The 57,356-nt window shown below is 39.5% G+C and overlaps 4 protein-coding genes, 1 long non-coding RNA gene and 1 pseudogene across 5 annotated transcripts; 1 reads left to right on the top strand and 5 right to left on the bottom strand.

Moving 5' to 3' along the window:
• Positions 1 to 17,852: 17,852 nt before the first annotated feature.
• Positions 17,853 to 25,624, bottom strand: LOC148977317 (SAC3 domain-containing protein 1-like). The gene is made up of 3 exons (XM_089135391.1): positions 25,510 to 25,624; positions 24,099 to 25,399; positions 17,853 to 18,311 (listed from the first exon to the last, which is right to left on the bottom strand). The coding sequence occupies exons 2-3, from the start codon at positions 24,241 to 24,243 to the stop codon at positions 17,971 to 17,973; spliced, it is 486 nt and encodes a 161-aa protein (XP_088991517.1). The 5' UTR covers positions 24,244 to 25,399; positions 25,510 to 25,624; the 3' UTR covers positions 17,853 to 17,970.
• LOC120467785 (SAC3 domain-containing protein 1-like) lies at positions 25,502 to 26,062 on the bottom strand. The gene is made up of 2 exons (XM_089116669.1): positions 25,868 to 26,062; positions 25,502 to 25,786 (listed from the first exon to the last, which is right to left on the bottom strand). Exons 1-2 carry the CDS (start codon positions 26,060 to 26,062, stop codon positions 25,502 to 25,504), a joined length of 480 nt encoding a protein of 159 aa, XP_088972795.1.
• On the bottom strand, positions 26,062 to 30,529 carry LOC120467787 (serine/threonine-protein kinase pim-2). Its single transcript, XM_089135390.1, is given in 9 exon segments — positions 26,062 to 27,159; positions 27,343 to 27,519; positions 27,685 to 28,063; positions 28,186 to 28,233; positions 28,504 to 28,598; positions 28,734 to 29,206; positions 29,288 to 29,495; positions 29,582 to 29,742; positions 30,392 to 30,529. Coding segments are annotated over 7 exon segments (1,377 nt in total). The 5' UTR covers positions 29,329 to 29,495; positions 29,582 to 29,742; positions 30,392 to 30,529; the 3' UTR covers positions 26,062 to 26,995.
• A 933-nt stretch (positions 30,530 to 31,462) lies between these two features.
• Positions 31,463 to 42,441, top strand: LOC148977315 (uncharacterized; annotated as a pseudogene).
• On the bottom strand, positions 33,360 to 39,301 carry LOC148977316 (uncharacterized). Its single transcript, XR_016169863.1, has 4 exons — positions 39,188 to 39,301; positions 37,375 to 37,503; positions 36,955 to 37,117; positions 33,360 to 36,185 (listed from the first exon to the last, which is right to left on the bottom strand). It is a non-coding gene; the product is annotated as an uncharacterized LOC148977316 (long non-coding RNA).
• Positions 42,442 to 42,934: 493 nt separating the features above from the next.
• LOC120467789 (uncharacterized) lies at positions 42,935 to 56,068 on the bottom strand. The gene is made up of 6 exons (XM_089135389.1): positions 55,527 to 56,068; positions 48,129 to 49,009; positions 45,865 to 46,092; positions 44,615 to 44,812; positions 44,437 to 44,533; positions 42,935 to 44,057 (listed from the first exon to the last, which is right to left on the bottom strand). The coding sequence occupies exons 3-6, from the start codon at positions 45,961 to 45,963 to the stop codon at positions 43,114 to 43,116; spliced, it is 1,338 nt and encodes a 445-aa protein (XP_088991515.1). The 5' UTR covers positions 45,964 to 46,092; positions 48,129 to 49,009; positions 55,527 to 56,068; the 3' UTR covers positions 42,935 to 43,113.
• Positions 56,069 to 57,356: the final 1,288 nt, after the last annotated feature.

Raw genomic sequence — 57,356 nt, 5'->3', positions numbered from 1 at the left:
TCAGTGGCATTGTTTACGTTCAGTGCCTCCAAAATGACCGACTTCCGGATTGATGACGTGTAGTGAAAACACTCTATTAAAATCGTACGGATTAATTAATGAACCACTTGTTTTAAAATCATCCCGTTCTACTGACATTTGTTATGACATCCGTTTCAAACATTACAATGCTCATGATAACTTTCTCTCCAATGGTTTAACCTCAACATTATGAAGCGATGTGAATGCTGAACACGTGTTCACAGAGCACCACGATTCATCAGTGTTGTGTTGGCGTGAGAGTCAGTCATCTCATGGTGCAACCTGTATCGGCGATACATCATTTTGTTTTGTTTTTTGCACACACAAGGCATCTGTTAAAAATATATTCAAAAGTCTTATGGGTTTGGAGCGACATGAGAGTAAGTAATTAATGACAATTACATTTTTGTGTAAACTATACCTTTAATGTTTTCTAATGTGGTTATAATTAGTCTGTTTTATAAACATTTTCAATGTTTTAAAGATTTATTGTTTTGATGTTTATCAATAAATGATAAAATGATGTTTATACAGAAAAGATGGATTCATTTGATCAAGTCACAGTTAAAGTCTTTTAAATTGTTTTTGAAAAATTGTTTCAAATAAATGCTGCTCTTTTGAAAGTTATTTTCAAAGAATACTGAAAGCTGAATCATTTTCCAAAAAAAAAACATGAAGCAGTACTACTGATAATAATCATAAATGTTTCTTGAGAATCAAATCACCATATTAGAATGATTTCTGAATGATCTTGTGGCACTGAAGACTGAAGTAATGATGCTGAAAATTCAGCTTGGCCATCACAGGAATAAATGACACTTTATTATATATTTATATGTATATTTATTTATAAATTTATAGAGAAGTTATTTTTATTGTGGTAATATTTCACAATATTGCAGTGTTTAGGCTATATTTGATCAAATGTGGGCTTGATGTGTGATCAGGGAAGTTTTTTTTCCTTGAAAGATGTATTTTATGTGTCAATAAATGTTTTGATAAACTTTTGTGAATTGTCTTATTTTGACAGTAATTAATTAGGAATATTAAATATAATCATGAATCCATGAAAATTATGCCTAAAAAAAGACGTCTTTTCAACTTTCACTTTACAACCTAATTTAAACGTGAATGGGACGTCCTTTTATAGACTACAACTACCAGAAAAAGACGTCTTTTCAACGACCCGAAAAAGACGTCTTTTCAACGACCTGAAAAAGACGGCTTTTCACCTTTCACTTTTCAACCAAATTTTAACGTAGTTTAGACGTCTAGCAATGTCGTCTTTTCAACGTCTTTTCAACGAGTTTTTGCTGGGTGGGTAAGATAAAATTAATCTAAAAACTCTTATTTATTTTTCAATCTCATAATGTTCAGCTAGCCAGTAAAATTTTAACTGGCAAAAGCATAAATAAAACCTCCTTTTAAAAGCTCCTCTTTATTCAGCAGATATGAGCTGACTTATTTATTCATTCATTTAAAAGTCAAACATCTGCCTTTCTCTTAACATTTTTATTTGTTTTGTACTGTTTCTTTTTAAAACAAAACACTAACGATACCAATTCCTCGGAACTGGAAATCGCAGTCCACTAGATCTGGCATGTGAAAGCTGAGATAGAGCTGAGCTCGTCCCAACCCCCGCTGTCAGATCCATTTGCGAACCCCGAAATGCGAGTCGTCTCCGTGCCTCGGCAACAGAGAGACCCGCGCGGGGACCGCGAACCGAACCGCCCTCCTCGGAGAACGCCCGGCGGGAGCGGAGCGTCCTCGCGGACAGCTTCTCGCAATGCCCACAGTCAGCTCCCTCGAGAACTGACTGGCATGCTCCACTCCCAAACAAATAGCTGATGTGTGTCCCCACCCGTGATGTAACGAGGGCAGGGAACCACACAGCGTCTATAATCTTGCTTGCTAGTGATATATGTGATATATAGTGATAGATAGTGATATATATTTCTTTTCTTGGCTTTGACAAACAACAATAAATAGACAAGGACAGAGTACAGAGATCGCTTGCTGAAGGCTACAGAAGCTGTCGTGGTCTGATCTCAAGGGTGATTTATAGTTTCCTGGTCGATGACGTCACCTGACATCCTACTCTCTCATTGGACTGATTGCACAGACGCTTCACGACGCAATCGTGCAGAGCGTTCCCATCGCGTTTGACAATGCAGCTCGAAGTTCCCTTGAAAGGGAACAATGGCTATCTGATTCTGAACATCTTTGCCAGCGCAAACCAGTACAGAAGTAGCCTAATAATAAATTATCGGGGAGGCTCGTGCTTTTTTTCACAATTATTTTGGAGGGTCATAGAAAAATGTAGTACTGGCGAAGGGAGGGTCAAGTCTTTTTTGACTACAGATCTTAAAACTCTTTTGGTGGCCCCTTAAATAAAAAACCAACAGTCCCAAAATCATTTTTTTTTTCTAGGAAAAACTATAGGCCCACTCACTTTTTCACTGGCCCGCCCAAAATGCAATTTCTGCCCATGCCACTGGTGTGAGTAGGGGAGACCAGGGACAGTTGTAACAAGGGACGGTTGTAACACTTTGAATATCTCCAATCAGAAACAACCTAGAGTGATGAGACTCACTCTGCTCATGCTCAGGTAGTTTCCCACCATTTTTTTCCAAAAGGGAGCTACAGTTGAAACTTTCTGGCAGAGTTATCAATAAAAGGTTGTTTTTGAGGTAAAAAAAATTAATTTTCTTTCTGATGTACTTTTTTGGATGCTGTTATAAAATAAAAATTTTATTAATTCAAACAAGTATTATTAGAATCACTGTTTTTTCAGCTAAAAATAGAAATGGCTAACAAGTGTCAAACTAGCAGTCAAGCTAGCTCACATGAGATGAAAACATGGTTGGTGATACTGGGACGGTTGTAACGCCCCGTTACAACTGTCCCTGTATCACCAACCAAGTTTCGTTTATATTTTAAAAACTAATTAAGTTAAAAAAAACTGCATAGTTTCCATTTAATGTGCAAATTAAAAGTAAAATGTGCATTGTGCATAGCAAATTAAATGTAAAATGTCATCATATGGCATTTGCCATGTGACCCTGCACCGATTCCACAAGAAGAGGAGTCAGGGATCAAAGACACTTCCCAGACTTGGATACTGGATAAATTAATAGTCACAATAACATGACTGATACATAATATTTTCCATTTTGAGTAGGTTATATCATTTAATTCATTATGTAGCCTATATTTTAGACATGTTACAACCGTCCCTGACATAATGTTACAACCGTCTCTGTACACTGGGACGGTTGTAACAGTGGAGATACTATATTGAAATTAATTTTGCAACCTATACATATTTCATAAAACCACTTTAATACATTGTTTCAGCAGTAGACTGATTGAAGTTTATAATATAACAAATTGGATATTCCAGTATAAATGGTTTTTGATGTATTGCTAAAAATTGCAAAAAGTGTTACAACTGTCCCTGGTCTCCCCTAGGCTATGTGTGAATCTGCAAATCAGTGCTTTGAAATCTTAAATATTCAATCTGTGACAAAACTATTACATTCTTTGCCTTTTTATTTTGTCAAGTCGAGTTTTGATACTGTACTATGTTTTTGTGAGTTACTTGTTATAGTGTTATCTGAATGCTATGTTGTACATCATGCAGGAGGATCGTCAAATGGTTGAGACAGGCAGAGAAAGAAAGAGAGAGACAGGAGCAGACCGACAGGTAAGAGAGATGTAGAAGATTAGCCCTTTAGAAGCTTGATTTAAGTTTAGTCTCATGGCTTTGAGTGAGATTGTGACTTTTTTGCTTTAGGGAGTTCAAAGCATGCTTGACAGAAGCAGAGGCAAAAACAGGGACAGAGAGTTGAGTGACATTGAAGATTCAAGTCAGAGGATAGAGCCATATCAGCCACACCCAAAATGTATACCAACTAAAGTGCTATCTAATAGAGTTTTATATTTCCAAGAGAGGTGGTATTTCCCTGGCTGCATTGTGTTGCATTGCAAAAAGGGGTTTTGTGTTTCCATTGCAGGAAAGTGTATCAAGAAAAACCCTCACCCTTTGCAGCAAAAGCAGAGCCTGCCTTTATAAATACAGGATTTAAAAATTGAAAAAGAGCGATTGAAAAATTTAAAGCACATGCAAGTAGCCATACGCACTGTCATGCTGTTTCTGTGACTTCACAAAAAAAAATCACCCTGTAGATGCCCAATTGTCCAGTGCTTTGGCAAAGCAACAAGCAGACAATAGGCACTGTCTTGGGAAAATAGTAAGTTCTATAAAATATTTAGCAGGTCAGGGACAGGCCTTGAGAGGGCATAACAATGAAAATAGTAATTTTTATCAGCTCTTGAAAAACAAAGCAGAGGATGATGTCCTTTTAGACAAATGGTTGCAGAGGCCCCAGAAAGAATACATTAGCCCAGAGATCCATAATGAAATTCTGTCTACAATGAGCAACAGTATTGTTCGTGGAATAGCTGACACAATTAGGGATCTACCTATTCTTCAGTATGCAATTATCATTGATGGAACACAAGACATATCTGGGCAAGAACAAGAAAGCATATGCCTGCGTTATAGTGACAATGACCTGATTCCCCATGAAGAATTCATTGGTTTGTACGTTGTCTCAGATACAACAGGAAAGAGTCTTGCTGAAGTTGCTAAGGTTGTGCTGCTGAGATTAAATTTACCAATCCATGGTTTACGAGGTCAAACTTATGATGGGGCTGCTAATATGTCCGGTGTTACGGATCAACTGGGATCATGTTAACTGGGGACGCGCGCCTGCACGCAGACAGTTTTACCTGGATTTCCAGCAGATGTTAACAGCGACAGATTCGTGCCCTATTTTTCACCGATAAAAACGAATATGTCAACGAACAGAGGAGTCCAGAGTAGATTGCAGAAAAATCTCAGTACTTTAATGAGAAATAAATCACCGCCTCACAGGCTGAATCAACAGAAAGAGTCTTTTCACAGAAGGAAACAGAAAGTAGCTCTGTAGCAGGATCAGACGGTGATAGTGGACCTCAGCTGGCTACCCAGAGGAGTCAGGAGCTATGGAGTCGATACAGCGCTCTTGCAGGTAGACCCTCCGCAACTCTCCTTGGCGACTGCTGGGAGTGATACAGAAGCAGTATAGAAAAGCGGTAGGCAATGGTCGTCTCAGACACGCAGGACCAAACAGGACAGGTGAAACGATTACTGAGAGGAATCATACGACAGCGATCCAACATACGTAAGGGTCAAATAATCCGACAATTCAGACGAGAAAGAGATCTAGAAGTAGCGTGGAGATGAGGAGAAGATAGAGAACAGGTGTGTAGTTGATGAGAACATGAGAGTCAGCTGACGGTAATGAGAGGAAGAGATAATGGATGTGTATGCGTGTAGAAATAGAAGAAATGATAAGGTCTAACCAGCAGAGGGAGACAAAGGAAAGAAAACAGAAGGAAAGAACCAGGCTCATGACAGAATATTTCACCAGTTGTACACGGTATGCAAATCGCTTTGTTTTTGCAGTGTATGATATTCCATTTGACGCATTTTCAAAGAAGTTTAACATACTTTAGTGTCAAGCTCAGAAACCACGCCCATGTTAACAAGGGTCATTCGCTTACATTGGATGAACAGTGTAAACAGGAACATTCTAAAACGCTTAACGTGAAAAACGCTTAACGTGGCTTACTGTAAGACAGTGATATTAAAAGACCAAATTCAGTACACATCATATTAATAAACCATACTATGTATAAAAAAATTAGATGAGTCCAGAATATCAACGCAACACGATTAATAACACGTTAAGCATTTTCTTCCCATAGAAAGCGTCAGCGTCAGTTCTGGCAGGCCAGGTAGTCAAGACGCTGTTTATGCCATTTGCTAATACAATCTCGTCAGCTGATCCGCTCCAGCTGAGCTGCATTAGCTGAGTTACTCCCCTTGCTGCTCAATGGCCAAAGCTCAAACAAAGCGCACCATTTAAAGCTCATTCAGATCTGTTTCGACCTCACTCTGACCGTCACTACGGTCTAATAGGATGATAACCTTCGTTCCGCCTTCTCTCGAGACCTTATGTAAACAAAGTCATGCCCATGACCCCGGAAGCGGAACGTCACGCACTATAAAAGGCGAGTTAACTTCCGGCTCGTTCTCTTTACCTTTCTCGCCTAGAGACCCGGTACAGGTAGGAACCGAATTAATTATGTATTCACCATTCAATTCATCACCCAGTTGGTGCAGGTGCCTTGTGCCCCTGTGAATTGTTGTGCTTTATATTTCTGTTTTATATTTCTGTTTGTGAATGATATTGATGCTAGTTCTACATACTAGCCAGTCAGTATTTCAATGCAAACACTCAATTCATGCTATACATTTGTGCTTATGAATTGAGAATTATAATGTATATTATACATTAGAATATTCATTATGAAACATACTAGCATTCAATATTATGGATTATTCTGTTGTTTTTTCAGAGTATCCATCAATAAACTAATGAATACACTTCATTACAAAAAGTTTGATGAGTATTATTGCCTTGGAGCCCTATATCACTGTTCGCAGCTGTTGGGGTTTGATAAAAGCCTGCTAAATACGTTCGCGTACTATTGCAGGTCTTTTTAGCTTTTGAGTGTGCTTGATATATCCTTCACTACTGTGCGCAGTCAGTGGGATTGTGTGTGGCATGGCCTCTCATTGCTGCCGATATTGCCAATCATCAATGGACCCTCGTGATGGGCATAGGGAATGCCCTTCATGTCTAGGAATGGCTCATTTAAGAGAGGATGTGGATAATCCCTGCAGTGCGGCTTGTGACCTGCCCAGAGGGGAACGACTTCACCGCGCTAATAGAGTACGCAGTTCTGTACCTGAGCGTGGTAGGGAAAGGGAACGCTCATCGGACAGGCATAGTCGTAAGCGCTCCCGCAAGCACTCACGTGATGGCCATGAGCCACACCGATCAAGCCATGAGAAGGTGGTGGAGGTGGCTAAACCCCCAACTCCTGCTCCACCAGCGGAGGATGGGAACACGGACACTCATCTACAGATCCTGGCTGCTATTCAAAGTTTAGCACAGAGGATGGACAGAGTTGAAGCCCGTCACTCATTTTCACCATCGCTACCTCATAGTCAGGAAGGCGTTCCTCCAGCTGCATGGCAGGGTAATCCTGATACTGACATCGAAGAGGCTGATGTATTATCTCTCATTGCTCCCCACTCGCTGGTTGATGTTGCACAGCAAGCAGAAGAAGGGAGCCAAGGAGAGGAACCCCACTCAGATTCTGCCGAAGTGGATGGCGAATCAACAGGGAGGGATGATTTTCCAGCAAATACTCTTGTTGCCAGGGTGTTTAGTGCAGCAAAAATTCTTTGCTTACAACCTTCTGTGCCTGACCCAGCTCCTGTCGGGGGCGTCTGGGAAGGCATACCTCAGACTAATTCTCCATCTTGCATTCCAGTGGCAGATGACTATACCTCAATGTTGAGGACAACATGGAAGAAACCATCTCAGAAGCCTCAATTCAATGCAGGCTGCAGACGGTTGGCCAATGCCCGTTACCCAAAAGAAACTGGACTGGGGGACATGCCACCAGTAGAGCAAGAAATAGCATCATGGACAACTCTGGGACCAGCTTATGCATCTGCTAACCCTCGCTGTCCCAAGAAGGAGTGTGCGAAAACTGACCGTCTGATCTCAAGATCCTTTAATGCCTCTGCACGTGCAGCTCGTACAGGTAATGCTTTGGCTATCCTCTTAGCAGCCTTACGGAAAACAGTAAGTGCGGAGGACCAGGATTCTAAGAACCTTGTTGATTCTGCTCTGGCTGCCCACTCACAATTGACCCGTGATGTGGGGGATGCTATGTCCTCGGCTGTGTTATGTCGTAGACAGATATGGCTGGCACAAACCTCTTTGCCAGAGACCATACGAAGCGAACTAATGAACTTGCCAGTAGTTCCCGGTCATGTTTTTAATTCAAATTCTCAGGAGGTGCTGGATAAGGCGGAGCGCTCCATTGCAACCAGAGAAGCTGTTCAGCGGGCTTGTCATAAACCAGCTCCAGTCTTCAGACCAAGGGCGCGAGAAACACAAAGACCGCAACAACCTGCCTGGTCTAGACATGGGAGTGGCAGTCTGGCTAGTGGCAGTCAAGGGCAGAGCTTTCGTCCCCAAAGACAAAATTCTGCCCCTTATCCCCAGAGGAGATTTCAGTCCCGTGGGGTAGCCCAACAGAGACGTTCACGAAAGGTCCCTGGACGTGATGGTGGACCTGCATAGGGGTCAGGGGCTGGCCGTCGACTGTGCCTCTCAACTTTCACGGGCCAGTTGGGAAAAAGTGATATCAGACCAGTGGGTTTTATCAACAATAACTCACGGGTATCGGCTACAGTTTCGACGGCGCCCCCCACCGTTTTCAAGGGTCAGAATGACTATTGTCAAAGACCCACTATTGGAGCCCGTATTGAGGGAAGAGGTGCAAGCTCTTTTGCAAAAAGGAGCAATCACAAAGGTGCCCTTCAACGCACAGCAAACTGGGTTTTATTCAACCTACTTCATAATCCCAAAAAAAGAGGGTGGTCATCGTCCCATTCTGGATCTCAGGCACCTCAATCAGTACTTAAAAATTCTTCCATTCAAAATGATTCATACAAAGATGGTAATGCAAGCCATACGCGCAGGAGAATGGTTCACGTCCCTGGATTTAAAAGACGCTTATTTCCATGTTCCAATTTGTCCAGAGCACAGGCCTTTTCCCCGCTTTGCTTTTCAAGGCCAGGCCTTTCAGTTCCAGGTTCTGCCGTTCGGCCTGTCTTTGGCACCGAGAGTTTTTACTCGGGTGATCTCAGCTGCCTTAGCTCCCCTTCAGCTGCGGGGTATCAAAATCCTGCCATATCTGGACGATTGGTTAATTTGTGCTCCCTCTCGAGAGCAGGTGGTCAGGAACACAGAGGAGGTACTAGCTCACATTCAGTCCCTGGGGTTCACAGTGAACTGAAAGAAGAGCAGCCTCCAGCCTCAACAGCAGGTGAAATTCCTGGGGCTATATTTCAACTCCAAGACAATGGAAGCATGTCTCACTCCCCAGAGAATAGACAGCCTGGAGAAGGCGTTGGGTCACTTCCAGAAGGGGAGACTTGTGACAGCCCACAGGGTTCAGAAGCTGGTAGGACTGATGGCGGCAGCATCAGTGGTGATTCCTTTAGGCCTACTGAGGACACGGCCGATACAGAGATGGCTCAATTCTTTTCATCTTCATCCAAAAAAGGACAGAAGAACAAGACTGTTGGTGACAAAGGCCTGCATGCAGGCCTTACTTCCTTGGAGGGACAAGGACTTTCTCAGCAGGGGCTCTTTACTGGGCAATCTTCCTCACCGAAGATCAGTGATAACAACAGATGCATCACTGACGGGTTGGGGAGCCGTTTGGGAAGGCAGATCAGTAAGGGGCAAATGGGATCCCCCGTGGTCATCAGAACACATAAATGTGCTCGAACTGCAAGCCGTTCATCTCGCTCTCAAGGGTCTTTTACCATTTTTTCGCCACAGGCATGTGCTAGTGAGGACAGACAGTACCTCAGCGGTTTACCACATAAATCACCAAGGAGGGACGAAATCATTACGCTGTCTCCAGGTGGCAACGAACCTGCTGACATGGACATGGCCAAGGCCGTCCTCACTGAGAGCAATCCACATACCGGGGGTGACAAACAGAGCAGCCGACATTTTGTCCAGAACGGGGCCTCTCCCAGGGGAGTGGCGCTTGCACACAGAGGTAGTAACCCAAATTTGGACCCGATACGGGACCGCTCAGGTAGATCTCTTTGCTTCCAAGGAGACGACCCATTGCCTGGGATGGTACTCCCTCACGGTACAGGAGGGCAGTTTGGGCCTGGATGCTCTGTCACAAGACTGGCCGAGAAGCTTATTATATGCTTTCCCCCCTTTCCTCTGATTTCTCTGGTCCTCCAGAGGATCAGGGAGGATCATTGCACAGTTCTACTTGTTGCTCCACGCTGGCCGGGAAGACCATGGTTCCCGGACCTAGTTCAGCTGGTTCAGGGTCCTCCGTGGCAACTTCCATCACGGGCAGATCTCCTATCCCAAATAGACGGGCAGATTTGGCATCCAAACCCGATGGCACTTCATCTATGGGTATGGCCTCTGCAGAGTCCATCCCTCAACAGCTAGATGAAACGGTACGTGAGACACTGAATAATGCCAGAGCTCCATCTACTCGGGCTAATTACTCCATAAAGTGGAGAATTTTTGCTGAGTGGTGTTTAGGCTTGAATGTTGATCCAATAACCTGCTCCGTCCCACTTGTCCTTAGATTCCTGCAGGCTCAACTGGATCAGGGAAAAGCGGCCAGCACAATCAGGGTTTATGCTGCATCTATTTCAGCATCTCATCGGGGAGTGGATGGCCAGCCATTAGGCCGACATCCTTTGGTAAGCCAGTTCCTGAAGGGAGCTGGTCGTTTGTGTCCAAATTGCACTTTTTGGGTACCCAATTGGGATTTGCCTTTGGTACTAGACTCTCTCACTAAGCCCCCATACGAGCCTATGGCAGATGCAGATTTTAAAGCTTGGTCTCTCAAGACAGCTTTTCTCCTGGCTATATGCTCTGCTAAAAGGGTAGGAGAATTGTGTGCACTATCTATTAGTGAGGATTGTTTACGTTGGAGGCCGGATGGCACAGGGGTGACGCTCTGGCCCAACCCTGCTTTTTTACCAAAAGTACTTAATTCTCAGTTCAGGAATCAAGTCCTGGAGGTAGTACAATTTCAACCCCCTTCACAGGCAGATCAGCAGAATTTGCTAACCCTTTGTCCAGTAAGGGCATTACGCACTTATGTTAATTTGACTCAGACCTTGAGGAAGTCTCATTCTCAGCTTTTTGTTTGCTATGGGAAGGCCAGACTAGGGTGTCCACTTTCTAAGCAACGTTTGTCACATTGGTTGGTTGAGGTTATTTCCCAGGCTTATACAGGCAGTGGGTTACCAGTCCCTTTGGGAATATGGGCCCACTCAACCAGAAGTGTAGCTACTTCTTGGGCTGCACTAAAAGGAGTCTCAGTGGGGGAGATTTGTGCGGCAGCATCATGGTCTACACCATGTACATTTGCAAAATTTTACAGAGTTGACGTAACTAGCACAGCCTCTGTCAGCAATGCAGTTTTGATGTCTGTAGCCCAGCGAGGGTTGAATAGTTCAGAGTCTATAGTTCCTCGCGACCCTGTTGACATGAGTCATCCTATTAGACCGTAGTGACGGTCAGAGTGAGGTCGAAACAGATCGTAAGTTATGAATATAACTATGGATCTGTGAGACCGAAGGATGACCGTCACTATCCTTGTCGCTCGGAACACTAGGGCGTTCAAGGTAAGAGAACGAGCCCGGAAGTTAACTCGCCTTTTATAGTGCGTGACGTTCCGCTTCCGGGGTCATGGGCATGACTTTGTTTACATAAGGTCTCGAGAGAAGGCGGAACGAAGGTTATCATCCTATTAGACCGTAGTGACGGTCATCCTTCGGTCTCACAGATCCATAGTTATATTCATAACTTACGTTTGCTCAATACATGCTTGCTGCTCGCTTCTGCCCACCACCTCCCCAGCTCCTCCTCAGACATAACGTGGCATTTGTTATGTCACGTTGCCACTCTGTTCACGGGGGATATTTTAGTTCTCACAGTCCTAAGTGTGTGAGCGTTCCCTAATGCTGCTGCTGCTGGACTCCCTGAACAGAGCCATACCGCCAAATTTCAATTCAGGAACATCTACTATTGCAATCATTTAATAATTTCTAAATAAAAATTTTTCATTATAATTTTTGTCTGTGTTGTTCTTGACTTAATGGACCTGACAGAAATGAGAAAACGCTTAACGTGGCTTACTGTACTAAGACAGTGATATTAAGACCAAATTCAGTACACATCATATTAATAAACCATACTATGTATAAAAAATAAGATGAGTCCAGGATATCAACGCAACGCGATTAATAACACGTTAAGCATTTTCTTCCCATAGAAAACCTGTTATGAGAAAACGCTTAACATGGCTTTCTGTACTAAGACAGTGATATTAAAAGACCAAATTCAGTACACATCATATTAATAAACCATACTATGTAAAAAATAAGATGAGTCCAGGATATCAACGCAACGCGATTAATAACATGTTATTTTCTTCCCATAACCGTTATGAGAAAACGCTTAACGTGGCTCACTGTACTAAGACAGTGATATTAAAAGACCAAATTCAGTAAACATCATATTAATAGACCATACTATGTATAAAAAAATTTGATGAGTCCAGAATATCACGCAACGCGATTAATAACACGTTAAGCATTTTCTTCCCATAGAAAACCGTTATGAGAAAATGCTTAACGTGGCTTAGGCTACTGTACTAAGACAGTGATATTAAAAGACCAAATTCAGTAAACATCATATTAATAGACCATACTATGTATAAAAAAAATTGATGAGTCCAGAATATCACGCAACGCGATTAATAACACGTTAAGCATTTTCTTCCCATAGAAAACCGTTATGAGAAAATGCTTAACGTGGCTTACTGTACTAAGACAGTGATATTAAAAGACCAAATTCAGTACACATCATATTAATAAACCATACTATGTATAAAAAAATAAGATGAGTCCAAGATATCAACGCAACGCGATTAATAACACGTTAAGCTTTTTCTTCCCATAGAAAACCGTTATGAGAAAATGCTTAACGTGGCTTACTGTACTAAGACAGTGATATTAAAAGACCAAATTCAGTACATATCATATTAATAAACCATACTATGTATAAAAAAATAAGATGAGTCCATGATATCAACGCAACGCGATTAATAACATGTTAAGCATTTTCTTCCCATAGAAAACCGTTATGAGAAAACGCTTAACGTGGCTTGTCCTAAGAGTGCTATTAAAAGACCAAATTCAGTAAACATCACATTAATAAACCGTATAAAAAAATTTGATGAGTCCAGAATATCAACGCAACACGATTAATAACATGTTAAGCATTTTCTTCCATAGAAAACCGTTATGAGAAAACGCTTAAAGTGGCTTACTGTACCAAGACAGTGATATTAAAAGACCAAATTCAGTACACATCATATTAATAAACCATACTATGTATAAAAAAATAAGATGAGTCCAGGATATCAACGCAACACGATTAATAACACGTTAAGCATTTTCTTCCCATTGAAACCGTCATGAGAAAACGCTTGGCTTACTGTACCAAGACAGTGATATTAAAAGACCAAATTCAACACACATCATATTAATAAACCATACTATGTATAAAAAAATAAGATGAGTCCAGAATATCAACGCAACGCGTTTAATGACATGTTAAGCATTTTCCTCCCATAGAAAACCATAAGAAAACGTTGCGGAGTAAAAAAAAAAAAAAAAAAAAAAAAAAAATTCCCCTTCAACGGCCTTTTGTGAACACGCCCCATTTTAGAGGACAAGGTTGCCTACAACCAATCACAAATCTTTGTTTTTGAATGTCCAATCACCACACAATGTAATCTTTTGAAATCCGTGTAACTGTCATCTGTTGGTATAAGGCAATGTCAGTGGCACTGACACCACAAACTGTCATTTGTGCAGTCACCTTGCTAGTCGCTGTATAGATCATTAAGTTCAGATTTTTGGAATCGAAATTTCTTTATAAAAAGCCTATAATTACCAGGGTATTCTTAATATACATATATTATATAATATTATATTATAGTATATTATATTATTACTAATATTATAGTATATTATATTATAGTACTTTATATTTTGTTGTATTTGTTTGTTTTGTCTTTTTTCCCCCTTTATTGTATATTCACATTGACACCTGGTGAATATAAAAAATGACTTTAATGAAAGACAGTCAGAGTTTACACTTAAAGAAGCAGAAGCAATTCTAGATGATGTTGAAAAATACAAGGAGTCAATTTCCACCGAACCACCATTACATCCAAAGGGTGGTGATGTGTTCCTTTACACAAGTTCACAGTCAGATAAACCTAACATGGACTTTAGGTTTGATCAAATGATGTGGAAGCAGAAGGGTTCAAATTATCACAACATCAGAAAGTATGGGGGAAGGGTTTTGAAACACTATCACATTAGAGATGGTAAATGTGAAAAAGGCACCTCCTCGGAATTCAGGAAGTGCGTTTACTCTCTTGTTAATGAGGGAAAAAAATCCTATTTGATTCATTACCTGGGAAATGAGACCGTATATGTACCACGAAAGCATGGAAATGCCAAAACGGACAGAGTATTTTATTCCCTCCAAAAAAGAAGTTCTCGAAAATACTTTTAAGATATATTTTTATAGTAGGAGCCTTAATTCAAATTTAGCAGGAATTAAGCATTGTTTAAATGAATTAGAAAGGAAATTCACAGTTATTGCAATATCAGAAACCTGGCTTGATGATGAGCAAATTGACGCAATTGGAATTGAGGGATATGAATTTTTTTCTGTTCATAGGACCCAGTCTAAGGGAGGGGGGCTGCACTATTCATTGATAAAATGTATAAATGTAAAGTTGTCAGTAATAAGTCATTTGTAATGGAAAATATTATGGAGTGTGTCACTGTAGAAATTGAGAGAGAGAAAGAAAGAAATATTCAGATAAGCTGTACAGAAAACCAGGATCTTGTATTGATACATTTAGGGAAAAGATTGAGGAGCTGTATAATAGACATAGCAACAAGAAAATTCTGTTTGTCTGCGGTGATTTCAATGTAGATTTGCTAAATCCGCAACAACATAATTCAACTACAGAATTTATCAATTCAATGTATAGCAACAGCTTATACCCCACTTACACGACCAACTAGAATAACAACTCACAGTGCCACACTAATTGATAACATATTTACAAACGTTATTGACAGACCGGTTTCAAGTGGCTTAATAATAACTGACATAAGTGACCACTTGCCAGTATTTGCAATTATACAAAACTGTATGTAGAAGAATAAAGATATTACTACAATTATGATGAAAAGAAAAAAAAAAACACAAGATGCTATAAATTCTTTTAAACAAGATCTTTTGAGACAAGACTGGAAAAGTGTTTATGTGAGTGATGTCAATTGGGCCTATGAAACATTTATGACAATCATATCAGGATTATATGATAAGCATTGTCCTCTAGCAAAGAAAATTGTAAAGCAAAAATATGTTGAGAAACCATGGATATCAAAAGGAATTATAAATGCATGTAAGAAGAAGAAGTTATTATACAAAGAATTCTTAAAGAGAAGAACAATGGAATCAGAACAAAAATATAAACTATATAAAAATAAATTAACAAAAATTATAAGATGCTGTAAAGTTGATTATTACAGTAATTTATTAGAGGATAATAAAAATAATATTAAAAAACATGGGGTGTCTTAAATGCTCATTAAAAAAATGGGAAAAAAGAATATCCAAGTTACTTGTTAGCATCGAATGATACAGAAATCACTGACAGGGCTTCAGTTGCTGGGGAATTCAATAAATACTTTGTCAGTGTTGGTTCAAGACTAGCGAGGGATATTCCAAAGACGGGTAGTAGTGATGGAGTATGTAATAGTTATTTGTGGAAGAAACAATGTTTGTAAGAGGGACGGATGAAGAAGAACTTATTGATATTGTAAAAAAATTGAAGAGTAAGAAGTCTACTGACTGCCATGACATTGATATGTGCACAGTCAAAAGTATTACTGAATCTATAGCAAGACCCCTAACCCACATTTGCAATCAGTCTCTACAAACTGGTGTCTTTCCAGATAAAATGAAGATATAGCTAAAGTAATACCAATATATAAAACCGGAGATAGACATATACTACAAAACTACAGACCCATCTCGTTGCTTCCACAGTTCTCTAAAATATTGGAAAAAAATTTTTTTTTAGAGACTGGATGATTTCATCGTCAAACATAGTATTCTATGTGAGCAACAACATGGGTTTAGAGCTGGCAGATCAACTTCTCTTGCAATGATAGAATTCAAAGTTACAAACGCAATAGACAGGAAACAATATGCAGTGGGGATATTTCTAGATCTTAAAAAAGCTTTTGAAACTGTAGATCATAAATTATTGATTAAAAAATTACAACGATATGGCATTAGAGGAATTGCACTGACATGGTTGTCCAGCTACCTGGAGAACAGAAAGCAGTATGTTGAAATACAAAACAATAAATCACAACTGTTGCAGGTTACATGTGGGGTGCCACAGGGTTCAGTGTTGGGGCCATTATTATTTAACCTCTATATAAATAATATATGTGAAGTATCGCAAATTGTAGAAACCATTCTTTTTGCTGATGACACAAATTTATTATGCTGTGGTGAAAATTTGGAGAAGCTACTGGATACCATGGAAAAGGAAGTGAGTAGGATGAAGATTTGGTTTGATGAAAATAAACTAACATTAAATCTGAGTAAAACTAAATTTATAATATTTGGGAACCGATCAACTGACACGGATAAAAAACTAATGATAAATGGTATAGAACTAGAGCGAGTATCTGAAATAAAATTCCTCGGGGTAGTTATTGATAACAAATCAAGCTAGAAACCTCACATAAACTATATTAAAACCAAAATATCCAAGTCATTGGCAATATTAAATAAGGCTAAAGACTTATTGAATAAGGCTTCTCTAAATATGTTGTACTGCTCCTTCATACTCCCGCATGACTTATTGTGTGGAAGTATGGGGGAATACTTATAAAACAAATACACACCCAATCTTCATCTTACAAAAAAGGGCTATTCGAATCATACATAAAACTGCATACAGAGAACCAACAAACCCATTGTTCATTAAACTCAAAATATTAAAGTTCAAAGATCTGATTGATTATAAAATTATTCAAATTGTTTTTAGAGCTCACAACAACCAATTACCTAGAAATATCCAAGAGCTTTTCCAATTACGAGAAAACACATATAATTTTAGAGGAATATCAATGTTTAGTAGACCGCAGATTCGCACAAACACTAAGTTGCACTGTATACCAACCCAGGGTGTTATACTGTGGAACAGTAGCAACAATGATTTAAAATTATGTAAAAATTTATTGCAATTGAAATATATGTTTAAAAAAAGAATCATTGGTGGATATGAGCTGGAACAGTGATTTTTTTTTTCAACCTTAGGTAAAGTAAACCTTAGGTAAGTTAGTTTAAGTAGTTAAAATATTATTGAAGTGGGGATAGGACAAGAAAAGTTATTCTAACTTCTTCCTACCCCCTTTGAACATGATTGTTGTTTGGACCATCTGTAGATGATCTTTTTTTCTTGATGTTGATGATTAACTATTTATTTTTATTTTTTATTCAGTTTTTGCTGTTGTGTTTTTTTTTTTTATATGTTCAATAAAGAGAGACTACTAGGTGCAGAGTTTGATCCAATAGGATTTCACCATGGGCGGGACATTGGGACAAATCACAACGCCTCAGAAAAAGAAACCAAGTAATGCACAAAATATAATTTTGCTTATCGCATGTGTTAAAAAGATTTACATTAAAGAGATTATTTTATTGCTTCATTGTGTCACTACTGATTAACAAACACTGTATCACTAGCATATGTCTAATTATTAGCCATCGGCCACCCTTCTGTAGTCAATATTGGCAATGACCACTGAAAAACTCATATTGCTCAACCACTAATATATATATATAAAATACAAAAAACTTTATTGAAACTTTTTTCACCATTCCAGAAGTGGGAAATGCCTCTGAAACATTTATTATTAAAAGATTACACCAAGTGCAAATGAACAAGAGTTTAAAGCAACGGTTTCAGGCACAGTCGTGAATCACGCCGCCGGTGTGACAGTTCCACTGCTCGTCGTCCACCGGCTCATGCATGCGCCTGCACTGCAGATCTGCAGACGGAGCGTCGCTGAAGGAGCTCTTAGAGAAGCTCACCCACTCTCCACTGACGGTGACGCCGTGCGCCTGGCCGCCAGCGGGTCTTTGAGAGAGAGAGGAAGCGTGCCAGTCTTGGCAGAGGGAAGCGGCAGTTGGGGCTGCTGTGCCCGTGGCTGTAGAGCAGGAGCAGGTCTCTCCTGCAGGGCAGCAGGTGTTGGTGGATGGAAGGGCCCTGGATGAAGTCCAGTCTCTGGGCTAGCCGGAGCAGCCGAACTGGGTTGCGCTCCGAATGTGCCCTGTTTATGGCCAAAGCGAGCTGAACAGCAGGAGAGCTGCGTATTCCCTCGGGCAGCTCAAGAACATGTTGAAGGGCATGAGTTAAACCTGAAAGCATGAAGAAAAGATTCAAATGTTTATCTGTTCTCTATTAGAACTCCATTCTTACACTTGAGAGCAACAAAGTAAAATATGGTAATGTGGAATGTGTGTGGAAATATAAAAATAAATGAGATAAAAATAATAGTCAGTGTTATTTTAGCATTATTTATCTTTTTAGTATTTTTCTAATATGCTTTCATAATATATATATATATATATATATAGGTTTTTTATCTATTAATAAGTAATTTTTTACTCTGTGTAAACAATGAGTGACGTACACGCGCGAGAGATCACTTCCGGCGCATGCGCAGACCGAAGCGCCCGTGCCTTCAGATTACTTGGACGTGGCTGTGGTCACGGATACAAGAGGTAAAAACAATATAAATACTGTTCGTTTTCTCACACAAACTGCTCGTTTCGTGTCTTAGGCCATCAATGTGTACTTACATTTACGAGTTATTAAATTATGTTTCATTTGGACTTCTCTGTGCATGCTCTTTGAGGTGGTGACCATAGACCTCCATTATATGACTGACAGACAAGAACGGTTTGACCTAAAAATATCAAAATTGAAAATACTGTGGAAACAAAGACACCTACATCTTGGATGCCCTTGAGGTAAGCTGAAGCATACCAAAAATGTGTTTCAAAGTGAACTATCCCTTTAAGTCTACTGACCTGCTTTTTATTTCTTCATCAAAAATGTGACAAATGTTATACAGTAAATACCGTGTTCTACAGTAAATTCTGTATTTATGAATGGATTCATTCATTCGATTCCGTCAGCGTTTCCCATTCATAGGACCCTAAAAATATCGATTTTACCAGTAGTTACCCCAAAGCACCTGACACAACTTACCCCACAACTACCATTTTTGGGAAAATGCTTATATACCTATAATAATTTGCAGCTAATCCTTAACCAAATAATTTACATGGTTTTGTACATTAGCATGCCATACATGGATCCATTTGCATGGACATCAAATTGATTTGACCTGTCATGTCTAAAATTTACTTTGACATGAAAAAAAAAGTTTTTAGCATTAAATTCTCAAGGACTCATGTATATCTCCCAGGCTGCAGTACATGATGGACCCTAAAATACTAACTATATGGTCCCCAGATTAAAAAATAATACAGCTCACCTGACACATCCTACATAAAAAGTATAAGATTTTAGTCATACATAATCCATGTCGGTATGAATTAAAATCGAGACAATGATACAGTCAACCTAGCCCTAGCGTCCACACAGCTTTCCACACGTTTATCCACATTGTGTGCACAAAATATACACTGTCAAAACTCATCATTGAAAAAGCGCTAATTAAATGTCACCGTTTCCGTCAATGTTTTCGGCTGAAACTTTCAGATAAAATATTTTTAGCCAAAGTTTCTGTGCATCAATAATTATAATGTTGTTATAATATAATTATTGTTTGGGTTTTTTTTTTTTTTTACTTTATTTTTTATATTCAACACATATATACAAAAATTAAAGTTAACAAAAACAAACAGACACAAAAAAAAAAAAAAGGAAAAAAAAACACGAACCATCTGGATTACCTTAACATTACAATTTTGTGAAAGAGATACATCAACTTCAGACCCCTTCCTGTCGTTGAGATGTAAATACAGTCCATTTTCCCCAATTATTTGCTCATTGATCCTCTTGAACTCTTATCTTAAGAGTCAACCATTCCATTACACTTATTTCAGATACTAGTTTCAGCCATTCATCTCGTGTTGGGGGGTCCGGCTTGTACCATATTTTGTGATGGCCTTTTTACATGCTGCTAACAAAATTTTAAACAGGTATCGGTCTTCTCTTGACACGATGTTTCCTCTCGTATTACCAAAATACAGCACTGAACATGACTTAGGTATATCATAACCCAAGATTTCAACAATAACCATGTGGACATCCTCCCAAAACTGTGTAATAACAGGGCAGAGCCAAAAGACATGCGAATGGTTTACATTTACCGCTCCACACTGTCTCCAACATGGTTGTGGTACTGTAACTGACAAAAATGTGCTCTTAATTTTAGGCGTAATGAAAAATCGTATTACATTTTTCCAACAGAATTCCCTCCATATACGAGACGATGTGGTAGATTGTGTATTCCGTATATGTAACCAGTCTTCTTCAGATATATTCATATCTAGCTCTTTTTCCCACTTCTGCTTAACATATGATGTAATTCCCTTCCTCTCCATCAGTTGCTGGTATAATGTAGATATTATTCTGTACTTCCTTGAGTAGTATATTCCTATTATAGTTCTAATTATACCGGTTTTCCCCTGATTTACTTTTGGTTTTACTTCCTTCATATAAAAATCCCTTAATTGTAAGTATCTGAAATGATCCTCATTGTATAATGTAAAGTTTTGTTTCATCTCTTCAAAACTCATAAAATTCCCGTCCTTCATTACTGTACACAGTGCTGTTATTCCGTTCAGTGACCATTGTTGGAATCTCTGGTCAAGAGTATTCGGGGTGAAGTGTCTGTCATAAGCTATCCATCTAAGTAAAGGTAGATCTGCCTCTAATTTGTATTTTCGTATTATGCTGAACCACAATTTTAATGAAAACTGGGTGATAGCATCCATCTGTTTAAATTAATCTTTAGCTTCACCTTCATCCCCAATAAGACTTTGAATTTCCCTCCCTTGTACATACCGCTCTAGGTTTTTCCATTTAGCCTCGTAATCCTTAGCACACCAGCAGACTAAGGTTCTAAGTTGTGCTGCATGAAAATATTCCTTAAGATTTGGGAGTGCCATACCTCCTTCATGTTTTCCAAGCTGTAAAGTGTCATATTTGATTCTTGGTCTTTGACCATTCCATATAAACCTAGAGATAACTTTATCCCATGTTCTAAATTGGTTCTCCGGTATCTCAATAGGGAGTGATTGGAAGAGGTAGAGGAGTCGAGGGAGGATGCTCATTTTTATAGTCTCTATCCGGGAACTAAAGTCCAGAGAAAGGACATTCCACCTCACTACGTCATTTATAATGGATTTATCCATTTTAACATAGTTGTTCTCATATAGATCATCCATTCCTCGTTAAAGTAACCCCAAGGTATTTCATTGTAGTTGCATTCCAATTGAGATTGTATTTTTGTTGTATATTTTTGGATGGTAGATAGTTCAATGTTAAGATCTGCGTTTTGGCAAAGTTTAACTTATAACCTGAATGGAAACCGAACGCCTCGAGTTGATTAATTAATATTGGAAGACATGCGTCTGGGTCTCCTAAATAGCAGATCACATCATCAGCAAAAAGACAGATGATGTGGTCTTCATCCCCAACCCTTATCCCTTTCAGATCTGTATTCTGCCTAATTGCTTGCGCCAGGGGCTCTAATATAAAACATGCAAACAGTGTTGGTGATAGGCAGCAACCTTGTCTGGTAGATCTTTCTAACTCTATACTCTCAGATAGACTCCCATTAATTTTTATCCTTGCAGTCGGCTTTTGATAAAGTGTCTTAATACATTGAATAGCCTTCTTATTCAATCCAAATTTTTTAAGTGTCTGATATAGAAATGCCCAGTTAACACAGTCAAATGCCTTCTCTGCGTCAAGACTTATCAAGGCTGCACTGGTATTGTTTTGCTTAACGTGTTCAATAATATGTAGGGTTCTCCTTATATTGTCATGGGTTTGGCGCCCCTTAATAAAACCTGTTTGAGCCTCATCTATGATGTCATTCATAAATTGTTCAAATCTCTTGTTCAAAATTGAGGTGTATAATTTATAATCTACATTAAGTATAGAAATCGGTCTGTAACCTGAGCAGGTATCCTTATTAATCCCCTTAGGGATCACTGTTATTACTGCTTCCTTCCAGGATGGTGGTAGTTTGCCATGATCAAGTGTATAATTAAATGATGACACAAGTAATGGTATAAGTTGCTCCCTGAATGTTTTGTACCATTCAGCTGGTAGGCCATCACTACCCGGAGATTTTTTCGCTTTTAATCTACTGACTGCTTTCTCTATTTCTGATACTGTAATGGGTGAGGTCAAAAGGTCATTTTGTTTCTTCCCAATTGCTGGTAAGTCAAGATTCTCTAGAAACGCTCTCATTTGGTCAGTGGTGGATGATGGAGGTTGGCTGTACAGATTTTTATAGTAGTTCCTAAAATTAGATTCAATCTCTTTTCAATCTCTTTTTTAATCTTTTTGCTAGCAATCTGGTAGCCCTTGGTCCCATTTCGTAATATGATTGTTTTAAAAATCGAATCTTCTTTTCAGTTTCTATACTTAACATTTTATCAATATTATCCCTAGCTTCTTTAATTTGAGGTAATAATGAGGAATCACGTGTGTTCTTATGTAGCTGTTCAATATCAGATAGTTTCTCCTTTTCTTTCTTAAATGCTTCTTCTCTAGCTTTTTTAATAGACACTGTCTTAGCTATAATTTTCCCTCTCAGGACTGCTTTAAGGGCATCCCACAGAATGACAGGGCTAACCTCTCCATTGTCATTTACAGCTAGATATTGTTTAATCTCCTCTTTAATCTCTTCAGTTATTTTTTTTATAATTCAGAATTCCAACATTTAGTCTCCACAATTTACTTTTCTCTTGTGATTTCAGGTGGAGTTTTAGGTAAACTGGACAGTGATCTGATAAGTCTGCACCTTCAATTTCACACTCCTGTACTCGGTACGACTCATTTTTATTCATAAATAGGTAGTCAATTCTGGAGTAGCTATCATTAGGGGCCGAGTAATGAGTGTAATCCTTTTTAAGGGGGTGAAATTCCCTCCAAAGGTCCACAAATACCAAATTCTTTAAATGTAGTTTTGATTATTTTAGTAATGTGGTTGCATTTTTTGTTTTTGTTTGTTGTATCTAGTTTATCATTCAACACAATATTAAAATCGCCCCCACATATCAATATGCCATCTGTTTCCAGAATAATGTTATCGAGCAGAGTTTTGATGAAGTGTTTTCCACTGTTGGGAGGGGCATAAACATTAACCAGTGTCACTTTTTCATTTTCTAGTTTTCCTTTTACAATAATAAATCTTCCTTCCTTATCGTTAATCACTTTAGAACATTCAAATTTTACTGAATCTGAAACGAGTATAGTCACCCCTCTTCTACACCCATGACGGAAATAACTATAAAAGGTATTGTTATAACCAAACCTCTTAAGTTTCTCGCATTCCTGCCCAGACAGATGTGTTTCTTGTAGATATATAATTTGAGATTTGTAGTGTTTTAACCTAGTCATTACCTTCCGTCTTTTAATGGGATTATTAAGACCATTAACATTCCACGGCAGAATCTTTATGTTATTCTCTATCATTCCCATGTAAGAAAAGTTGTAATCCAGAGTTCAACATAACAAAAGTTAAAAAAACATTGAACATCAATTGAACATAGAACTTTGCGCCTTCCGAAAACATGGATGGATTTCCCTTCCTTCCTGGTCCCTGTTGGTGGGAGGAGGGAAAGGTGCCTCACTTTTTTTGTAGGGGCCCTCCCTAGTAATGAGGAAATACTCATTTTCACTAGAAATGTCCAACATTAAGCGCTTAAGATAGCTCCTCAGTCAGTTTCATTAACTATTTGAATTAAGTCATAAGACTTTTTATTATTATTATTATTATCTTTTTTTAAATATATATAGCGAACGTTCAACATGGAAACGGAGTCGAAAATAAACAGAAGGGAGTATCCATAGGTAGGCCCATGCTAGCCTGCCTGAAAAACCTGTCGTGAATCAAAAAAGTTTAAATGCGTAGGTTATTTTGCTACTAATACCTGTAGCCTCATTTATTCCTCTTCTGGGCCTAGTTATCTCGTTAACTGTGTAGTGGCAGGTCTCTTCTAAACTCCGTAAGCCTCTCCCTTGCACGTTGAGCTGTTCTGTCTGTAGTGTTGGTGCGTTTCCATGGCAACAGTTCATTCAGACGTTCCTCCACAACTTTTGCAGCGTTCCTCTTCGACGTAGTAATCTTTATCTGAAATCCACGTTTAATCAGATCATGAGCTGCTTCGTCCGCACTCCCGTAGATCCGTAGCCCGGAGTCCCAGTGTACTCTCATCTTCGTGTAGGGTGTCTGGAATCGGATCCCCCTCTCCTTCAGGGCAGCTTTGATTGGCCCATATGCTTTACGTTTTTCGACGATATCAGCTGCATAGTCATTGTCAAAGTAAACTCGTTTGCCATCGATTTCAACCTTCTTCTGCCATGCTTTCTGTAGAACCATCTCTTTGACACAGAATTGTAAAAAGTTCACAATTATTGATCGCGGTGGTGCGGTTGTGGCCGGTTTCGGAACTAGCGCTCTATGTGCCCGTTGAACTTGGAGCTCAACTTCAGCTGGTATTTCGAGGTGAGTTTTGAATAGTTCACTTACAAAGTCAGTGACCGATTTGCCTTCCTTTTCTTCCGGTACTCCATAAATTCGAATATTATTTCTTCTAGAGCGACTCTCCAAATCCACTATCTTGTCCTGCATCTCCAAGTTTCGTTTCACGACTGTTATCAGTGTATCTTTCATTTCTAAGCAGGCTAGTTCTAGGTCCGCTATTCGTGTTTGAGCCTCTGTGATATTGGCGTTTTGACTCTGCAACTCTCGCAAAACTTCGGTTTTGAATTCAATGAGGTCATCCTTCATAGTTTTCATGACATCAGTTTTAAAATCACTCAGGTCCTGTCTCACAACTTGCTTGAAGTCCTTAAGCTCTTTAGATAGAAGCGCCAGACTTTCGAGCAGCGTGTTTTGGTTAGCAGTAGCGTTACCTGAGGCTTTTCCTTCATCGCCATCTTCGTCAGGCCCGATATCCACATCCACATCCGAGTTTGCTTGATTTTTGCTCATCTTCTTGATCTTATGACTTCTTTGCATCCTTCCTCCTCTCATACTCGAGTTTAGTTTATTTCACTGCTTTTTTCTAGTGTTAGGAGGTATTTCCTAAAACGACTGTGGGGAGCAAACCACTACACGTCCATCTCGCTCTCTTGCGCCACCGGAAGCCTTGTTTTGTTTTTTGTGTTGTGTTGCGCTGCGTGTTTTCGGTGTACACACAGTATGAGATGAACAAAGTCAAGGCAATCACTATAATAAAAACACACTACAATAAAATCAATATACTGATACTAACCAGCACTGAGAGCTCTAGCAGTTTTCACTCACTCACTCACTCACTCACTCACTCACTCACTTACCCAAGTTATAGAGCAAACTCAAGGCCTGGAACTCCTCTTGATGCCGGTGTTTCCCATTTCTGTAGTTCTTCAGCAACCAGCTCAAGCTTTCCTGGAGGTGAGTGTCATTGATCCGTGGGTCATAATACTGAAGTGGCTGCCCGCAGAGTCTGTAAGAGGCGTAGAGAAGGAATCGCACGCTTTTCTCCAGCACAGCCACACAGTCCGGCCCCGACACACGCTGGATAATCATGTCCTGCTGAACGCTACGCAGACGGTCAGACACAAAACTGTACACCTGTGGATCAGAATGTAAACGAGACAGGCTTCAAATACCCATCATATTACAGATAAAGATGACAAAATGCAATTTCCAAACCTCCGTCCATGGCTGAAATGTAGAGGAAGCTGCAATGTCATCAACTAAATAGCACACAGTCTTTAAAAGCACAGATGGAGGCCGAAGGTTACAGGCTCTCGTGAATTCCTTGTCCGCGGCAGGTCGCGAGTACTCTTTGACAGCACGTGACACATCAGCACAAGGCGAGTGATCCCGCTCTGTGCCGGCCAACATCTCAAACCTGTGTCTGGGTGGTGGAAAAACAGAAGAATTACCTTGATGGGAGGCAGTTTGATATCTACAGCGACCAATAGCCTTCAATAGTCCCCAAACCTCCTCTCAATTGACCCGGCGGACTCTTAGGTTGCAGCGGTTCATCTTGCTAGTACATCACTGGAAATGATGTCTCAACCTGGGTCCCAATGCCTCGTCACGAGTCTGTCAGTCTGTGGAAGGAGACGATGTGCACTGTTTGTTTGTTCTGTTTTTTTATGATACAGAATTACAAGTGATTTTTGTGAAATTGAAGATCAAACCAAAGAATGTCTAAAATGGGGAGAACTCCCATTATCAGTAAACTTCTGGGTCCTGAACTGGTTGCAGTTCGACATATGAAGGCGCTCACATAACGAAATGGAGGTCTATGGAGTTATACCCCTCAAAATACACTTTTCTCAGGAAGGATATAATTTTTGTCTAGTAATTTGAATCTTGTATTCGAAAGGAGATGCAAAGCAATTACACATTGCTGGGTGTTGGATTTTTTAGAGTCACTTTTGCTTTAAAAGGTCTTTAAAAAATGTCAATGACATCATACACGTCGTACGACCAGAGACCTGCTTTACGGTAATTCTTCAGGCGCCGCCATAATGCGAAGGGGAACTTTCCCATTCCTCTCATAGCGGGAATTGAGAAAAATGCCTGTTTCGTGCGCTGCTCAGCCAATTGAAAACAGGTCGCGAGGAAATAACTTTCACAAACAAGACTGAATAATTGTGTCTGGTTGTATTTGGTCATGACGCAATTAGTAATAGTAACGTTCAAAGGAGAAAGTCTGTGAAATGTAAAATACTACTGTTATTTTGACACGAAATTAAGTTTTAATAGATTTTCTGCCGACAATGTAGTTGTTTAAAAGTCAAATCTATGGTTTATTTATAAAAAGTTTTAAAAAATCCTTAACAGCGGGTGGCAAGTCTTTCTGTAGAAGGTCTTCTGAACTTTCGTCATTAAATGAATAAACAAAGTACTTAAACCACTTGTGAAGACATACAAATCAAGCCGCTTCGCTGGGTTTCTTTGCAGGAGAGAGCAAAGTAATTTGCAGCATTCTGTGAAGAAAGAGAAGAGAAGTCCTATTATTACCTTAAACTTTACACTCGCTCTCTTTGATTAAGAGTCTAAGTTGAAATATCTAAATATTACTGCATTACCCACACAACCATTTATATTACTTTGTTCTACTTTGTATGATTTAGAATTGCAAGTGATCTTTGCTGAAATGTAGATCTAACCTTGTGATACGCCATCTCTTGTCCAGATGTTGTCATTTAGCATATCCAAGTCATCTGAAGATGGAAATTCTCCACACACCAGTGTAAACATGAGGACCCCGAGTGACCACACTGTCGCTGGTTTCCCGTGATAAAAGCCGTATGATTCATACTCAGGGGGGCAGTACTCTTCGGTGCCTGCAAAAAAGAGAAAAAAGTATTCATTAGCATGCAAGAAATGATTTGATGCTATTGATTCACAATGGTGGATCCCATTACATCATACTTTGTAAGACCTTGACGGCTTCTGGCCCGTCATCTAAGTTTGAGACCCACATTACAGCTCTAAGGAATAATACAAACCAGCAAAGGACGTGTATCCCGCATCGGTCAGGATTTCTCCGCATCCAAAGTCAATCAATTTGACATCCAGGGTCTACGGGTTGATCAGAAGGTTTTCTAGTTTTATGTCGCGATGCAACACTCCACGTTGGCAGCATGTTTGAGCTGCGACTGCTGCCAGATGCATGATGACCTTTGCCACGTTCTCGTCGATGTAGTAGTCGTGCCGGTCTAGATATTCGATCAAGCTCTCACAGGGTGTAGGGAACTCTAGAACCATAATGTAACGATTTGGCTCTTCGTCCCAGTCCAGAAGCTGGATGATCTGGGGAACCCTGGGGCCTTTGTTGGCGAGAATTAGCAGACTGATCTCCAGAGGAACGGGTTCAGGATTATCCTCCTAGAAGAAAGACAATTCTTATGATCTTACTGTACATGGAGAAAAGATGTCGAACACTACTAAACTACAGACAATAGCAGTTTGTCCATTGAAAAATGAACTGAGAGAAACAGAGTACTTACAATGTTGATCCACTCAATACCCACAGTATCAGCAAATTTCAGCGCCACCTAATCAACAAAACAAAAAATGGATTTGTGTTAGAATTTTCCAATGTGTGCAGTTCATATTTCAGTCATCAACCTTGAACAGACCTATTCAGTTTCATGAATTTAAATTCTAATCATGTAGAGCATGTCTAACAATTTAAAAAGGTCTGAGAGGTCAGGTGCTCTAAGTAGTGAACATAAGATACACTGAGAATGCTTGAAAAGAAGAGTTATTCGAATATACGATAGTGCAAGAACACTTTGATAGATAATGCAAGTAAAATAAGTGACCTTAAGGCCATCTTTCAAGCGAGTCCCAGCATAAACGCTTCCAAATCCTCCTTCACCGAGCTTCCTGCCGACTTCATAGCTCCAGCAACCGACGTCTGTTAAAAGAAACATAAGAAGAGTTGACATGAAAACTGCTTTTTGCCTGAGTTGACATGAGTAAAGACAGATATAATATCACAACACAAGTTTGTCTGTATTGTGTTGTGTCGGAGTCATGACAGTCAACTTACAAATAATCTCATTCTCAGATACAGTGTCCCCTGTTGGTCCGACATGGGGGACATCATCTTTCCAGTCTGACGTGGCACAGACTGGAACTGGAGGGCCATCATCTTCCCAGTCTGGAGGGACATCATCTTCCCAGTCTGGAGGGCCATCATCTTCCCAGTCTGGAGGAACATCATCTTCCCCGTCTGGAACTGTAGGGCCATCATCTTCCCAGTCTGATGTGGCACAGACTGGAACATCAACACAACAGTCAGCCATTTCCAATCCTGGAGCTGATGTGGTGCTGACTGGGACCTGGGGGACGTCCACACTGGAGTCTGCCACATCTCGGACAGGAACTCGACGGACGTTGGCTCTATAGGAGGCCACATCTAGGACTGGAACTCTATAGTCAGATGTGGCACAGGCTCTGAGGATCCCAGCACTGAGAGCTCTAGCAGTTTTCAAAACTGTACACCTGTACAAAACTGTACACCTGTGGATCAGAATGTAAATGAGACAGGCTTCAAATACCCATCATATTACAGATAAAGATGACAAAATGCAATTTCCAAACCTCCGTCCATGGCTGAAATGTAGAGGAAGCTGCAATGTCATCAGCTAAATAGCACACAGTCTTTAAAAGCACAGATGGAGGCCGAAGGTTACAGGCTCTCGTGAATTCCTTGTCGTAGGCAGGTCGCGAGTACTCTTTGACAGCACGTGACACATCAGCACAAGGCGAGTGATCCCGCTCTGTGCAGGCCAACATCTCAAACCTGTGTCTGGGTGGTGGAAAAACAGAAGAATTACCTTGATGGGAGGCAGTTTGATATCTACAGCGACCAATAGCCTTCAATAGTCCCCAAACCTCCTCTCAATTGACCCGGCGGACTCTTAGGTTGCAGCGGTTCATCTTGCTAGTACATCACTGGAAAGGATGTCTCAACCTGGGTCCCGATGCCTCGTCACGAGTCTGTCAGTCTGTGTCACCGAGCTTCCTGCCGACTTCATAGCTCCAGCAACCGACGTCTGTTAAAAGAAACATAAGAAGAGTTGACATGAAAACTGCTTTTTGCCTGAGTTGACATGAGTAAAGACAGATATAATATCACAACACAAGTTTGTCTGTATTGTGTTGTGTCGGAGTCATGACAGTCAACTTACAAATAATCTCATTCTCAGATACAGTGTCCCCTGTTGGTCCGACATGGGGGACATCATCTTCCCAGTCTGACGTGGCACAGACTGGAACTGGAGGGCCATCATCTTCCCAGTCTGGAGGGCCATCATCTTCCCAGTCTGGAGGAACATCATCTTCCCAGTCTGGAGGAACATCATCTTCCCCGTCTGGAACTGTAGGGCCATCATCTTCCCAGTCTGATGTGGCACAGACTGGAACATCAACACAACAGTCAGCCATTTCCAATCCTGGAGCTGATGTGGTGCTGACTGGGACCTGGGGGACGTCCACACTGGAGTCTGCCACATCTCGGACAGGAACTCGACGGACGTTGGCTCTATAGGTGGCCACATCTAGGACTGGAAGTCGACGGACGTTGGCTCTATAGGAGGCCACATCTAGGACTGGAACTCTATAGTCAGATGTGGCACAGGCTCTGAGGATCCCAGCACTGAGAGCTCTAGTAGTTTTTACTCACTCACTCACTCACTCACTCACCCAAGTTATAGAGCAAACTCAAGGCCTGGAACTCCTCTTGATGCCAGTGTTTCCCATTTCTGTAGTTCTCCAGCAACCAGCTCAAGCTTTCCTGGAGGTGAGTGTCATTGATCCGTGGGTCATAATACTGAAGTGGCTGCCCGCAGAGTCTGTAAGAGGCGTAGAGAAGGAATCGCACGCTTTTCTCCAGCACAGCCACACAGTCCGGCCCCGACACACGCTGGATAATCATGTCCTGCTGAACGCTACGCAGACGGTCAGACACAAAACTGTACACCTGTGGATCAGAATGTAAATGAGACAGGCTTCAAATACCCATCATATTACAGATAAAGAAGACAAAATGCAATTTCCAAACCTCCGTCCATGGCTGAAATGTAGAGGAAGCTGCAATGTCATCAACTAAATAGCACACAGTCTTTAAAAGCACAGATGGAGGCCGAAGGTTACAGGCTCTCGTGAATTCCTTGTCCGCGGCAGGTCGCGAGTACTCTTTGACAGCACGTGACACATCAGCACAAGGCGAGTGATCCCGCTCTGTGCAGGCCAACATCTCAAACCTGTGCAGTCGATTATTGGCCTTCCGCTGGTGTAATTCATAAGCAGGGCACATAGTCATACAGGTGCCGCGGGGCACTGAGTCTTCAGCTTTCTGCTCAACCGCTCGCTCCCTGTTTGGTTGACCCTGCTCCTCATGCCTGTGTCCTCGACCCCTCCTAGAGTGATGCCCCCTAAACACACACACATATACTGTACATATTATTTAAATTTAAAGAAACTGTTTTCTACTACTGTAATATATTTAAAATTTTAATTTATTCCTGTGATCAAAGCTGAATTTTCAGCATCATTACTCCAGTCTTCAGTCACATGATCCTTCAGAAATCAGTCTGATGATTTGCTGCTGCTTCTTATCATCAACAGTTGTGTATTTTGTGGAGACATATATACATTAATAGTTTTTTTTCAGTAAGGACACATTACATTGATCAATAGGCCTTTTTCACGGAAGTTAGAACGCACATCCGGTTCAGCGTTTGTTGTGTAAAGACACTTCCGGTCGTAATAACAATGGCTGAAGCTACATCGACCTGTCACTGTAGTGTTCCTCACTGCAAAAGTAATAAGCAGCGGCAACCATATTTCAGTTTTCATGGTTTTCCCAGCAATAATTGTCTGAGAAAAAAGTGGATACATGCTATAAAACGAGTAGAAGGACCGAAGTTTACGATCCTCAGAGGCAGCACATTTGTTTGTAGACACTTCAGTGATGCACTGTAAAAAAATCGACATACAAAAATAAGAAAAAAATAAATAAATTTAGAAAAAAAACCTAAAAACAAGCAAAATTATCTGCCAATGGGGTGAGAAAAATTTTACTTAATAAGACTTCTTGAAACAAGACAAATAAACTTGTGATAAAAAAGTTCTTAAGAATATATACACATTTTAAGGGTTTCAGGCTTATTTTGAGAGAAAAGTTTGGTTTAAATGATCTTAATATAAGAATATATACACATTGTAAGGGTTTCGGGCTTATTTTTAGGGACAGGTTTGGTTTAAAATATCTTGATATAAGAATATATATACACATTTTAAGGGTTTCAGGCTAATTTTGAGAGAAAAGTTTGGTTTAAATGATCTTGATATAAGAATATATATACACATTTTAAGGGTTTCGGGCTTATTTTGAGAGAAAAGTTTGGTTTAAATGATCTCTGATATAAGAATATATATAGACATTTTAAGGGTTTCGGGCTTATTTTGAGAGAAAAGTTTGGTTTAAATGATCTTGATATAAGAATATACACATTTTAAGGGTTTCGGGCTTATTTTTAGGGAAAGGTTTGGTTTAAAATATCTTGATTTAAGAATATATATATATACATTATAAGAGTGTCAGGCTTATTTTGAATGAAAGGTTTGGTTTAAAATAAGTATTTAAAGTATTAAAATAAGTAACTAAGAACTAACATGGATGTCTCAATCGAGACTATTTCTAAAAATAAGCTCTGAAACGGATATACATTTAATAAATCCGGTACAACAAACATGCTCTTAATATTGCTTTATCAACTCCAAATGCAAAAGGAAAGCAAACGATTGTTACAAAAATTACAGCAATGCATCACATCACAGCAGTTGGTAAGCATATTAAAACAAAGCTGTAAAATTCAATTAGTAAACTTGAAAAAAGCATGCAAACCAATTGCCTTGAAAAAAAACTGAGTAAAGTGAAATAGGAATGTGCATGTCTAGTAGTGTACACTTACATGAGAGCTCCAGTAACTTAAAACTAATTTCATTTAGTTAAGATGTACTCATTTATGCTAGTTGAGTTTACTTTACTTCAAAAGCAATCCAGTTTACTTGTTAAAACCACGCAAACTGATTGCCTTAAAAATAGCAAGTAAGCTTTACTCTAATAAATTAAGTAATAATGTTAGTTAATAATAATGTTCATGTTAGTTCACAGTGCATTAACTAATGTTAACCAATACAATCATTGGTTTTAATGTTTTAGGAAATGTTTAACTAATTAACCTTGTGTTACCCAAAAACATTTAAGTACAACAACATATTTTTTAAAATATAAAATCTGAATAAAAATAAATATATTTGAGACCATACCCTGACTAACACATCCTCAACAAACAGTAATTCAATAAATAACAATTAATCACTTTAATCAATAACACTTCGGAGACCAAACTTGGATATAAAATTGTAAAAAATTCAACAATGGAAAAGCAATGTCTCTGTCACACATGTACATTAGAAATGAATATGCCGACAGCATCTTAAAGGGATAGTTCACCCGAAAAACTTCGTTCCAAACCCCTAAGACATTCGTTCATCTTCGGAACACAAATACAGATATTTTTGATGAAATCTGAGAGCTTTCGGTCCCTCCATAGATACAGTCGGTTGGTCTGGGAACGCCCCCGGGAACGCCCTGTCACGTGGGGGAAAACATTGCCTTGGCGCTCATTGAAATACATGGGACAATCATGCCGAAGGGTTGCTGTGTCGTTTTCTGTACCACCAATAAACTAACAAATTATAAATTGAAGTTCTACAGCCTTTCTTACATACATACAGAACCGGATAGGAGGACAAAATGGCAAAATTAATAATATCTTATTAGATTACTGTGTGAGTAGAGGTCCCTGTGTGATAGTAGTAGATGTTTAACTCGTATTAGGCAGTGGGCCAGATTTGTCTGACGTTACATACCTTACGAAAAATAACTATAGCTATTAGTAATCCTATGGCTATTAGTATTCTATAGTAGTTTATACCATGGTCTGGGTGAATACTCGATTCTGATTGGCTGCAGGGTGTCCGTTAAAAAGTGATAGAGGACACCTAGTAAAGTAGTTCTGGTGAAACTGCCTGTTTACCATTCGAAATTAATAAATAAATGCGCTGCCTACAACGGCTGTGAGTAACCATAGCAACAGGCAGTCACATGCTCTATCATCTAACGTTAGATATTATAGCCTAATACAATGAGCGACTTCGTGCTATTTCTTTTAACATTTATGGAGAATATGGCAACTTTGACGACTGGTATGCTGCTGAAGAAAGAAAAAATGTAAATAAAACGGAGAAAATTACACCGCTGCTGCTCTGCTCCATTGAACTCTATTGGTAACGACGTAACTTGCGACCATAGTTGGATAACGATGCTTTCGGGAAATGCACCCCTGAATGAGACCCTGCGGGAGTTTTACGCAGCTGTCCAGACAACCAAGGCAGGAGAAGGCTGAACGTTACAGCGTTTCAAGCCTAAGGAGCCTGAGGAAAATTACCCTCTCTTTGATCTGATTAATTTATTGCCCTCTATAACGTTAAGCGCGAATAGCTGGAGATCAGAGCTAATTGTTTTTTTTATTGTTGTTTGATTAATTGTTTTATGAGTAATAAAAAAAAAAACTATGCCTACCTTTGTGTTTCATGAAAAAAAAATGCATTTGTGAACCTGAAGTAAAGGGATACGAACTAAGCGGACTATATATCTCCGGTTGCTAAATAAACAGTCAGGCAGGCAAGGCAAGTTATTATTTGTAAAAACTAGATTTAGCCTAATTAAAATATAAACTAATGTTTTATTTGGCAAGTGACCATGGTATAAGCGGGTTAATGCCCTCCGAGGTGTCCATTGTCAGGTTTTAATGGACTTCGGCGGAGGCAACCGTCCTCCGCTGCGCGTCGGCCGGTTTACGCCTCGCCGTCGTCCATTAAAACCTGACAATGGACACCTCGTCGGGCATTAACCCTTACGTATAATACTTCTGTGATGTTCTTTAATACCTCTATACTTCTAGGCTATGTCCCAAAATACTATAGTTTTCCTATAGGAATATTAACGTTACTATAATATTTTGTCCTAAAATACAACAAGATTCCTTTAGTTGTTTTTTATAAGGGATATGTCTCTCAGTCACATTAGCGTTATCAGCTGAAGGTTATCAGACTGCAGTCTGTGAGAATTCGGATAACTGTCAGCAAAGTCCCTCTGCAATTTCGTAGCTAAAACTGATCACCGTTTTACAAAAGGATTAATAGTTTGGAGTGAAGCATACGTACAGTTGGTAAGTGACATGGTTTTATGGACTTATACACTTAACTTATACGCAAGTTGATTGAGTAATAGGCTTGTGTTGCCGTTAGCTTCCGCGATGTCTTACCTGAAGATTCAACCAGATATAATAGTCTGGAAACGACACCTCCGGTCATTTGGTTGGGTCATTGACCCAGTTTTTAATTAAATAAGGGCAATCAACCTATTACAGTTAATTTTGCAATGTACCGTTGCCGGTCGGCTGGCATAAATGACTCGCAATATGACATTTTTGTCATTCAAATACATACGATGGTCGCGCTGCTTTCCCCCACGCCGACCACGCCCCCCAACTATGACGCGTTGCTGACTGTATCTATTGACTACAACGTCATTGCAACTTAATAAAAATAATCCAACTAATGGGTTGATGTAGTGTAAACAGCCCAGTGCTTCTGGGTTCTACGGACATTCATTCTTCCGAACGCTCTCTCACTATTGGCCAACGCTAGTCATGTGTCATGCTGGCCAATAATAAGCCTACGCTCTGACGTAGAACCCAGAAGCACTGGGCTGTTTACACTACATCAACAGTGTAGGAGAATGACATTGAAGAGAAGAGATCATAATATTACTCATAAAGATCATAAAGAGACTCGCTTCATAATATTAAAGCTGAACTACTGTAGTCACATGGACTATTTTTACAATATTAAAGCTGAACTACTGTGGTCACATGGACTATTTTTACAATGTTTTTACTACCTTTCTGGGCCTTGAAACTTGCAATGATGTTGTGGTCATGACATTTTGCCATGATAGTGAGGTGCTAAAGGCTATGCCTGGGTTTATCGTTATGATCCAATAGCATGATACTGGGTGACCAATGGTTCAGCCTAGGCATCTAGCACTTTAAAGCCCAAGAAAGATAAGAAAGACAAAGTAATTTTTCAGAGATTGCCGTTTTGTTGGGAGTTTGTTTTGTCCCAAACCACGCATCAATTTCTGAATGAAGTTAAGTGTTTATTTCTTTTGCGAAATCCAAATTTAAAGCATAAGACTGACCAAAATAGATGCAAATTGCCTGAGGCAGGTTCTGCAGATTATCCATTACAATACCTCTCTCAACAATGATGGCAGTAGACAGAGAGTTAGAGAGAGAGAAGTTCTTCATCAATGACAGTCCCCAACAGATACTTGTGCCCAGGCTTCATCAACATCACATACCTGAATGAAACCAAAAAACAAAAAAATATTACAACAGGGAAAAGTGAAAAGGCATGAATAATCATCAGTTAGCTGCCCTGCATACACTGCCTTTAATCCATGTATTAGTTTATATCATTTATCTTTTTTTTTTCTTTTTATTACGACTCTTAATGGGCTAGTTTACCCAAAAATGAAATTAAGCCCATGATTTACTCTTCCTTAAGCAGGGCTGGGCGATAAAACGATAATTATCATAATATTTTTTCTTGATAAAACGATATCAAGAGTTCAATTAATGTTTGTGCGTCAAAAGCTGAAGAAAACCAATTTGAACCGCGCGCCACACGCACCATTTATCCACTCGGCTCAAAGTCCAAATGGCAGCGCAAGTTCACTAGAGCAGAGGCGTTTACTCTGATCGTCTCGCTCACGAGATCCAGTGAGAAGCGCTTGAATTCAGTGGAGAACACACGTCTCACTTATTTAAACCAATTTAAAGGCAGATGAAACAACACTGACAAACAGGAGAAACACTGTGCGCAACAATACAGGCGGAAAACGTACAGTTACATTCGAAAACGGTTTAACTCTGGGTGAGTTGTAAAATTAGCCTATTTCAAAAAAAATTGGACTATCCCTTTAAGTGGAGAAGTGACTATTAAGATTACAGTTAAAGGGTTTATCAACAAAACCACACAACACTTAAGTAAACAGCTAGATAGATTGCAAGCAAAACCATGATCAACTCAGAATAATAACAAAAAAATGAAGGCGGCAGTAAACTCACCTCTGTATTAATTTGCTGCATAAGCCCATACAATTTCTCTCCAATGCTTCTTGAAGACTTGAAGATTGTGACAAAGCGTGGTGTGTAGAGATCCACAGCACCATAAAAGTTACTCTGCTGTCTGCAGATCTGTGGTGACTATCCTGTCAAACTCTGCAAACACCTACAACACAGGCGCGCGCACACACACGCACACACACACACAGACAGACAGACACACACAGACAGACACACACACACACACACACACACACACACACACACACACACACACACACACACACACACACACACAAGGCATGGGACAGTGTGGACATTGTTCAATGCATGGTCAGGCCTACAGGCCAATTCTAAAGTAAACCTAAACAGAATGTGGTTTCTCATTGTGGAAAACGGGATATGCATAAGTACTTAACTTACTTGTCTCTCTGTAAAAAGAGCTCCACTGCTCCATCTGCCCACAATCTCATGTCTTCGCATTGAGAAGGTCTGGTCCATCTTTGATGCAATGAGGTTCCAGTAAGATAACATCAGTAGGGATAACATCACCTAACATTAAGTTTTTCATATTGTTAAAAAATGGCGATAAAGCAGTTGAGTTTGAGAAAATAAAATCACTTTTACATTGCATGCTATTCTGAATTTACTTTATTTAAAAATCAAGTATAAAGTATAATTATAGAGTATAATGCTGTTGTGAAATCACAAATACTATCAAAACTTATCACAAACGTCATCTGTGCATAAGCTGCACGTTAACGGTAACGTTATGTGCGCCATTTCACCAGATTTATAACGTTAACCTTAATAATTTACAAACCTATGCCAACAGAGGAGAATGCATAAGTGAAAGTGGTAAAATAGGAAACCATAATTCTTACATTTGGGACAAATAAATCGTTTTTTAGGCATTCAGGAGCTGTTAGGGTAACTTAGCTACCAGAAAAAAACAGGCCACACCAAGGCATATTCTTCAAGCTCCTAATATCACAATCAGTGGTGTAGTGCAGGGTATACGCAGGTATACGGCGTATACCCACTTCCTTTTCAGTCGGCATTGCGTATACCCACTTCTAAATCCCCTCTGATACGCATCATTTAGTTGCTAATCCAATTTTGTGAATAAAAAAAAACACCCCGTTAGAGTTGTACCCGTAATATTAACTCTAATTTGTTGCTGCAATGATTCTCCCATCGCGACGATAACTGACCTTCTCATCTGATCTGCTTCAGCACTCACCTGCTCGTCAATATCAAAATGTTCGTGAGACCAATCAAAGAATGCAGTATTTTTGTTCACAGAAGAGCGAGCCGAGCGCGAATCCCAACGCGACGCTTCACTTCAGTTAACGACAGTGCGAGATAAGATGCAGTAGCTCAAATTTACGGCTGTTTTTCAATAGACGTTTAATGACCGACAGAAATAATCAGTTTGATTAAATGCAGTGGAAATTACAAGCTCAATTTAACAACACAAGCACCCTATTAAATATATTGCCATTATTATTGTATATATATTTGTATAACATTTTTTCGAATGTGTTTGACTTGTCTGCGTTTGCGCCAATTGCATCATTTAGCCAGAGGGTGGCGACAAGTGACTGTCTTTTTGAGTGAGCAATTGAACCATTAATTAAATTAACAGATTAGTCCAAAAAACATTAATTAATTTAGGAAAGAAAAGTCGCTGAAACTGGAACTGATTCTCATGTTTAAGAATCTGATCAAATAGGCTACTTCATGTTTTTAAAGCTATTGTTGTCAATTTTTTTGGCCATCAAAACACCTTAAAATGCTCATTTCGAGATCAGGAAAATCAAAATTTTCTCGGGGGGGGGCCCCCCCGAACCACCCAAACAATAAAATTTATGGGACCTGGCATCTGGGTATTTAGAAAACTATATGTGCGGCCCTGATATGCAAGAATACTACTGATTCAATGTGTTCTATTGTATTCATTATACTCTATTCTATAGTCTTGCATATTGAATACTAATGCAAGACTAGTAGTCTTACATGTCACTGTTTATATCACAGGGCGTTCATCCTTTGCTGGGACGCTTAAAAAAATATTTGGGGCATAAATTAAGAGTATACCCACTTCTCCAGGCACCACTACATCACTGATCACAATTAGTTGGTCCACATTATTTGCAGACCAGTAAAATATATCGACATACAGTAAAAAAAAAATCATTCACACGAAAGTCGCAAGCTTGATTTGATTACTCACCTTATTATTAACTTACTCCAAACGTAGCGAGGCTCCAGATAAAAATGTAGTCAGTCTGTCAACGAACGTTAGTTTCCACATCTGCAAAATTGGCGCCTATCGTGCCGCTTCTTCTTCTTTGTTTTTTTTTTTCTTCTGCGCATTAGGCACGCTTTAATGCAGTGCTGCCTCTCACTGGTTTAGTAACGTCATTGCGTCCTTTATTGTTACTTGCTTGTAAAACCTAGTAAAAAGTATGTATTATTTTATATTACTGAGTAAAGTTAACACATACATCAAGGTTACACATACATCACTGGGAAATTGAATATATATATATGAAGAGTTCAGATGCGAAAGCCTCTAAATGCCATTTGAAATTTTCTTCTTTAATGATGATTTTTATCAAACTTGTATATTTAAGTTCAGTAATTTCACTTAAATAACAATTAATAGGTAACTATCATTGCCATTTCAGTGAAATCACTGAACTTATACAAGCTTGATAAAAATTATCATTATAGAAGAAAATTTCAAATGGCACTTAGAGGCTTTTGCATCTGAACTCTTCATATATATATATATATATATATATATATATATATATATATATATATATATATATAAAATAAAGAGAGCAATTATTTTAAATTATTGTAATTTAAGCAACTGCCGTCTATAAGAACCTGATGAAAACAACTGCTGTCAACAATTAGTGATCAAAAGACCTTTGCTAACTTTTTCACTACTTCACTACTTTTTCCCCAATTAACTTAAAAATGAAAATTTCCTGATAATTTACTCACCCAAAATGCCATCCGTGTGTCTTTTCAGTGGAAATTTTCAGTGGATGTTAATTAGATTTGATTGGTAGATTTGATTCAACATTTTGGTTGCCATTCAAGTCCATTGTGTGTAGAAAAATCCTAAAAAGTTTTCCTCAAAAAAGTTAATTTCCTTTCCACTGAAGAAAGAAAGACATGAACATCTTGGATGACAGTGTGAGTAAATTATCAGGAAATTTTCATTTTGGGGGGAAAAAACATTTAAAATAAAGTTACTGGTTGATGTACAAGATATTGACAGTTGTCAGCACTGAAAAAAATGTTATGGTTCAAACTAAGTTTAATTCACTGAATTGGCTTTATCACTCTCTCTCTCTCTCTCTCCTCTCCACTATAGTGTGTGGTGAGCACACTGGTGCTGTGGCTGCCGTCGCATCATCCCAGTAGATGATGAACACTGGTGGTGGTTGAGGAGAGATCCCCTGGCATGATTGCAAAGCACTTTGGGTGGACAGTAGTTCATATGAAAGCGCTAAAAGCCTCATGCATTCATTCAATGTAAAGTTGGAAACAATTAAAAAAAAAAATATTTGTGTCTGAATGTGCTAACGTTGTTTTCTAAAAATAAGAAACCTTGTGCTCTTAAAATAAGAAAATATGTCTTGAAATTGGAATTGGACACATTGGAGTATGTCAAAATATACCATTCACTTTAAAAAGATACTTAATTAAATGAAAGAAATCACCAAAATTGGCATTTTTTTCTAAGTAAGAAAATTTAAGTAAAATTTTCTCAAAACAAGCAAAATAATCTTTGGCTTTTAGTTCTAGGCTAGTTAATTTATCTTAGAAGAAAAAAAAAGAAGAATTCTTGCCTTATTTTAAGATTTTTTAACTCGGCAAGATTTAATTTTTTGCAGTGGATGATGATTTCACTGCCGCTACTGGTCGTAAGCGCCTCAGAGAAGGGGCTGTCCCGTCCCGCTTTATGTGGAACAACTGGGGAGAAACTTCACGTGAGTCTGTTTACGAACGTGTTAGAGTTCAAACCATACCATCCGACGATCCCCAAGACGATGATGAAGTAGTTACTGAAGTGGCAGCTAAAGCAGATCATGACTATGCAGTCACTCCTCTTCCAGGTATGTTTATGCATTTCTGAAAACAAATTATGATGCAACTTTTATAGTATATTAAATATATAATTGAAGCCTTTATTACATGTTCTTTCACTTTCAAGTCATAATAATAATATCAAGAATATCATTTTATTAAATGTTGACAAAAATTACTGTTCCAGGAAGATTTCAGCATACTTTTTTTCTTATATTAATGTTGCCACAACTAAGCAGTAATACAGTTAAGATAAAGTCTTAAAATGACTACTACAATAAACATTTGTTTTGAATCATAATAAAAGCCAGATAATTATATACGAATTTGTAAATCAGGCAGGTTGTATTACTGCACAACACCTTTGAGATATGGACACAGGGTCTGAGTGTGCAAAGTTTGGGTGTAATATGTAGCTATAATAATATTTGTTTACATAAGTAATTAATAATGGTTTGCCACTGTAATAAACGTTTTTTTTGTGTGTGTGTGTGAATCTAGGTGCTCAGGATGCAGCAGCTGCACGAATACAGGATTTGGAAGCGGAAGTCAGAAGGCTGGAAAGTGAGATTATGCAGCTGAGAATAGGTCACTCTCTGTCGCAGTTTCAGAGATTCTGTGCTTCAGATGAAGACATACGTTTTTACACCAGGTTTCCATCTGAAGAGGTCTTCCAAGCATTCTGGAAGGCGTTGGATTGAGCCCTCAGCATCCATGTTAGTTTACTGGTCTAAGGCCCAGAAGAAAGGACAGGCAACTTCTGTGGAAGCTTCTCACAGTCATCACCGCAGCTTGCCACTGATTGATGAGTTTTTTTTGTACTCCTGTCGTGTTGCTGCAGGACTGAAGGAGAAAGTGTTGGCTGACATTTTCAAAGTTAGTGTCTCCACTGTTAGTGTTAGCCGCATCATAATAACTTGGGCTAGCTATCTTTATCTTGTCCTGGGATCACTGCCCATATGGATGAGCAGAGAGCAAGTGAAGGCCACCATGCCAGAAAAATTTAGGCAGTTCTGTCCAGAGGTGAGGGTCATCATTGACTACACAGAAATACGATGCCAGAATCCATCTTCACTCACACTCCAGTCTGAGGTGTTCTCCTCATATAAAAACACCACTACCTTCAAGGGGTTAATCGGTATTGCTCCTTGCGGAGCAGTTACTTTTGTTTCCAGCCTGTACACAGGTTCCATCTCCGATCAAGAGTTGACGAAACAGTCAGGGATTCTTGACTTGCTGGAGCCTGGTGATGCTTGTATGGCTGACAAAGGATTCACCATTGAGAAGATGCTGGCAGAACGGGGGGCCAAACTCATCATACCACCTTTTAAAACAGCAGCTCAGTTCAGCAAAATGCGGAGAGAACACAAGCCATAGCTCGTCTTCGAATTCTTGTTGAGAGAGCCATCAGAAGAGTGAAGGAGTTTCACATCTGGGACACCACTGTACCTTTAACCCTGTCTGGAACAGTTAACCAGCTGTGGACTAACTGCTGCTTAATGAGTAATTTTCAGTGGCCACTTGATGTTAAAGGTCACAAAGGGGTATGTACATCTTAGCCTTTTTTATTTTAAAGGGATAGTTCTTTAAAATACAAATTCTGTCATCATATACTCACCCTCAAGTTGTTTCAAACCTTTATGAACTTTCTTCTGCTGAACACAAGGGAAAATATTTTGAAGAATGTCAGTAATCAAACAGTTAACTGTATATTTTGTTCTTTCTATGTAAGTCAATGGGAAAGTGAACTATCCCAAAAAGACTGACTTATGTAATAAAATGTATATCTTAGTTACACCTTGTATTATATTTTTTCACATTGTATAGTTTAATAGATGACTATTCTTCCATTGTTGAAATAAAGCAACAATTGTATTTTCATAAAACATTTATTTTAAATCATATCTCAGTGTTAAAACATACATTTATACAAATATAAAATCTTGAAATCATCACAATTACAGACATAAATAAAAATAATTTACAAAAAATTCCAGACTATCTTTTTTTTTTTTACAGGATTAGTAGTATACAGTGCAAATAGGCCTATTACATACCCCCCTTAAGAAATTCATCCATGTAAGCACCAAAGTAGTAAAGGTCCAGATTTTCTCGCATCTGGGCTATCATGACATTATCCCTCCACACTCTTTGAACTGTCATGTCCTCTTCAGTGTCAGTGATGAAGTCACACCAACTGAGTCCAGTTACAGCCAGCTGACCTTGAACCTGCCAGTAATATTTGTGAGATTTTTTCAGGGTTGCCTGTCCATTCACAATTTGTATATGCCCAACCTCAGAAACTGTAGGAACATCTGGGCATTTCACTTCAGCAAGCCCGAAACAGGGATCTGCATTAGGGTCATAAACTTTGGCATCAGGACTGCCACCAAGGTAGGACGCATCTGGGTGCACAACGAAACCACAAGGTGAGACATTCACATTAAACAGTTCAGAGTAACGTTCCAGCACCTCGGGTTCCCTGTCAAGGCCTCTTTTCATTGCCCTAGTTTGCTTTACACCCCTGAGTATCCGCCTTGCCAGTGCCTGGCCAGATGTCTCCCCTCGCACATGAGAAACCTCATAAAATCGGCTCGCAGTCACTCTAGGCTTGCGCATGCTTTTCCACAGTGCACACTCGGATTGTTCCTGAGTCCGCTCCTCTATTATAACTGCCAACTCTTGTGTGACACTTAAGCTCTCCAAATGGAATAACTGGTGACAGTTTGGCACGAAGTGCAAGCTCCTCAGAAATGTAGAACCATTAATAGGGAGTTTAGGGTACACAGGAGCATCTGGATGTTTAATGTAGTTCTTGGTCACAACAGGACGGCATTGGTAGGAGAGCACTGAACCTCGAGGCACAGGACCAAATCTGGAGTCCACCAAAACTAGTTCTGAAAAACCGGTAAGGACGCAGGAAATCAAAGGTTGGGGAGTGAGTCCTTTGACAGCTTCTCCAATAGCCAATACTGCTGGGTCAGGGAAGTGACCTAAAACAAATTATACGTTTAGGAAACTTTATCACATGGGTATTACATTTTTTATGTGCTGTTATACCATGATCTGTCTGAATACTTGATTCTTATTGGCTAGAAGTGTGCAGTAAAACAGTTTAATCCACAGGTAGTTCCAGTCAGTTTAATCATTGTTCTATGTTAATGTGCTACTTTCAATAAACCAGAGATAGGAGATCTCTATCAGACCAAATGTAATTACTAAAAGTCTTTCTCAATTAAAATACATACTATAATTAATGTAAAAAACTGTGAACCTCCATGTTATACATTAAACTGTTTTTATGCACAGCTTAATTATTTCTTATGTAATCTAAAATATACATATTTATTGAATGAAAAGTTTCTTTGTTACTAGTGTATGCTCTGTAGAGTGTAGATTTGCATACACTTCTGGAAGACGTCTTTGGCTTTCTGACCACCAACTGATCTGTAGTCTCTGCAGAAATCCCCTGAAAGCGAAACTTTATGAGTATATTTTAACTAACTGTCAGAAATTTGCTAAACTAATGTATAGCTAGTTGTAATGTTACCTGTGTTCTTGGTCTATGCCATGTTTGCAGAGTGTCTGTGCATGCCGTAGATGGTGGTACTGTCTGCATCTGCATCATGCTGAAGTGCGCAGTTTGAAAAAGCATTGCAACCAGATGATTGCATAAAGCTTTGCCTGCAGTACATGTGCATGACGAGCTAGTGAACTCAACAGGCACTGTGTCAACATTCAAAGTGATCTAAAGAAAAAGACAAAATCCAATATCAGTATATTTTAATGTAGCAAGTTTAATACTAGATTATAGACCATTTCACAAGATGTAAACACTGGTCCAGAAGCACTTCCTGTTTCAGTTTGTAACGGTTTTCTTTATTTCACATGTAAAGAAAACACCTTAAAGATGTTTGTTTAACTTTTTGATTCAGTTTTAAATGTTCTGTTGGTTGTATTTTATCCCAGCTTTTATGTAGTGTTAAAAAACTGAAACAGGAAGTGCTTCTGGACCAGTGTTTACCTCTTGTGAAATGGTCTATATATAGAACATTCATGAGAACATCATGAAAAAATGAATTTATAGGAGAAACCCCCTCAAATTAGAAAATTGCAACCGCAGTAAGAAAATAAAAACTTCCCCTTTTACTGTAAGCTTTATAGTTTCACAGACAAGACATTATACAATTCAGTCTCAGACTAAAATGTATGTTTGAGCTGTTTTAACTGAAAGCATATCTTAAAATAAGCCAGTGTCATTCTTTTGTCTCAAGATGCATACCAGTAAGGTTTTTCTTTCTAAGGCATATTTATTAAAAGAAGAAAAGCTACTTAAACGTTCTAATTGAACTAAAGCCTGGCTAAACCTTGTCTGTGAAACCAAGCCTTCATTTCTTATCAAACCTGCAGAGAATGTGGCTCCTCACGCTTCCTCATCGACCTATAACACCTACATCTCACGATAATTGATTCTCACACTCGACGCTGAATATTGCATGACAAAAATGAACAATCACATTAAAGATTATTAAGACACATTTTCGGACTATTTTTATCTGTTTAAAAGACTCTTCAGACTATAAGCTGGTAAATCGTTTATTCAAGAACTGCTATAAAGGCAAAACAATCTCTATTATTTTAAACTAGCCTATCCTTGTATCTCTGTAAACCCGCTTTGAAACAATCTGCATTGTTAAAAGCACTATATAAATGAAGATGCCTTAACTTGACAATGTTATAAAGGTATGTATAGAAATATCACTTTAGCAAACGCATGCGAATGTATGCTTCGTTCCTTACCTTCGTAATTAAAGATGTAATTTTCGTGGAAGAATTTGTACCCTTTGTTGAGTTTTGAGTGCGGGGCGATTGAATTAAGTTCGACAAGACGAAAAACATCCGCTGAAGTCATTGCCGGTATATTTCTCAGGGAAGTTGTGAAGAGCACGTCTGACTCCATTTCACCGGAAGTGTCTTTACACAACAAACGCTGAACCGGATGTGCGTTCTAACTTCCGTGAAAAAGGCCTATAGTGACAGTAAATGCATTTATAGTGTTACGAAATATTTCTATTTCAAATTAATGCGTTTCTTTTGAACTTTCTATTCATCAGAGAATGGAAAAAATATAAATATAATAATTATTTCCACAAATAGGCTAACTAACCAGTAATTAAAAAATGGATAAAGTAACAGGACATCCGTCTATATTAAAGTTGTATTGTAAGAGATTTTGTGAGTAGTTTTTTGGACCAATAAGTAATACCTCCGTTTTATCTGAATTTAATAGCAGAAAATTACGCGTCATCCAGCGTTTTATATCTTTGAGACACTCTGTCATTTTAGATGAGTTGGTGTTTTCATCTGGTCGTGATGAAATATATAATTGAGTGTTGTCAGCATAACAGTGGAAATGAATTCCATGTTTTCTTATAATATTACCAAGTGGCAGCATATATATTGAGAACAGCAGAGGGCCTAAAACCGATCCTTGCGGTACTCCATAGTCTACTGACGTTATCTTTGATTTTTTCCCATTTAAACAGACAAAATGATAACGGTCCGATAAGTACGATCTAAACCAGCTTAATGCCTGTCCCTGGACACCAGTGAAGTTTTGTAGTCGATCCAAGAGTATTTTATGATCATATTTTATGATAGTGTCGAACGCAGCGCTAAGATCAAGTAGGACTAGTATTGAGATACAGCCTTGGTCAGAAGCTAAAAGTAAATCATTTGTAATTTTAACCAGCGCAGTTTCTGTACTATGATGCGGTCTGAATCCTGACTGGAATTTTTCATAGATATCATTTTCTTGCAAAAAAGAGCACAATTGAGCGGACACTACTTTTTCTAGTATTTTGGACATAAATGGAAGATTTGAAATGGGTCTGTAATTTGCCAAGTTATTTGGATCTAGTTGCGGTTTCTTAATGAGAGGTTTTATTACTGCCAGCTGGAATATTTTTGGAACATGACCTAAAGATAAAGACGAGTTAATAATATTGAGGAGAGGCTCTTCCACTACAGGTAATAGTTCTTTCAGTAGTTTAGTGGTTATTGGATCTAATAAACATGTTGTTGGTTTATATGATCATTAAAAAATTAACCAGTAAACCTGTTTTTATCATTATTAATTATTTAACATACAATTGATAAAAACAGCATCAAATCAGCATATTATAATGATGTCTGAAGGATCATGTGACACTGAAGACTGGAGTGATGATGAATTGAATATTTTAACATTAAAATTGATCAGCTGATCAGTTAATTTTCCATTTTCGCCGTTGAAATCAAGTTATGCGCTCTGTACGGAACACCAAGCCTGTACGGAACATCGTTAACGCATATGATCTTCCGTACACAGGTGGAGGAGGTAGTTTTCCCCACTTTTCTCAAAAACGATTGGTCCAAAAGACATCAATCAAAGTGTGGACCAATCAATGGATATTCCCCCGGAGAACGATCACACAAACTGCTAGTGGTCGCTGACGTGCGGCGATAGGCGAAAAGTGTACGGAACATACTCTACCGCCTTTCACACTGGCAGTTGAAAACAGCTCCGATGCGGCTGCGAAACGATTGGAAGTCATTCATTTCCTATGGAGATTCGCAGACCGCATGACAATGGGTCAAAAAACGGGTCCGACCGAGTGCGGTGCGAAGAAAATCGTGTCCATTGGTCATCCGGATGCGTTCAAAAATTTGAACTCGTGCGAAAAGCTACGGACGGTTCCTAAATAAAAATACTCATTTGGTTTAAGCCAGGTTTCAGTAAGGCACAGAACATCGAAGTTATTATCTGTGACCATTTCATTTAAAATTACCGCCTTAGGTGTGAGCGATCTAATGTTTAGAAGACCAAGCTTTAGAAATTGTTTGTGTTCACTGATATTTAGATTTTCTGGTTTAATTACAATAAGATTTTTGCTAGATCCTGCACTAGATTTATTGTTTGGCTTCACTAAACGAGGAATAGACACAGTTTCTATATAATGTTCCACACTATGCATATTAGTTAAGTTTGGACCGCAAAGGCTGTGATTTGGACTTTGACTTACTAGTCATCTGGCGCGTAACGTCTTGGAGATGTTGTCCGACGGCACAGCCGCTCCGATTCGGCTGGGATGGAGTCCATCTGCACGGTACAGCCTGGGTCTCTCCCAAAACAGATGCCAATTATTTACAAAGAGCAATTTCTGTTCATTACACAATGACATTAACCATTCATTTAATGCAAATAGTCTACTGAACCTTTCCTGTCCTTGTCTGTACGTGGGAAGCGGTCCAGACACGATGATCGCTGCTTTAGGCGCTGTGCTGCGTACCGTCTCGATCAGGCTCCTGTAGTCCCTCTTCAGAACCTCCGTCTGCCGCAGCCTGATGTCGTTCGCTCCCGCGTGCAGCACAACAGGTCCGACGCGCTCGTCCCCGTTCAGGATCTCAGGAACCTGTGCAGCGACATCAAGAACACGAGCACCAGGAAAGCAGTGAGTGCGCACCTTACCTTTATCCGAAGTAGCGCGGACATGACGGACCATGGATGTGCCGATGATCACGGCGTCGTCGCGTTCCGGCTCGCGAAGAGGGGAGAAGCGATTCCGGGTGGAGATCTCGAAGACCGGGAGGGGCGGAGAGGCGGCTCTGGTCCTGGCTCGTGTCTTCCGCTGTGTGATCCATGGTCCATGTTGTTGTTTCGGTGCCGGAGTGAATGAAGCCCGAGATGATCACGTCCTCCTGGGCAGAGTAACATACGGAGTAGACGAAGTCGGAGTCAAAGAGTTAACGTTACTAACCACTGATTTGTGAGCGTCGGAGCGTGATGCTTCAAGCGATGAGCGCCGATCCAACAGCTCGGCTTGCTTCACCAGCAGACCACGGATCTGTTTCTCGACGTATTCCAGCTCCTGCTTCACCGTGAAGAGCTCGAATGTGTCTTCACCTGCACTCAGAGGTAATGTTAGACAAGCATCTGATATGTTCGCCATTATAACAGATGAACAGTAAATTAGTAGTGATACTACAACTATCACTACTAATTTAGGACTGAAATGCCGGAAATAACCAGGATTCAGTGAAACGGGTGTAAAATGAGACGGCCAATAGGCGCGAGGCCACGCGTGGAATGCTAGCGGGCTAAAGGCTAGTAGCCGGGATTCGGAAGGTTGGATATAAGTAGCGATATCAAAGCAATCCAATTGTTTTTTATAAGGAATAGTATCGAGGATAAGTTCACATGATATAAAAATAGAAAGTGCTTGTTTATAAATAAGTGAAGAGTTCAGATGCAAAAGCCTCTAAATGCCATTTGAAATTTTCTTCTTTAATGATGATTTTTATCAAACTTGTATATTTAAGTTCAGTAATTTCACTTAAATGGCGATGATAATTACCTATTAATTGTTATTTAAGTGAAATTACTGAACTTAAATATACAAGTTTGATAAAAATCATCATTAAAGAAGAAAATTTCAAATGGCATTTAGAGGCTTTTGCATCTGAACTCTTCAAGTGGTAAAGAAGAAAATCAAGGATTAGTGAAGAAATTCTCCGGAGCTACAAACACAAACAACCGAACGCACGCGCATGCGCAAGACCCTTTTTGTGAATCTGATAATGTATAGTTGAATTGTAAGGAAAAGAGTTTGAACTATCTATGTATCTCCACTTTTACAATATGAAATCTCAGCATGGTTCAACAGGACATTTGGCCACTATAGAGGGTAATCGGGCAAATAGTGGGTTTGTGGAACAGGGCATGTGGCTTGTGAGTGGTCAGCCGCGGTCGACGGGACATTTGGCCACTATAGTGGGTAATTGGGCAAATAGTGGGTGAGTGGCATGGGGGCGTGGCTTGTGAGTGGTCAGGGGGATCACAACAGGACTTTTGGCCACTATAGTGGGTAATCGGAAAAATTGTGGGTTCGTGGGACAGGGCGTGGGTGTGGCTTGGGAGTGGTCAGCGGGGGTCGACGGGACATTTGGCCACTATAGTGGGTAATCGGACAAATAATGGATTTGTGGGACGGGGCGTGGCTTGGGACCGTTCAATGGGGTCAACGGGACATTTGGCGGTGCTGCTTCTGGGATTCTTGGATTTTGGGGTGCTCCTGTCGGGCCCCTGGGGGGGTCAGGCCCCCCTGACCTCACACGGGTCATTAGGTCGGCCTGGGAGGTCTTCCACATGTCTGATCTTGCTTTTGTTGAGACCTGGCCTTAATATTAGGATAAGGTTATGGTGATTGTTAATGTTTTACCCTGAAACAACACCGACTGTAATATTTTGATATGATAACTTGATATGATGGTTTGTAGAACTTGCGTTCCACGATGGTACAATGTTGCCTGAGGGCAACAGCTGGATAATAAAAGTTAATTTTTATTAAATATGAAATGTGTAATTCATTAAAAACTTGATAAATATGTTTGTTCAAGTGTTTAGTTAAGTAAATTGGTGTTTTCAATAAATCTTTAATTTTTTTCTTCATGAAAATGTCAAACGTTTCAATTTGTCCATTGTGGTACAATGTTGCCTTGAGGCAACAAACTTTTAATGAATAAATACATTTAAAAAGAATGATAAAGTTTATTGATATTGTTATAGTGTCCAATTTTAAGCAGGAAAAACATAACAAAAACATTTTTTATCACTGATATCATATTGCGTACCATAGAGGGTTAATTACAGTAAATGATACTGACTCACCAGATAGAATGTATTCCTCTATACGATCGGCTTCTCATTCAGAATGCATCAAATTAATCAAACTGCAACTTTTTAATTATTTGTTTCGAAGATTTTCAATCTAAGATTTATAAAACGATCACGACGATCAGATTGCGTCTGCTCTTCTCAATCAAGCTCGTCTCTTTCTGTCATTGCGCATGCTCGTCGACACCCATGGCTCAAATGACAAAGAGCTCTCATTGGTTGATCACCGAGCTTTTATCGAGAATGAATTTGCATATTTATTCATGTCTATTATTTTTTATATTACTCATTTTTTCCATCACTTATCAAATTTTATTAAGGGGATAGATCACTAAATAGCATGAAAATTAAATGTTCTTTATTTAACCTGTGTTACATATGATAAAACAGGTTTTAATTTTTAAAAATGGTTACCGTCGTTGGGAAATGCAGGCACGGTTAGCACTATAAATACTACTAGGAACCTATATACCGATTGTGTGTGAGTAGGGTTTGCAATGTTAGGACCTCATTGCACATAGGCTCACAGGCTCGCTGAGGTTAGTTATGCCAAGCACTTCGTGGCATAGATCACGAAGTGTACGTCTTTCCTGGCATCTCAACCCAGTTTTTTTTTTCTTTTCTTTGCGTAACCGAAGAAGTCACTTAGTCCCCCCGGTCAAAAACGGATGAAGCATTACAATTTTACTTTATTTTTTCTCCAGGATAACCATTCAAATATATTGTTGTTCTATTATTGTTTTCTGATTATTATTTAGAATTTTTACAGGGTTTTTTTATGATACTTTGCATTAATTATATAATTTTATGAGCTATTTTCCCATTAGAATTATATATATTTGTATTTTATATATTTTTTTTCAATAAGTGCAACATTTCACATCTAAATAGAGTGCCAGCCTAATAAAAAAAAAAATGTTCAAGTAGAAGCACGCCATCTAGTGGCTTTAAAAATAGTTACATGTGTGCAATGTCCTGTACCAGCCTGTAAGCTCTTCCTATATAAATACATAGAAAGGCTTTTTTTTGTTTGTTTGTTTTTTAGACATGATTTCTCTATCTTATTCGGGTTTTTTTTTTTTTTTCTTTTAGATATACATCTAGATATTCTAAAAGACTGCTTTATTTTTATTTTTTACGAAATTGTTTAGATAAGTATCAGGTTTTGCATTATGATTACAATCAAACTATAGCATTTGGTAAAAAAATTGTATTTTTTATAAATTTTTATTCAATAAGTAATAAAAACTTCAGAAGGGAACAGCAACAGAAATAAACATAAAATAATGCTAATTAAGTTAATTAGCATATTCTCAGAATTTGCTGTTGCAGTCTTACCAGTTAATACCACATTTTTTGCACATCTAGTGCATGATGCAGAACCCAAACTCAAAACTACTCCGTTTTTAAATTTAACACATTTATTACACTTTTTGAGAAATGTGAGCATATTTACGGCCTTAAAATTATGAAAAGTGAATTTAAGACATGAGGACAGTGGGGAACCCTGGTAATGACGGAATTCCGTCACAGACTCTCTCTCGTAGCGACGGAGTGGAGAAATGTAATCCCTGTATATATGAAGAGTTCAGATGCAAAAGCCTCTAAATGCCATTTGAAATTTTCTTCTTTAATGATAATTTTTATCAAACTTGTATATTTAAGTTCAGTAATTTCACTTAAATAACAATTAATAGGTAATTAATTGTTGATACGGAACTTAATAGGTAACCAGTGTAGAGATGATAAAATCGGTGTTATATGATCATATTTTCTTGACCTAGTAAGAACTCTAGCAGCTGCATTTTGTACTAACTGTAGCTTGTTTATTGAGGATGCAGGACAACCGGCTAATAAAGCATTACAGTAATCTAGTCTCGAGGTCATGAATGCGTGAACTAATTTTTCAGCATCAGAAATAGAAAGCATGTTACGTAGCTTAGCAATGTTTCTAAGGTGGAAAAAGGCTGTTCTTGTAACATATGAAATATGATTTTCGAAAGACAAGCTGCGGTCTAGTATAACACCCAGGTCTTTTACTGTAGTGGATAAAGTAACAGGACATCCGTCTATATTAAAGTTGTATTGTAAGAGGTTTTGTGAGTAGTTTTTTGGACCAATAAGTAATACCTCCGTTTTATCTGAATTTAATAGCAGAAAATTCCGCGTCATCCAGTGTTTTATATCTTTGAGACACTCTGTCATTTTAGATGAGTTAGTGTTTTCATCTGGTCGTGATGAAATATATAATTGAGTGTCATCAGCGTAACAGTGGAAATGAATTCCATGTTTTCTTATAATATTACCAAGTGGCAGCATATATATTGAGAACAGCAGAGGGCCTAAAACCGATCCTTGCGGTACTCCATAGTCTACTGACGTTATCTTTGATTTTTTCCCATTTAAACAGACAAAATGATAACGGTCCGATAAGTACGATCTAAACCAGCTTAATGCCTGTCCCTGGACACCAGTGAAAGTTTTGTAGTCGATCCAAGAGTATTTTATGATCTATAGTGTCGAACGCAGCGCTAAGATCACGTAGGACTAGTATTGAGATACAGCCTTGGTCAGAAGCTAAAAGTAAATCATTTGTAATTTTAACCAGCGCAGTTTCTGTACTATGATGCGGTCTGAATCCTGACTGGAATTTTTCATAGATATCATTTTCTTGCAAAAAAGAGCACAATTGAGCGGACACTACTTTTTCTAGTATTTTGGACATAAATGGAAGATTTGAAATGGGTCTGTAATTTGCCAAGTTATTTGGATCTAGTTGCGGTTTCTTAATGAGAGGTTTTATTACTGCCAGCTTGAATATTTTTGGAACATGACCTAAAGATAAAGACGAGTTAATAATATTGAGGAGAGGCTCTTCCACTACAGGTAATAGTTCTTTTAGTAGTTTAGTGGTTATTGGATCTAATAAACATGTTGTTGGTTTAGATGCAATGATAAGTTTATTTAGCTCCTCCTGTCCTATCGTTGTAAAGCGGTGTAGTTGTTCTAGAGGGGCCAGAATTGAAGCTGAATCATAAGACACCATAGAGGATTGTACATTTATAATTGTGTTTCGGATGCTTTCTATTTTCTCATTGAAGTAATTCATAAAATCATTACTACTAAACTGTAACGGTATATTTTGCTCCGGTGATGTCTGTTTATTTGTTAGTCTAGCCACGGTGTTAAATAAAAACCTTGGATTATTTTGGTTATTTTCGATTAGTTTGCGGAGATGCTCAGCCCTGGCTGTTTTTAGTGTCTTTTTATAACGTGACATACTTTCCACGCAATTCTAAAGACCTCTCAATTAGTTTGTTTCCATTTACGCTCTAAGTTGCGAGTTTCTCTCTTGATAGCATGCGTAGCACTGTTGTACCATGGTGCAACAATATCTAATGTGCTAGTGAAAATGGTGCTCAAACTGCTAGTCATTTCCTCTAATTCATCTGTTTGTTTGGGTTCACTTAGCAGCTTAGATAGATCAGGTAAGCTATTTGAGAATCCATCTATAGTGGTTGGAAGGATTGTTCTGCCTGGTCTATAACTGTCACGATCACCAGTTGGAGTGCCCCAGAGAATCACCAGAGGGTACTCCACATCAGAACTGATCACTTCACCAGAACTCCGTTTCCCATAATGCCTCATCCCTGTGACTGATTACACGCACACCTGCACCTCATTTCAGACTGCCTATATAAGCCACACTCAAACAAGGACTCTTTGCGAAGTATTGAATTGCCACGGCTTGTAATTTCTGAGCGTGTATTCTGTCACAGGGATGAGGCATTATGGGAAACGGAGTTCTGGTGAAGTGATCAGTTCTGATGTGGAGTGCCCTCTGGTGATTCTCTGGGGCACTCCAACTGGTGATTGTGACAATAACGTGGCGCAACATGACATATTTCAGCAGTACGTATTATGCAAGTCACCATGCAATGATCAGTGACATCATCGCTTTGCGGTATAATATCTATATCAGTTGGAATGGTTCCATATGATATAATTAAATCTAGTGTATGATTTAGACGATGAGTGGGACCACTGACGTTTTGTTTGACCCCAAATGAGTTCAATAAGTCTGTAAATGCAGCCCCTAAAGCATCATTTGTATTATCTACGTGTATGTTAAAATCTCCAGCAATTATTGCTTTATCGACATTCACCAATAGATCCGAGAGAAAGTCTGCGAACTCTTTTAGGAATTCAGCATATGGGCCTGGAGGTCTATATACAGTAGCCAAGGCTAGAGATAATATGGATTTCCTTCTTACATCTAAGAGCGTAACATTTAGCACAAGTACTTCAAATGAATTAAACCTGTGACCTGTTTTCTGAGTAAAATAAAAAATATCTTTATTGATTGTTGCAACACCGCCGCCACGACCGATCAGGCGAGGCTCATGTTTATAACAGTATCCTGGCGAGTAGATTCGTTGAGACCGAAATACTCATTTGGTTTAAGCCAGGTTTCAGTAAGGCACAGAACATTGAAGTTATTACCTGTGACCATTTCATTTACAATTACCGCCTTAGGTGTGAGCGATCTAATGTTTAGAAGACCTAGCTTTAGAAATTGTTTCTGTTCACTGATATTTAGATTTTCTGGTTTAATTACAACAAGATTTCTGCACTAGATTTATTGTTTGGCTTCACTAAACGAGGAATAGACACAGTTTCTATATAATGTTCCACACTATGCAGTTAAGTTTGGACCGCAAAGGCTGTGATTTGGACTTTGACTTACTAGTCATCTGGCGCGTAACGTCTTGGAGATGTTGTCCGACAGCACAGCCGCTCCGATTCGGCTGGGATGGAGTCCATCTGCACGGTACAGCCTGGGTCTCTCCCAAAACAGATGCCAATTATTTACAAAGAGCAGTTTCTGTTCATTACACAATGACATTAACCATTCATTTAATGCAAATAGTCTACTGAACCTTTCCTGTCCTTGTCTGTACGTGGGAAGCGGTCCAGACACGATGATCGCTGCTTTAGGCGCTGTGCTGCGTACCGTCTCGATCAGGCTCCTGTAGTCCCTCTTCAGAACCGCCGTCTGCCGCAGCCTGATGTCGTTCGCTCCCGCGTGCAGCACAACAGCTCCGACGCGCTCGTCCCCGTTCAGGATCTCAGGAACCTGTGCAGCGACATCAAGAACACGAGCACCAGGAAAGCAGTGAGTGCGCACCTTACCTTTATCCGAAGTAGCGCGGACATGACGGACCATGGATGTGCCGATGATCACGGAGTCGTCGCGTTCCGGCTCGCGAAGAGGGGAGAAGCGATTCCGGGTGGAGATCTCGAAGACCGGGAGGGGCGGAGAGGCGGATACTCTGGTCCTAGCTCGTGTCTTCCGCTGTGTGATCCATGGTCCATGTTGTTGTTTCGGTGCCAGAGTGAATGAAGCCCGAGATGATCGCGTCCTCCTGGGCAGAGTAACATACGGAGTAGACGAAGTCGGAGTCAAAGAGTTAACGCTACTAACCACTGATTTGTGAGCGTAGGAGCGTGATGCTTCAAGCGATGAGCGCCGATCCAACAGCTCGGCTTGCTTCACCAGCAGACCACGGATCTGTTTCTCAACGTATTCCAGCTCCTGCTTCACCGTGAAGAGCTCGAATGTGTCTTCACCTGCACTCAGAGGTAATGTTAGACAAGCATCTGATATGTTCGCCATTATAACAGATGAACAGTAAATTAGTAGTGATACTACTACAACTATCACTACTAATTTAGGACTGAAATGCCGGAAATAACCAGGATTCAGTGAAACGGGTGTAAAATGAGACGGCCAATAGGCGCGAGGCCACGCGTCGAATGCTAGCGGGCTAAAGGCTAGTAGCCGGGATTCGGAAGGTTGGATATAAGTAGAGATATCAAAGCAATCCAGTTGTTTTTTATAAGGAATAGTATCGAGGATAAGTTCACATGATATAAAAATAGAAAGTTCACCGGAGCTACAAACACAAACAACCAATCGCACGCGCATGCGCAGGACCCTTTTTGTGAATCTGATAAAGTATAGTTGAATTGTAAGGAAAAGAGTTTGAACTATCTATGTATCTGCACTTTTACAATATGAAATCTCAGCATGGTTCAACAGGACATTTGGCCACTATAGAGGGTAATCGGGCAAATAGTGGGTTCGTGGAACAGGGCATGTGGCTTTTGTGTTGTCAGCCGCGGTCGACGGGACATTTGGCCACTATAGTGGGTAATTGGGCAAATAGTGGGTGAGTGGGATGGGGGCGTGGCTTGTGAGTGGTCAGGGGGAGTCACAACAGGACTTTTGGCCACTATAGTGGGTAATCGGAAAAATTGTGGGTTCGTGGGACGGGCGTGGGTGTGGCTCGGGAGTGGTCAGCGGGGGTCGACGGGACATTTGGCCACTATAGTGGGTAATCGGACAAATAATGGATTTGTGGGACGGGGCGTGGCTTGGGACCGTTTAATGTCAACGGGACAACGGGACATTTGGCGGCGCTGCTTCTGGGATTCTTGGATTTTGGGGTGCTCCTGTCGGGCCCCTGGGGGGGTCAGGCCCCCCTGACCTCACACGGGTCATTAGGTCGGCCTG

The sequence above is a fragment of the Pimephales promelas genome, chromosome 10 (assembly GCF_988280905.1).
Source record: "Pimephales promelas chromosome 10, fPimPro1.hap1.1, whole genome shotgun sequence".
In the NCBI taxonomy this organism is placed as follows: Eukaryota; Metazoa; Chordata; class Actinopteri; order Cypriniformes; family Leuciscidae; genus Pimephales; species Pimephales promelas.
This window is presented reverse-complemented; position numbering and strand designations above follow the sequence as displayed.

Bases quoted from the DNA above. Each gene is read 5' to 3' on its own strand.
- LOC120467785 (XM_089116669.1), bottom strand. From the start codon at position 26,062: ATGTTGGCCGGCACAGAGCGGGATCACTCGCCTTGTGCTGATGTGTCA. The intron at 25,787-25,867 runs GTTTGGAAATTG...TCTGATCCACAG, and splicing joins CATTTCAGCCATGGACGGAG to GTGTACAGTTTTGTGTCTGA.
- LOC148977317 (XM_089135391.1), bottom strand. From the start codon at position 24,243: ATGAACTGTTGCCATGGAAACGCACCAACACTACAGACAGAACAGCTC. The intron at 18,312-24,098 runs GTATTAGTAGCA...TCATGCTTTCAG, and splicing joins AGGAATAAATGAGGCTACAG to GTTTAACTCATGCCCTTCAA.
- LOC120467789 (XM_089135389.1), bottom strand. From the start codon at position 45,963: ATGTTTTTCGTCTTGTCGAACTTAATTCAATCGCCCCGCACTCAAAAC. The intron at 44,813-45,864 runs GTAAGGAACGAA...CTTTTTCTTTAG, and splicing joins TTACATCTTTAATTACGAAG to ATCACTTTGAATGTTGACAC. The intron at 44,058-44,436 runs GTAACAAAGAAA...AATTTGTTTTAG, and splicing joins ACTCTACAGAGCATACACTA to GTCACTTCCCTGACCCAGCA.